The sequence below is a fragment of the Engraulis encrasicolus genome, chromosome 16, assembly GCF_034702125.1.
Source record: "Engraulis encrasicolus isolate BLACKSEA-1 chromosome 16, IST_EnEncr_1.0, whole genome shotgun sequence".
Lineage (NCBI taxonomy): Eukaryota > Metazoa > Chordata > Actinopteri > Clupeiformes > Engraulidae > Engraulis > Engraulis encrasicolus.
Window position 1 is genome coordinate 2,256,565 of NC_085872.1, and position 69,409 is coordinate 2,325,973.

Consider the following 69,409-nt stretch of genomic DNA (forward strand, 5'->3'; position numbering starts at 1 on the left):
CTACCGCCATCTACAGCGCTAAGGGGACTTCATATATTATCAACCTCAGGACTCCGAAGATCTCCTAACTATAGGTCTCCTAAAGGGGCGTTCACCCGACATAAAGTAGATACCGGAAAAGAACGAGCCTGACTTATCTCTCTCTCATATTTCTCTGCTTGTACGTTCCTATACTATTTGATCTGTAGCATCATCTAGTGCTCCTATGTAATTGCATAGTTTTGGATAAATTATTGTATTTGATCTTATTTTGAAAATAAAGAATAGAGGGGGAAAAGTACAGCATTCAAATACAAAAAAACCCATACATTTTGCAAATTATCACATAATGCTACATGTTCTTACATTTCCATCCTGAAAAAAAGCTGCTGCATTTTGTAATCAATTCCGCATTCTGTAGCCTAATAATTTATTACAAGATAAGAAAAATAGTGTTACCAAATGCGGTAAAGAAATGTATTATGAAATATGTAAATTATAACGTAGATTGTCACAGTAGATACGTAAATTATTAAGTAGATTGTAAATTATGCGTAGATTGTCACAACATTATGTAGGCTACGCTATTACATAATGCGGTGTTATTACGTAATGCGTTGTTACAGCCTGGCTGTGCAAACCCATTGAAGACTGCTCACCTATGTGGTAGGCTGTGACAGTGAGTTACACATTAACAAACTAAGTGTTGTAAAAAAAACATTTGTGTGTGTCAGGTGTGTTGATTCCCACCTGTGGTAACAACACTGGTGAAAGAAAAGACAGAGTTTCAGTGCATACTGGAGGGGGAAAATGGATGTTAAACTGATTTTGTTGTTCACTTTCTTTGTCGTCACTGCAGGTATAGTCAAATTCCTTCTATAATGAATAGTTTTGTGTATGGTTGGACTTGGTGAGAAGGTTCAGGAAGTAAACACCTGCCGTATTCTGCCTATACAACGGCAATTTCAATGACTGTCTTGTAAACTTAAAGTTCAGATAACAGTGCTAACAGTTTATTTATAACAGCTAACAGGCCATTTTAACATTTATAATTGCAAACCTGATTCGTATCCTCTTGTGAAAACAGCAATAGTTAGTCTATGCTGCAGGCTACCATGTTATAACTTTACGTTCGAAGAACCAGTTTGTTCCACTTTGATCATCATGTCAGAAGGGACTCATGTCATATTGTGTGAAATTGTTACAGAAAGTTTTTATCACCACAAAATCTAGATATACAAGACGCTTTTCTCTGTATTTTACATGGCAACATACACATTCTCTACAACATTAACCCTCAATAATCTGTAAACGTATCTGTATAATACGCAGGCCTACTTTTTGAATGAAATATTATCTTGTTTAGGTGCAGACGAGAAGACAGTAGGAGCCAGAAAGGTATACCTCTCTCTCTCTCTCTCTCTCTCTCTCTCTCTCTCTCTCTCTCTCTCTCTCTCTCTCTCTCTCTCTCTCTCTCTCTCTCTCACGGAATCCATGGTTTAGAATCTTGACTGTTACAATATATTACAACATTAAATATTTAGTCTACATAACAATTTCAACGTAAAGCATGGCTTTCAGTAATTAGTAGAAATTGATGAACACTTTTCATAAATATGAAAATGTGGTGGCTTCCCAACAGCCAAACTGTGGAGATATGGCGGAGATTCTTGCATGTCCACTCAACTTGGCACCTGTGTGTGGCACGGATGGGCAAACCTACCCCAATGAGTGTGGCCTCTGTGTGCAGAGACAGTGAGTAAAAACACCATTGCCCCATATCATTTCACAAACCCCATATTCCAACAGTCCTTAACCATTCTCAGTTTCAGATTATTTTATAAAGAAAAATGTAAGCATTGTACAATGAAGCATTGATCTCATGCTGAGGATATTTGCATTAAGTGAATTAAAAAAATAAATAAATGTGAGATTGTTGTTTGTTACCTGAAAGAGTGGTGAGGAGGAGAGAGTAAATCCATCAGAACCAGACTGTCTGATCAAAGACAGAGCTCCTGGCAAGTCCTGAGCCAAAGTGGCATCAAAAGAAACATCTCCAAATGCAGTAGCCTGGGTCTCAGGCTGTGCCTTGTCCTAAAACAACACACAAAACACACAGATAGAGAACACACAGACAGTGTGTGTGTGTGTGTGTGTGTGTGTGTGTGTGTTTGTGTGTGTGTGTGTGTGTGTGTGTGTGTGTGTGTGTGTGTGTGTGTGTGTGTGTGTGTGTGTGTGTGTGTGTGTGTGTGTGTGTGTGTGTGTGTGTGTGTGTGTGTGTGTGTGTTTTTGTGTGTGTGTTAATTGATCAATTTGATCGTCTGCAAATTCATCTGATGTTTTCTGTTCCCTATAGGATATCCAAAGCAGACATTTTCGTTTCCAAGGAAGGAGAGTGCTGAGATCCTCATTGAACCAGCCTTGAAAAACAATGTCTTTTATGTACAACAATTACACAAATTAATAAAAGACAAGAATGAGTGACATGGATAATACTGTTAAAGTTCTATGAGTTTAGTGTTCTATTGGATGGGGATATCTTGACGGAGATTAGATGTCTTGATGGAGTCTTGACGGGTAGATTATCAAAAGTCTGGACTGTGGATTTAAACACAAGGTTGCTGAATGTTAGTGTTCACATTCTTTCAGCAGTATGGAAATATATCAATAAAGCATTGTAAAATGGATGAAATGTAATGTGAATTACAAACTGTAAATACATGGATGTAAGTAACATCTGGCATTGTAGTAAAAATAATTCAGATTTCTAAATATGTATTTTGTGTTGGGACACAACAGAAAGAAAACATCACTGCACCCTGTCACCCTTAGGGTTGAGGCATTTTATGACATTCAGACAATTTAGCTTGTGAGCATAAATAAGTATCTCAGGTAAACAAAGCATGACAAGACCAGCTCAACAGCCAAAAATATTTATTGCTGCTTGGCAGGTTTTGATAGCACTGAGAAGGGAGGGGTGAGAACACGAAGGGGGACGAATAAGAGGTAAGAGGGTATACTCATGAACGCAGTGACGTTTTCCATGTGCATTACGCCCATTTAGGCTAGCCGATGTAACATTAAAGTTAATGAGACATTTGGTTTGATATCCCCCATAAAGGGGCGTAACGCACATTTAAGAGCAAAGTACCCGGATGGCCGTTCATGAGTATAGTGGCGGAGTGGATGCAGTATTCTATTTCCTAGTATGGCGCTGCCACAGCTTCTGATTGGTCGAACTTCCAGGGCGGCTAGACTGAAACAAGGAAAATGGGGGAGTCTTGAAACAGAAAACTCGCCAACACTCACTACTCTAAGGATAGAGCCCAGGACAAAACCATCCCTAAGCCTAACCTGTCAACAAAGCAATGTTTCTGCTGCTTTACTTTTGCCAAGAACAACGAAATAAGCAAAGGATTGACAAATTTGTTGTAAATTGTGCTCAGACCAAAACCATCCCTAAACCTGTCACAGGGTGTTGTGGAGCTGCCCTGGAAGTTTGACCAATCAGAAGCTGAGTTTGGCTTTATGTAGTGTCGCCATACATGGGTTATAAATTTTGTTTATAACCTGACTGCGCGAACCTAGCTAAGCACAACTCAATCTCTGATTGTTGGAAAGATTGCTGGCTGTCGGTCAAAAAATTAGCTCATGAGGTTGGCTGCCAGTGTCTTGCCCCTCCTCATAACATCTTGTTGATAAACACTGATAACCCCTGTATACAAGGGGAAAAAATAGTGGAGTGGATAGAGAGGAGGGGGACAAATAAGGTCAACTCTAGGGTGATGGGGCAGCCATGGCCTTTTGGTTAGAAAGGTCATTTTTGGATCAGCGAGTTGCAGGTTCAAATACTCTACTCTACTCTACTCTACTCTACTCTACTCTACTCTACTCTACTCTACTCTACTCTACTCTACTATACTACCCTTACCAGTTGGAAGAATCTGTGGGGTCACGCTCAGCAGTTTGCATGACTTTCTGCAGTGCCTGACATACTCGTCTTAAAATCTACACATTTTTTTTTTGTTTTCCTCCCCTCGGATGTTTGAATGTTTTTCATATCAGGGTACCAACAAGCGATAGAAATGTGAATATGTCTCCATATGGACGGTCAAGTCATTTTCTTATGCCAAGTTTTTTCATGACATTCTTTCAGGGCCATGAGCCAAAAATTACATTTTTGACAGTGGACCGCAGGGAGTCACTGGAGATTCACTGTTCGCCTATTAATGACTTGAAAGAACTTGAACGTTCTACTTTGTGCCCTTTTAATGGGTAGAAACTATGGACAGAAATGCATATGCCTGCTTGTATTCCATCATTTCATCCAAATAGGCCTATATTTGTTTGAGCAATGACTTGGAATGGGGATGGGGATAATCAAATCTTGTAACACTATTTACATGAGTAACATGAGTTTAATGGGATGCCAAATGATGGTCAAAGAGTGTACAATTTTTTTGCTTGTAAATTATTGAACGGGTCAACGACTCTGCAATATGGAATGCAAATATGGAATGCATATGCTACACAAAAGGTATAGGCTAAGAAGTGATTAAATGGCGCCGAAAAGAACAGCCGAGTATTCATAGCACCAGGATCAATACATTCCGAAGCATCGAAAAAAATGTTATCTTTGTTTGGTTTGATGTCACGAGTGAGTACAAGTGTCTATGAGCTGATCACGTTAGTTTGCTCAAGCGAGAGAGAGAGAGAGAGAGAGAGAGAGTGAGTGAGAGAGAGAGAGAGAGAGAGAGCGAGAGAGCATCCGTGTATGTTATTCGCAGATCAAAGGTTGATCACACACTACACAGAGAGGAAGTATTTTGTCTGAGTAGGAGTGAGAGTGAGAGTGAGAGTGAGACGACAAAAAAGAATACTTGTAACCTTGTAAGCTGGTACAGGAATATTGAGTAACTTCGGTGGACACTTTGTATCTATCTATATCCTGCGTACATCCTATTCAGCCTCTCTGATTGAAAAGAGAAAGAGAATGTAAGTATGTTTCTATATAGCCTATCTGAAGTACTGCTGATGCCTGTGTGTGTGTGTGTGTGTGTGTGTGTGTGTGTGTGTGTGTGTGTCTCTTAATACCATATTAAAGCGTCATATTTGTAATATAATGAACTGAAATGTGATTTTCTCTTGGCTAGGAATTACACCTGCGAGAACGGGATATCTTTTGATTTGTTTCTGCACTGCTCTTTGGTCCCTTCAGTAGGTTTCATTTTCATTGCAGAAGTTCAGACATTTGTTCCACTGTAAATGTCACTTTGAGTAGCCTATTTTACACTTAAAGTCCTGTTTAAAGATTGCATGTGGTTCAGATGTAACTTTGGACAGATGCAGCTGATTTGAGATTTTTTAGTGACTGTGGTATCACCCCACTAGCCTGGTCCTGACCATCACATAATATTACAATTTAATTTCGTATTCATGTATGTAGTGCTGAGCCAAGTCTCCTGGCGGAAGTACGTAGGATGGTGCGCGAGGCTATCACCTCCCTACCTCTGGCTGCAAAATTGCACTGGAACAATCCTGAAACGCCTTAACCCGTGAAGACACTACATTATAAATTTGCTGTTATCAGAATGGCAAAGACCAAGTCGTATTGCATTACTAAAGGCCCTGTGTTATGTCATAGTATAGTGTACTATGGTAGCTACATTTTCAATGACTATGCCATTCCACTGCTGGCACAGTGAACATTATGGGGCAACACTTTCATTTACAAAGTACTCAACAAGTGGTCTGTGCTATTCCCCAATATTCAGATACAAAATTATTTGCAAAATATGCCTCCAACATGTGCTTTTGTATTTTCTTGTAAAACGATGCACTTTTTATCTACTGCATGCTATGACATGGAAATTCTTGGACCAGCTGCTAGTGTCAAAATTTCAGACAAGCATTTTTATTCATCACAATTATCTAGAAACAGGCCTTCAAGTGTAAAATGAACTGATGTTCTTTCATCAATAGTTCTTACCTTATCTACCTTATCTAGTGTTCTCTATGTGTATCTATTTGGGATGGAGCCATTCTTGATTTCTAATATTGGAATATGGATGTCTGCGTTACAGAAAACATAATGTTGTTCACTGTCACTGACCACACTTGTTTTCTCTCATCTTGCAACACTTTTCTACACTCCTTTAGTGCTTCATTGTGGCCATCCTTTCTGTCATTCAAAGGAGAAGCAAACTGCAAACTATTGATGACAAATTCCCTATACTTAAAGGTCACTTTGCCATTGTTGTGTAAGTATTACTTCGAATAACTTTTTTTTGCTAAAGATGTTTTTCCCTTAATTGACATATCAACAGAATTTTGTAATCCAAATTAGAAGCCTACATTAATTGTATATAGAGCCAGATTCTGAGGAGTTGCCCGTATGTGCTGGAAATTTCTCTGGATTGAACACACAAATGATCGATTGTTTGCTTGGTTCTTTTGTACAAGTAGGCTATGTATTGTGTGTTCACTGTGCCCATTAAATGTATGTCAGCCCTCTAGATTTCATAGGAAGCCTAAGTAACCGCTGGTCATATGGATTTGCCTTTGGAGCCGTGTCATCAAGTGTGCTGCTGCTGTTTTCTGAAGGATATATGCCCTTTGTTGTGCCAGGATGGGCCCGAGGTAGACATATCCACCTGTACTCCATTATAACCAGCTGACATAATGACGGCTATATTTCACAAAATATTGAAGCAAATCATTATGTCCTACAGCAATAGTTTATCTCGTGGGTGCCCTGGAGGTGGGCGTGGCTTATTACCCATTCTTCGCCTGTCTGTCCACTCCTCATAGGATGTGGGGAGGGATACTGGGCCTTCTCTACACCCTTACATGGTTAGTGTCTCCACATCCTTCCTTTTGTACAATCCATGTCCAGGGATCCGAACAGTGGTGTAGTCTACGTAGAACGCAGGTATACGGAGTATACCCACTTCTAAATTTTAGGGGCTTCAGTATACGCACTTAAAATTGATTGATCCATTATTTTGAATGGCATAAATACACAGTATACCCACTTCAAAAAATGCTCGAATATGCAGTATACCCACTTCAAAAAAGTAGACTACACTGGATCCGAATGAACTTCATTTGAACTCGTTTGTTGTGATCAGCACCTGTCATAAATTATGCTGTTGTCGGCTTCACTCTGGTTTCCGTCTGTGCTGGTTTATGATGGCCCTGATTTTGGTTTCACAGGGTCATTGTGACAGCAGTGGACATTGCCACTTGTCCAGATGGAAGGGTAATTATTAACGTTTGGAACCTTCTCTTCATAATGTTGATGGCCATAAATATTTGCGGAAATTGTTTCTGCTGTGCTTCTCATTTAGGTGCTTGGGAAATGGCAAAAGCTTATTTTGCAGTGGCCATCACTACTGTGTCTGCTTTTTCTCCTGGGCCGATATGTCTACATAATAGTGAAGTCTATCCGCATTCATCTGAAATTACTGGCCGAGGAGGTAGGGGATTAATAGTACGTTGATTGTGTGTAGTTGAATATGGCGTGGGCGGGTCTTTTATTCACTTCCTCTTTGCATATCTGCAGGAGGAGCAACAGCTTATGCAGAGTCACCAAGCCAGCTACGTGCAAAGTTTACTGCGAAGACCATCTGAACGGTGCAGAAGAGCCTCTTATTCATAATCCCCCTCAGCTACCTGACAGATCTAGTATCCAAACATGTTTTGTTTGATTGGTGTAATACAATACAGCAGTGGTCTCCAAATGGCGGCCTGAGGGCCAGATCGGGCCCGGGCATGGCAAACATTTGGCCCGACAAATGAAAACATGAATGCATGTGCTATCTGTGGCCATACGATTGGGCGATTGGTTTGGCCCTCGGCCTCATCCACGCTACATAATTTGGCCCTTGGGGAAGACTAATTGTAGACCACTGCAATACAGTCAATTGTGTGATATGATATAGGCCTACTATACATATATGCTGAAGCTTTCTTGATACTAATACCTGCCGTGTCTTCAAAGGCACACTTTAATTTTACAATATTACACTGAGCTGTGACATGTGGGCTGAGTACTGACAGTTAATATTGTAAAAGTTTGCAAAGTCCTATCATTCTAATACATTATTTTCAATAAACAGTATTTTGTGCTTTCTCTCTTTTATAGATCAGCAAACAAAAGTTGGTTCCAGAGAAAGGTCTATGATTGGGACCCTTACTTCAAGTTTCCCAACAGAATGATTGGGACCTCCATCATTTCTCTTATTGGATTGTACACAGTGAGTGTTAAACTTTTATGTACTCATACCACGATAGACCATTAATAGGTGCCGTTCTTTTAAGATTTGAAGAGTCCGATAAAATTCCAAAAAAATGCCAGGAATAGTATTGGATGATATCTACAGTACATAGGCACTCAGAGCTTAGCTTTAGAGCAAAAGAAATGCTATTGCTACTGTTTCATATTGTCCATCTCTTCTGTTTCAGGTCACTTTGGCTGACTACAGCCTCAGTGATTACATCTTTGATCATATCGATGCATGGAAAGATTCAGTTGCACAACTGGCTTCATCTTGCAATCAGACAAACAATCTCTTCCTTGGCTTAGCACCAAAAATTGAGAAGTTCAGCGATGTGGCTCGAAGTAAGTATTCGTTCCCTATACAAAACAACAGTATTTTAAACATTAAAGGACCAGTTCTGCCAATTTCAATATGCTGTTGTATTGCTCATGCTACCCTTGTCAGTACCCAGTGATGCTGCATTTTTCGGCTGAGCCCTTTCCGAAATCTGAGCTATTCTAATGGGGGCAGATTTTGTTTGTATTTTTTAAATTCTTAACATTGGCCTACTCCAAACATTTTCCCAAAAGGTGTCTGTTGCTAGTTGTCTGCTGATGCTGCATAACCTTTTTAATGTTATTGGGAATAAATCAAGATGTTTTTTTTTAATGTAAACAAACACCTGCCCCCATTACAATGACCAGGATCTCAGAAAAGGCTGAAGGAGAAAAAAATTGTCAGGTATACTGACAAGTCCAGGGTAGTGTGAGCATTACAACTGCATGTTGAAATTGGCTGAACTTATCATTTAAGATTCATTTTCTTTTCTTTCAAGAGCAACATTGAAAAACATGTCACATAATACATGACTAGGCCTATATAGTACATTTTATGAATTAGTATCGGAAAGTTAAAGCTGCTCAAACAAGTGTGCATGATTGTTTTGTTTTATTGTTCTCTGTTGCAGAATCTTGGCTTGCCACAACCTTTTTTGCCTGTTTTACCTCCGTCTCATACACGTTTCATGTATTAGCATGCTACAGGTGCGTTATACTTTCAGATATTTCTATAGTCATGTGGAGATTGTCATTTTACAATCAAACACAAGTTTGGATTGCTTTTTAAGTATTGCAATTACGTAGCCTCACCAAATGATCATTCCAGTTTATCCAATTGTACCCCAAGATGTTCAGACAACACATGTCATATTCATGAATTGCAGGAAACATATTCGGAGGCTATGGGCGGGACAGAAAGGTTTTCTGCCTGAGAAGTTTCACAATCCCAGTTCTGCAGTGAGTGTGGTAAGTGATGATGACATGGTGTTCAGATACTAAAATAATTTGGTAGGACAAGGATTAAGATAGCATATATACATATATATATATATATATATATGTATATATATATATATATACATACAATTATATAAATAGGCTATTACCGGTATATCCATGCAGTATCCATGGATAAAATTAGAAAATCAGAACATTTCAAAAATTGTCTCTCATTTTTTTTCCACGGCTGTATATATAGGCCTATATATATTACATGTATATTATATGTATATATATATATATATATATATATATATATATATTATATGTATATATATATATATATATATATATATATATTCCTGATACATACAGTGCATCCGGAAAGTATTCACAGCGTTTCACTTCTTCCACATTTTGTTACGTTACAGCCTTATTCCAAATTGTATTAAATTAATCTCTGTCCTGAAAATTCTACACAAAATACCTCATTATGACCATGTCAAAAAAGTTTTCTTGAGAGTTTTGAAAATTTATTAAAACTTAAAAACAAAGAAATCTTATTTACATAAGTATTCACAGCCTTTAATAAAGGCTGTGAGTAGTAGCCTGTAGCCTTAGTAGCCTGTAATACTTTCACAGCCTTTAATACGTTGAACCACCTTTGGCAGCAACTGCAGCCTCAAGTCTTTTTGAATGCCACAAGCTTGGCACACCTATCTTAAGGCAGTGTTGCCCATTCTTCTTTGCAATACCTCTAAAGCTCTATCAGGTTGGATGGGAGACGTCTGTGCACAGCCATTTCCAGATCTCTCCGGAGATGTTCAATCGGATTCAAGTCTGGGCTCTGGCTGGGCCACTCGAGGACATTCACAGAGTGGTCCTGAAGCCACTCCTTTGAGATCTTGGCTGTGTGCTTGGGGTTGTTGTCCTGCTGAAAAATGAACTGTCGCCCTTGTCGGAAGTGGCAGTGAATGTGCTGTGAATACTTTCCGGATGCACCATATACTGTATATCAAATATATAACTATGTTATAACATTAATATATTTTGCCTTTTAGGCTGCTATTGCTAGATACTCTGGCTGGCAAATAGCCTTCACCTTATGGGGTAAGCCGGTATTCACAATCAATAGAAAAGCTGCAAATAAACAAGAACCTAAAAGTCACTACTGGAATTAAGCACAACGTAGTGTAAAAAAATACACAGACATTTTGCATAGCATTGGTAATAACTGACGTGTGCAAAATGTGCCCTTACCGCACACAGAGATTAATCTGTTTTACTACAGAATGTATGTAACTACTTTGCAGCATGGCTCCAAAACGTGTTTTTCTTTTCATCACAGGGTATTTCATTGTGCATTTTGTGCAGTTCCTCTTTGCCATGCTCTTTGTTTATGGAGTAGTTATACCTATTCAGGAGGGGCGATATTTGGAGTGGTTGACGAATTTTGGATTCATCATGTGAGTTTAACCCTGTCATACCTTGACAATATCACTTTGCACTCTAAAGCTATGCAAAAGTGTTCTCTAAATTATTTTTGGTAAATAATGACTGAACATTTCATTCCTGTTTTCATTTCAGCTTGACCATCGGCCTAGTAATTGTTCTGGTTATATTACAAATTGTTATTGTCCAGGTGTTCTTCCTTCAGGACAAAATAAATCCAGAGGACAAGGAAAAACCTTTATCACTGAACAATAGGTAAAGTCACAAGTCATTCTGTGGTCTGTGGGCATATTTAACATGTACGGTTAACACTCACAAACCATGTCTCTGTCTAATTGCAGGAAGGCGTTCCATAACTTCAATTACTTTTTCTTTTTTTATAATGTCATCATGGGTCTGAGTAACTGTGTTATCAGACTACTAATGAGCTGCGTTGTGGGAACATGGCTTGTACCACGAATAGACCGCACCATCATGCAACGTGGCTATGAGTCTATGGATCCAGGTGTGCTGTATTGCAATTATTTTTATTTTATTGTTACATTAATCAGTCCCTTCATAATGCGTGTACTCCTTTCATTACCACAGGTTACAGTACATGGATTGGGATGATTTTTGCAGATCACTACCTCAGTAATCCAGTGTTGGTCTGCTTTTGCAATGTGTTAATCGTCACAAGAGTGGAAAAGAAAAGACAAAATAGGTCGACATACTCCCAGTTCCAAAACACCATGTCAGGTAAGCTACCCATATTCTCTTAGTTCTTATTTTTCCCTTTCTAAATAAACATTATAGCCTGTCCTGTATATCCACCAATTATCATGTAGGCTATGAGATCCAAAGAACAGTACATCGTCTTCACAATAATATTTGGTTGGTTTATAGAGTCAGGGAGAGGGGGCAGAGTAAAAGGTCGTTGGCTTCTGTTCTACACCCTACTGAGGAATCCACAGCTCATTTTGCTCCGAAAGAATCGGTCCATGTCTCCGCGGGAAAACCACAAAGCTACTACAGCAGCTTGGGTGATGGCCTCACAGGTCGAACCATCACAAGATCTAGTAACACAAGCAACCCAAGAACTTGATCATAACAATGAACAAGATGTTGTTCAATAGCTAAATGTAGTTATTTTGTTTGTCATTACAATTTAACATTCTATGTTTTGGGAAAAGCTTAGTGGATGTTGACATTTGCATGTCCAAATAAAGTTTGGCTTACGCCTATTTTTCTGCACTGTAGGCTACATGTTTGTAGACTTAAAGTACTGTACAGTTATTGAAAGAGGGGCTAGATGACAAATTCTTAGGCATGGTAACTGGGGGATTATTGCATGATGCCATGAATCAGTATCATGACCATTCCTAAAAGTGTAGTTGTGTATCTTAATATATTTTTTTAAATATCATGTTTAGTCAACAACATGTCATTTTAGTCAACATGCAATAGGTAGAGTAAAAGGCAACAGTAAACATTGCATTATTTTACTATATATAGGCCTACAGTGTTTTGAACGTGAAACATAAGAGGCTCACATAGAATTATGTTGGAAACCTCAAGTCTATTGTTGGTCTGCATGTGTTATCAGCTTGGTTTTATACATGTCCTAAAGTGTTTTTGGAAGTTTCAAATAGATCTGCATCAGTAGTGCAGTTTTTTTCAGTTGCTTTTGTAGATGCCTCAGACCAAAAGTGAAATTCTCAGACTTGAACAACCATCACATCCACTGAAATTATCATACAATTCTCAGTTTTGATACATTATCAATTGATTTTGTCATATAAATAAAAAAAAATCAAGAAGGGAATCTTCTAAACAGTCTCAATTTTGGTAGCTAACCTTGTCCACTGTACTACAACTATTTGATTTGTTCTAAGAAATGCACTGAGTAGTTTGCAGATTGTAAGAAAGTGTCCAGAATTGAAAGCTGAAGCCAGCAAAAGTGATTGAGAAAAACTGTAAGTAGCCTACTGTTCTTAAATTGGTTAGTAGGGTACTGTATGTCTGTATCTTGTTTTTTTTAAGTATATAAAAGCCACTCTGGTTTCACACAAAGATTCTTACATCTGACTGTTCTTTCAAAATAATGCAAAGTCAGGCCTCTACTACCCAAGTGTGAATTGATGCGACCACAATATTTTACTGGTGTGTGTGTGTGTGTGTGTTCTTATTTTTTTTTAAATCGCCAATAAGAATATTTGGTAGATTATTTTAGTATGTTTCTGCAGCAGGACTTGTTGGATTACAACTATTCTACACAAAACTTGAATATCATTAGGCCTACATGTAAAGGCACTTGATTTAGCATTATCTAATACAGTGGTTCTTAACCTTTTTTTCTTAACGCACCCCCTTACGTGCCAAAGACAAGCCGCGCACCCCCAACCCAAACTTCTACACGTGTATACGCACTGAAAAAGGATTGAAGTGATTCATTACAATGATTCTTGCTTGAGACACTAATCAATATCTTAATGTCTTTACATGGGGACTAAAACATGTATTCATTTGGTTTTGATTTGGCCTAATTATAATGTTCGCAAGCCAAGTTTTGGTCACAACCTCAACACAAACAAAATGCCGTGCCCCCCCGGAAATCTCTGGCACACCCCCAACATTGCTATGACAGTACAGAGAGCCTTAAGTAACAGATTAAGACATAGCCATTACAGTTTTGGTGACAGTAAGGTTATAACATAGGCTCTGCGCTAAGGGGTTAAATGATTAAAGCATTACAGCTCTGGAGTGCTGAGCTTACCCTAAATGCAAACAGAGCAGAACAGCCTTGTTCCCTGTGCTCTTCCTTCTAACATATTTGATGGGTATGTTGTCTGTGTGTCCACCCCTGCCTTGAACCTTTAGCTATTACAGTCCTTGTGAAGTTTTATTGGTGTGGTCTGCCTCTTGGTCAGTCTTTTCTGTTTAAAGTGTAGACAATCAGGAACAGATTCACAAGTGGAGTTACCTGCATTCCTCGTGAAAGTTTTGTCATTTTCTCGTGACCTTGCCCTTTGATATAGGCTGTGTGGGTAGTTTCACATGCTTAACATTTAGAACAAGACCACTACATGCTAACTCTGTTGAAAAGACATCACATAAGAAGCATAGAGAGTCATATATGGCTATACTTCAATGGCTTAACATATAATTTTATTATAACATCCAGACACACAAACAGTGAGTGGCAGTCTGGGACACAGAGACTGACACAGGCAAAGATTGACACAGCTGTATGTTCAGACAACAACAAATCACAGAATTTCAAACAATTTGAGTGCACTCAGCACTTTTGTGCCCACAACCAAAGTTTTCCCTGTAATCAAAGTTGCCCTAATTTGTGAATGGGCTGCAACCATTTTGGAAGCAAACTAACAAAATTAGGTTACACACTCAACATTTAATCTCCCCTTAAATTTGTATGGCATGGCATGGCCTTTAAAAACAACAACAACAAAAACATTAGGCCTACCTTACATTACAAAACATTTTAATGCTTTTATCAATCATCCACCCATCCTGAGACTTGACATTTAAATGTTGAGTCTCTAATGCGCACCGACAGGGCCGCTGACAGCTTTGACCAGGCCCGGGACAAAACCATCTGAATGGCTCCCTCTCTAAATACAATGTAATGCGGCCCCAATTCTGGACCCCCTCTGTTCCTGGGCCTGGGACAACTGTCCCCACCACCAACAACACCACCACCCGTCTTCCCTGCGCACCAATATAGTTTACCAGTGAAACATTATTAGGCTATTCATTGAATACTGCTGGAACAACTGTCTTACACGATGCTTAAGGCATTGCCATTCTGATAACACACACTTCAGGGACCATGTCTCAAGAGTTTAAGACATGTTTCAGCCACAGAAAACCGCTGGGGGACGCCTAGATCAAGAATTTCCAGAGTTGCCCCTTGTTACCGTCATTTCCAGGGAGACTGTCTTCCAACGCTGCGTGTTAGATTCACAAAAAAGTATCGTTTGCATGTGTGTGCCTTTATTATTGCACAGTGACAATTTTCGGATGGGTAGGTAGGCCTATAGCCAGAGAGACGCTTGGATGTAGCCTAACCGTTGCTAAGATGATTGGTTGGTTAGCGTTATTTTTACCACTGATCAACATCTCAGAGCGCAACAGAGCGACATCCGACGTTTTGCCTTTCTCCAAAATCGCTGGTTGGATGCATAGGCCATAGATCCAACGTGACTTGTCTACCATGGCAAGTTAAAGCCTTTTCTAAAGATACTGAGCCCATATATAAGGAAAATATGAGATAAGGGGGAGCGCAACGTGGAATCGCATCCGAGTGTTCACGTTCCTGATGGGCAGCGCATTTTCCTGACGTACTCCTCGTTCCGAATACCACCTTCCCTACTAGCCTGCCTCCTCGCTCGTTCTTACACCGGAGGAAAAGGCCACTGAAAAACATCCGACTTCCCGTGGGTTGTTGTGCTGTTCCTGAACACTGTTCGCAACTTCACATGGAAGAGATAATGCGTCAACGATGCTGATCGTCCAAACGCGTAAACGGTAACATGTTTGAATTGCGCAAATTTGGTTTCTTATGAGACATGTATGTGTAGTAGCTTGCAATTGGTCAGAGACAACAATCTAGCGAGCATGATGCATATGAAGTTCCATGAATGTTGTTTTGTTTTCTGAAGTGCGGCGAAGGATGCTGATTAGGATTCCTAGAATTACTCATTTGGGGTTATCCTAAAACTCGAAGGCATGTTCAGATACATTTCGGAGGAAAATAAATTGGGCAGAGAAGGGTTAGCCGTAGGATAAGGGTCGTGGTTTCTCTGAAATGTATCCAAATGTTTCCGAGTAAGCCTAGTGTCACTACATGGACTACATTCATGATTTTGAGGGTTGTTTTATCGATAACATTGTGCTGGTTGCTGAATTTCGTCTTTGGCAGGAAAGGGTTGAGCGACCTCCAAAACGTTGACGAATTTGTGATACCGTTTCCCCCCGAGCGGCTCCAGGATTCAAAATGCAGAAAAGGGAGAAAGGTGATTTCTTTGACGTCGTTTTGTTTTATTGCTTGCACCTACTCCAAATCACACCCTGGCTGGAATGTTGTTCTTTACACAATCACATATTTATTTTACTTGTCTCTGCAATCAGTAGTATACCCATGTAGAATGTGGTTGGATCCAGATAAGCCCTGATCTTGCCATGCCAATCAAAACGTTATGCTACCTGCTTTGTAAATATCATTGAAAGTACACATTTTAGTTTTGTCATGTTCCTTTGATTTTACAATGATCAATTTACGAAGAATAGTGCTGCAAATAATTCTTCAATCAATGCATGATCTTCTGTTATGTGAACAGATGTGCACATCCAACTGAATGTCATGGAATTACCTTATCATCTGATCCACTGGGATTTAAACTGACCCCAAGGGCCCTTAGGTACTGTGGCTTTGACTCATTTAACAGACTAATTCGTTTCTTTAGTGATGTATTGTAAGACTATACCTCCATTTGTTGTGTTCTAGGACTAATATGGATATGGGGGCGCTGCCGATGGAGCTGTGGCGGCTCATCTTGGCCTACCTGCCCCTGCCCGACCTGGGCAGGTGTTGCCAGGTGTGCCGGGCATGGCGTGAGCTGGTTCTCAGCCTGGATGCTACCCGCTGGCGTCAGCTTTGCTTGGGTTGTCTTGAATGCCGTCACCCCAACTGGCCTCGTCATCCCAACCTGGAACCACCCTCCTGGAGAGAAGCGTTGCGGCAGCACTCACTTGCTAGCCGTACATGGGCACAGAATGTTCCAGAACTCCAGTCTTCTGCGTGTCTCACCTTATTCCGCAGGCGCAAAGACAGGCGGGTGTGGAGGGTCGGCACTGGTCCTGGCTGTGACTTTGAGACCCTAAGAGGAGCTCTGGTAGTGGCAGGACCATACGATCGAGTAGCACTCCAACCTGGTCTCTACGAGGAGCAGGCTGAGGTGTCTCTCAAGGTGCCGGTGGAGATTGTAGGTGTGGGCAAGCTAGGTGATGTGGCACTGTTGGTTAGCTTTGATCAACAGTGTCCCACTACCCGACTCTGCAATTTAGTGCTTATGCCTGCTTGGTTCTCCCCTGTTGTTTACAAGGTGAGGTATTACAATTACGCATTATGTGTCATCTACCTACATGATTTAATGCATTGGTACCATACATTGCTAATATGTGACTAATGGCGCTTTCCAAACTTGTGGGAGATATTCTGTTTCTGACCTATTAGCTGAATAGGCATTGGAACTGCTATTGAATGTTTAAGTTGAGAGTTGGGGCCGCATTGAAGTATGCTGACTTCATCACACTGAAATTCTCTTTGTTTAGCTAGCTCACATATTTGACAGGTGTGTAGGTATTTTTGGACCTCCATGTTTGTAGTTTGTTCGACCTGCTGGCTGGAAGACTTTAAGGTGGGAAGCAGCCAAGGCCATATTGGCAAGTTCCTACCATTTTGGAATGAAACATTAATCCATCAAAGTGGCATGATTACTGTATACTCCTGGCCATAGTGAACTATTTTTCCCCCACAAAAAGTAGATACATGGGGTATGAAAAATGTTCCGACTTGTTTATTTGGCCCTTAAACATTTCAGAAGGAGAAATTTGGTTCAGGTGCTTGTGATATCCTTTACCTTAGTGTGAAACATTGTTGGCACTGTGTGGTTGTCAGCAGGTGTCCCACTCAGTTTCAAGTAGCTCTTTAACACTGCTAGGACAGACAAAAAACATACTTTTTATGCCAGGTCGGCAGCTTGATAAGAGTATCTCATGGGAGCAAATTATTTCTGACACCAAAATCTTGTAACTGACCGATAGCAAATGAGTCATTTTACCACTTCACTTTATGCTTTTCTTGGAGTAATTCCTAAATGACAACACAAAAATAGTAAATAATAGTAAATAAATGCTTGTATCTCCTCCACATGTGTGTGTGTGTGGTGTGTGTGTGTGTGTCTGCATGTGTAGATATCAGCAGGTCATGTCCAATTGGATAACTGTAACTTTGAAGGTGCCCAGATGCAAGTCCGGGGACCAGGCACATGTCAGGCACGATTCTGCTCATTTGCTCAGGGAGCCTCTGCCCATTTCCTGGGTGTGGCTCTGAGTCTGATGGACAGCTGTGAGTTTAGTGGCAGTGACACGGCCTCTGTGACTGTGGAAGGTCCTCCAGTCACTGAACGTAACTGGGCCTGCAAACATCTGGCTGCGCTTGTTAAAACCATGCCAACAAACTCCATGGTAATCACAACAAACTTGTTCAAAGAGGGCACTGCGAACACTCCGTCCACAGCCTTGCCCTCTGTAGGGCCTGCTTCCATGGAGACGTGGATCAGTGAAGAGACAGAAAAAGTAGGAGGGGTGAAAGGGGGAAAGGGAGCATTTCAGAGTCAGGGAGAGACAGAGTTGGAGGATGGTTGGACTGAAGGTGACTTGAAGAAGGATGATAAAGAGGGTGGACCAACAAAGAGGTCTGATCCAACTTACACCCTCTCTTATGAAGCCCATGGGCTTGCTCATCTGTGGGAATATGAGGACGTGAGCGAGACCCGAGAACCAATGCTGCACTCACTGGTCGAGGAGCTGCAGACAGATGCTGATGCCCAGATGTTGGTTGCTACAGTGCATGGCTGTGTGCTACGCCACTGTCTTCTTCGGGACGGCAAAGGTGGGGTACATATGTGCAACCACGCTCATGCCCGTCTTGAAGCGAATGTCTTCACACGCCTGCACTATGCTGTCCGCTGCATCCAGAATGCCAAGGTATGTAGTTTGGCTATGATAACTAATGAACAAGCACCACAAACCACACAGCGTTGCCATGCACCGCCAATGGACAGGCAATCTGCTCAGATGTCAATGCATAATTAATTAGACCGTGCAGTCACACTGTGTTAATGCCCCTGTTCTGTTCTCTCTCCTCTGAGGCATTTTTAACCATTATCCTTGTCTGCCCTCCTTAGATGGTAATGTTGGGCAATGAGGTGAGTGAGTGCAGGGCCTCCGGGGTGTTTCTTCGTCTCTCTGCCCAAGGGCTCATTGCCGAAAACAACATCCATTCAAATTCTGAAGCTGGCCTTGACATCCGCAAAGGAGCCAACCCCATCATTCTGGTATACGTTATGTACAATTGTACAGCAAAGTTATAATGAATATCCTACTGCCTGTAATGAGTTTAGTAAGTTAATTTACCTCTGAATCCTTAAAGGTGCACTGTGTGATGATGTTAATTTCCAGAATCCATGATGCCCATTCACAAATGTTACTACATCAACTTCTAAGTATTCAATATGACAAAAATTGCACTTTTCATACATGGCAAGGGGGATCTTCTCCATGGTCCACCACTTTGAATTTACAAAAATAGAACATTTTAGCTGCAAAACTTACAATATACTAATAAATACTAGTTTATTACTCAGTAAATATTCATGAAAAGATCAAGATGCCAATTTGGCAATAGGCAGCACAATTTCAACTAGACTGCCTGTGCAGCCGCCTTCGACTGCTTAAGGTATATCCCCGAAACGCGACGCTTCCAGTCCCCCATCATTCCTACCACTCCCGTCCACCATTTCGTAAACGTATATACAGACGTGACATGACGCGCATAGGCTTAAAACCAAACGACTATTGTGAAAATGAAGCAAAAAATGGGGCAAATAGTAATACTGTTTTAATGGTTCAGTGGATATACCACATTAGGTACAGTGTAATAACCAGTGTAACAATATTTAATACAATGTAATTTTTTTTACTTACATCATGTGTTTGTGCGTAAGTGGTATTACATGGTATTGCATATTGTTACACTGGTATTACACTATATTACATGGTATTGCATACTGTTACACTCGTTACTACACTGTACCTGATATTGCATATTGTTACACTGGTATTACACTAGTATTAAATGGTATTAAATATTGTTACATTGGTTATTACACTGTACCTAATATGGTAGATTCACTGAAATGGTGAACCATTAAAATAAGGTGTTACCGGGCAAATCAATCCACCCAGTCAGAAGTTATGGGCCAAATGAAAATTCCGCCATTTTGAAAGTGTTGTCTTCCAAACTCGAATCAGTTCATGAACCTACCCTAGAGCATTCACACACAAAATCTGGGACAAATCCATCCAACCGGTCAGTAGTTATGGGCCAAACAATAATTCGGCCATCTTGAATTCAGCCATCTTGAAAGTGTTGACCTCCAAACTCGAATCAGTTCATGAACCTACCCTAGAGCATTCACACACCAAATCTGGGACAAATCCATCCACCAGGTCAGAAGTTATGGACCAAACAAAAATTCGGCCATCTTGAATTCAGCCATCTTGAAAGTGTTGACCTCCCAACTCGAATCAGTTCATGAACCTACCCTAGAGCATTCACACACCAAATCTGGGACAAATCCATCCACCCGGTCAGAAGTTATGGACCAAACAAAAATTCGGCCATCTTGAATTCAGCCATTTTGAAAGTGTTGACCTCCAAACTCGAATCAGTTCATGAACCTGTCCTGGAGCATTCACCCAAAAAATCTGGGACAAATTCAAACATCCGTTCAAAAGTTATCGCGTTAACACGAAAGACCTTACGCGGCGGCGGACGCGGCGGCGGCGGACGCGGCGGACGCGGCGGCGGCGCACGCAAAACCATTACATCCCCGACGCTCCGCGTTTCGGGGATATAATGAGAAGCATAGCTGCAATACCTATTCTGACCACATCTTACACAGTGCACCTTTTAAAGTAGTGCCTCATGTCACAGTTAGTAATGTATTTCCATAGAGCATGATTTACAATACTGCATCTGCCTGGAGTATTAGGCAGATGTGCAGAGAGGTAGTTTCCTCACAGAAAGCTTATTATCTTCTAAAAAAAGTACATTCTCACCATGGAGCTGTAAATAGCTCTCGTATGACATACACTTGGTGAGTAGAAACATAAAGTACTTGAAAGGCCAGAGGAATAGTTGTGACTGAAATTCTGATGTTGGAAGTATGCTATGGTTATTGTTATTCTGTTTACCTCTGTCCACTGTGTCTCCCTCTGATGTCCCTTTTTCCCCCCTAGTGCAACAGAATACACAGTGGTCTGCGTTCTGGGATTGTTGTCCTGGGAAACGGTAAAGGCTCGATTCGTAGTAACCAAATCTATGGCAACAAGGAGGCTGGTGTGTACATACTGTTCAATGGGAATCCTGTGGTCAGGTACGGTGGGATTTAAGGATATGATGTTTATTACAGTTAAAAATAAGGACATGTTTAGTGTGTGGTGTGTATGTCCTGGTGGCAATAATAATGTAATTTATATTTGTGGCACAGTGGAAACCATATCTTCCAAGGGCAGGCTGCAGGCATTGCAGTGAATGAAAATGGCAGAGGCCTGATAACTGGTATTGTGACTTGCTTTTTAAAGTTAGGAATTGTGTATTTGTGTCCCTTCAACCCAACTTGACCAATTTCTATTTCCTTTTTTGGCTTGCTGAATAAAGACAATGTGATCCGGGAAAATCAGTGGGGAGGTGCAGATATCCGACGTGGGGGAGATCCAATCCTTAGAAATAACTTCATCTGTCATGGATACTCTGATGGAGTAGTGGTGGGCGAAAGAGGCAGGGGCCTTATTGAGGGAAACCACATATACGGTAAGCATTTCAAGTAAAAACATTTTTTTCCCCTGTAGTCATTAATTCCTAATTATTATTATTATTATTTCATGCAAATGGCATGACAAATAACTCAATTGTCCTGAGTCCTGGATATGTAGCCAATGACATGCTGCAAGATGGTAAGATGACTACCGCTTCACTGACGCAGCAATCCATGTCTTTCCCAACCACAGGTAACAATGGTTGTGGTGTGTGGGTTATGTCCTCCAGCTTGCCTCAGCTACTGGGGAACTACATTACCCACAATCGCATGTATGGAATGGCTCTGTTTTGCCGGAAGGACCCAGAACCTGGCGTCGGGAGAGAGGCAGGAGAACGAGGGGCAGACCGAGATGGAGACAGAGGAGGAGTTGGAGGAGAAAATTTGAATGAAGAAGGAGAGTTGTCAGTGTGGGAGAATGACCTTGACAGTGAGGATGAGCGTGTCTCTGCTCGGCGGCCAATCAGCGTTGCACTGATCGAGAGCAACTGCATGAGCCACAATGGAGGTTACGGATCATTCTTTTATTATTATAGAGAAGCTTCACTGAAATGGGGAAAAGGTGTTTGTGCTTATTCTGATCCTTATCTGTGTCTGTGTAGCGGAAGGAGTCTATGTGAAGACCTGTGAGAGTGTCAACATTGTGGGGAACATGGTGGGCGACAACAGAGGAGTAGGTGTCGCTGTGCTGCAAAGCACACAACTCACCCGCCTAGTTGCCAACTGCATCCGTGGGAATGCCCATGCTGGAGTTACCGTGGCAAAGGAATGCCGTGTTGAGCTGCGTGGGAACGGTGTCTATGACAACGGAGGTCATGGTATCAGTTACTGTGGAGATGGGCTGATTGTAGAGAATGATGTTGTGGGAAACCGCTGTAGTGGTATCCGGGCCACTGACAATGCAGATGTGAAGGTAAAAGACGGAACACAAATGTATGGACTGACACTCACATAGTCAATAATGATATTTCTTTTTCATTTCAAGAATTACCCATGCCTTTTAGTTGCTGAGGTGTGTATGTGCATTGTAGGTGTTAAGGAACCGGGTACAGGCTGGCCTGGGCAGTGGTATTTGTATTGAGGAACAGGTACGAGGCTTGGTTCAGGACAACCTGATCTTTCAGGGTCATCATCTCTCCAGCCCCACCCCCCAGATTCAGGTAGACACACAGAACTTGGAGTGTGTGCTGCTCAACAACACCTTGCTCAGCCCTGCCATACAAAAGTAAGTGTCTAGTTAAGTGAACCTTTTGCAGTGACATATAAGATGTACTAGTTTACATGAGCAATTTGAGCTGCTTTCATACATATAATAGTACATCATCTACTAATTCTTCATCAGATCCAACTGCCCTGACCCCCACTGGGCCCTGGAGAACCCCCCTCCTCGTCCCCATGGAAACGACCACTCTGGCTCCAACGCCAATGCCCATTCTACAAACCTTGCCATCGCAGTTACGACAAGAATAACCGCGTCAGTGGAGAGTGGCTGCCACAACAAAGGAAGTATCTTCTGCACAGTTCTTTGAGAACAGGTCAAAATGTTAACACTACACACCGCAGCTATGCTGGTGGGCTCACTGATTGAACTTAACCGAGCATACTCTATTTTTTGTAACATTTTGTGGGATTTTGCCTTTTTTTGATAAAGCTGTGAATAGTAGGCCAAACAGGCCTAGACATTGTGGACTATCAGCTGAAAATTAGTGTTCGAAAATGAATGTGTCCCCTGCATCAGGAAGCCTGTTGTACGTTTGCAGCATTACAGCATTAGGCATCTGTATGGTGTGCCAACCCGCACCTGGGATATTTAAGAGACATTTGGACAGAGACGATGAAAGCACAAACAAGTTCATAGTTGCTGCCTTGCTGAGGTTATAGTGGAGTGACCAGTAAGGGTGTGCAACGGGAGGTTGCAGTACCATTGGCACTCAACATGCAGGTTGAATTTCCAAAACGCTGCTAGCAGTCCGTGCCATGGCAGCAAATGACTGGGCTACTCCTAAAACACACAGAGCCAGGGAGCCAAAGGATGGGAACTCGCACAAGTATTGGTGTTCCACAATGTCCCATTGATCAACGGAAAGTGTCCATTCACCCATTCTACATCAGACTATTGAAAACTGTGAAGACGGCCTGCTAGTTGTGTCTATGAAAAGTACCCATGTGGTATCTACAGCGGCACTGATCAATGTGTTTACCTCTGGTCCACAAGAACCCACAAACCCTGTAAACAAATGTGCCTATTTTTGTTTCATTAAATCTGATACATATGCAGTTTGGTTGCACAAGTCACCGTTTCTTCATATAAGAAAAGTGAGCACACAATTCCATGTGATACCAAAGATTTATTATAACGCATTCGTCCAAGTTGTAAACAGCTCATTCCATTCATAAGCCTATCTCTCAACTAAGTGAAAAGTCTACATTTAAGCTTCAGATTTCTATATGAACTAATAAACCAGACGTTCACCATGAAATGAAAATCAAGTACATGAATCTTAGATTGGAATAACCATTGATCACAAAATAATGTGGACATCTTCCCTTACAATGAAACCTGACCACAGAATCCAGCAATTATCTGAGTTTTTTGCGTTTCTTAGTCTGAGTGAAACGTTCGTATTTCACAAGAGGAAGTTGTAGGGTTGCAATCCTTTGTTCTTCTGCATCGTCTGATGGCATTTTACCCAGTTTTAGCCCCATTGACTTTGCCACTTCAACCATCCTAGAAGAATGGAAAATCACATAGAAATGTCTTAAGCATATGGTTGCAAATGGAGAGAGAGAGAGAGAGAGAGAGAGAGAGAGAGAGAGAGAGAGAGAGAGAGAGAGAGAGAGAGAGAGAGAGAGAGAGAGAGAGATGGTGCTCACCTGTTTTCATGCAGTCCCAGGTCCTGATGCAGCAGTGTGAGATTGGCTGTCTGATGATTTATGTGCAGAAGCAAAGCTAGGCAGTATGAGGCCAGTTTTACCCGCATGGAGGAAGCCAATACGTTTTTCACCCTAAATAAAAGAGCACGAAAATATACAAGAGATGAGAAGATCAAATATATATACTTAAAAGGGTGTTAATTATGGTTAAAATGTGATCAAACTAACAATACCTTCCATGGTTGAAACTTTCCACAGTAAAGGTCTTCAATACTTTATTGAAGATGATCTTCGGGCAGTCATCCTCAGAGCCAACTGAAACATGAACATAGAAGTCACGCACAATGGAGGAAGCAATTTTTTAGAACTGAAAATAAAATAAAAAAGCTTTTCTGTAAACATACATTTACGAGAGATGACTTTCTGATGTCCCAGTTTGATCAGTAGAGAGAGATACCACAGACATCTTGCCTGTCTGTCACGGGCCTCAGGATTGGCTGGCAGTGATTCCAAATGTTTCATCACTGTCTGGGAACTGCAAAACAGAGACGAGCACACTCATACATGGCAATACTTGCAAATAAAACACTGATTGCTTTGCAGAAATCCACATATGTATAGTGGACATCATCTACATATCACGTATCAGGCTATAAATGTACTCAAAAGCATGAGAATGAGTCTTCATATTCCTATTCGATACATTTATGTAATGGTCTATACACACATATAGACTGACAAATATGGTTGGATGGTACTTAAATATAAGTAAGCATTATTAATTTCAGCACTAGTGCAAGTACACTAAGCAACATCTAAAAAAATCGAATACAATTCTGTATCACTTTAAAGTGTTATATAATGTATGTACAATTATGATGGGCATTTAAATTATGCACTGTGTAATATTTTTTTAGCAGTTTCTTTTTAGCATTTATGCAGCCCATTCACAAACGTTCCCTTTTCACAAATACTTACTATTCCCTCAAATTCTAAGTAGTAGTTATGACTGGGTAAACTGCACTGCCCATACATGAAAATGTGACTCTTCTCCATGTCCGCCATTTTGAATGTCCACTTTGACATTTTTTGCCATACTACTAAATATTATACTAAATATTCATGAAAAGATCAAATTTGGCAATAGGCAACACAGTTTCAATCAGAGTTGTATAGAATAGAAGTAGAAGTACTCTTACAGATGTAATTACATCACTAGTGATATGGCATTACATAGTTTATACCATGTAATATCATACAACTAGTGTTCATTACATCTGTAAGAGTACTTCTACATTATACAACTGTTTTTCAAGCACAGCACAGTAGCAATACCTCCATCCTACGCAGTGCACCTTTAAGAAAGGACTATCAAGGTCTTCATACATACCAGCCTTGCTCTCTCATCTTAACGATTTCCTCTGAGGTCAACTCAGCCATTTTCTTTCCAACGGACTCAAGCGCTGCATATTCTGCATCAGATATCACTGACCACAGTTAAGGGACATGATGACAATAAAAGACCATATATTTTTTATATAATTAAGCACACCCACACCAAGACATATAAATACATCTAAAAACCAATGACATGAATTACACATTAACTAGTGGGTAGTCATGGGTAAGTGGTTAAAGTGTTAAAATACATTTGTGGTAAATGTAGTTTACAGAACTGTTGGAGTCCTGTGAAATTGGCACTGTCTGTGACAAGCTTGGAAAAGGATACACTCATTGAATGGATATACATCCTCTTCTGAGTCTGCCTCTGGGTTGCACGCAGGAAGGTACAACCCTGTATCAGTTAGGCCCTCTGAATCGACCACCTCCTGTTGAAGCACTGACAAACAAGAAGAGAAATCATTATTCAGGTGGGCCTACAGCACATCACAAAGGACGACTAAAGGTACCAAATGCACATTCAGTGTCTTCACAAAAGTTCATACCCCTTGAGGTTGTTAAACATTTTGCCATGCTACACCCAAAGATATAAATGTATATTTAATCGTAGTTTAATGTGAAAGACGAACACAAAGTAGCACACATTCATGAAGTGGAAAGATATTTATTTGATTTTAATGTTATACAAAAAAAACCCCTGAAAAAATGGGTGTGCAAAAGTAATTAGCCCCCTATTCTCTCAATGCAACTAGTTACTTGACAGCGGAATGACATGTTGACCTACTGACAGAACAGACTTGACCTGTGTGTAGTCAAATTTCAATAAAAACACACCAGTTCTGTGTTGGTCTCCTAAGTCTGTTAAAAAGACCATTGGAGAGAATACAGCATCATGATCTCCAAAGAACACACCAGACAGGTTCAGGTTAAAATTACCACCGAGTGGGAAACTACATCAAAACTGTACAACAACTATCATTTGCACACAACACAAGTCCGGCCATTAGAAGATTGACATCTCATTTACAGTTAGCCAGACACAGAAGACATGGGGAGATAAAGTACTCTAGTCAGATGAAATGAGTGAATGTGTCAGAGAAAGCATGCGTCAACTCATGTATGTTCTTCCTGCACTGTGTGTGTGTGTGTGTGTCATTTTTGGGTTATTTTGTCCAGCCACTGTTTTTCTGAAAAGTTCCCAAGGCCATAGAGCAACATTAAGGGCTTATATTTTGCATGCTTGTACAAGAAAAAAATGGACACTCCCCCCTCCCTTTATAAAACTGTGTTACTTGGAAAGGATACCACTTCACTTAAAACGAGATTCCAATCCTTTCTCTTTAGTAACACCTAGTAATATTTTCAGAATATTTCGAGACGCAGGAGCGTAGATGTCCAAATTCACATCCTTTTGAGAATCTTAAGAGAGATGTGATAATTGCTTTTCAATAAAGGTCAACATCTAACCCATCTATGCCAAAGTTGATTTGCGAGGAAGAATACGGTAAAAATTCAGTCTTAGGCCAGGTTCACACAAGTGTGGCGGAACAGCAGCGAGACGACTAAGGTCTTTCTGCTTAGTTTCAGCAGGTGTGTTCTACTGTGCCTTTCACACTGTGTGCCCGGACAGTACTGTTCAAAATCCACCTCACAGGGAAAGCCTGTTCGCTACTTTGCCATTCATTTAAACCTGACACCGCCAGCCGCTGCCATTCAAAATCCGCTCAAGTTCTATTTTCCAAATGCAGTGCGGAGTGGAGCCGTCTCCCGCGCCGCTACCGCCCGACTGCCACGTGTTGGGTGTGGAAGGACAGATCTGTTTCCATGTATTTTCGTCTCCGCCGGTAAAAATCATTTACGTCCCGCCCCGCTTCCCCGCTGTGGTGTGAAAATTACGCCTAATAGCGAAACTGATGGACAACATTCCCACAGAACGTGCACATTTAATTTCAGCACACCTGACTTATTAAACAAGTTCCACTTCACGATTGTGTATTACTTCGTGTTTATGTTTCACATAAATATAAATGTCGGTAGGTGTTGCATGGCAAAATGTTGAACAAGCTCAAGTGGTATGAATACTTTTACAAGGCACTGCATCACGGCAAGCCAGTCTTGCTCTAGGCTTAATAGTCCAGGGAGCTACCTTACCCCTTTACTCAAGTTTTAAGCAGGTCAAAATATGTTACTAACCTTTTAAGCCCTTCTGATCAATGATGTTGCTGGCTGCCTGAGCCACAGCTTTCTGCAGGGAATCATCAGCCACCTGGTTGTTACGACGGGAGCTCAAAGCACGCTTTTGTTTGTTTGTTCCAAATGCCTCGATTAAGGAATCGACCTGAAAAAATGTTTTTTGGGGAAAAAAACAGTTTAAGGTTGCACCATTGTACCAAGATGTGTAGTCATCCATACCGTATGTTCTAATATACAGTGAGTATATAATTACCCACCTTCTGCCTGTAAGATTTGGGGGAGTCCGTGTCATCAACTGGCTTAGATTCTCCTGTCACAAAGAAAAAAATGTGAGTATTTTGATGTGAAACACTTAAAGTTGCACTTTTTATTCAATTTGACATTTCACAACCACCCACACCTGGAATGAGAGGCTGCATGTTGAACAGTTGGGTATTATGTACTTCCATCTCCATGGTTGTCTTATCTAGAACTCCTACATAGTACCTGCATGGGGGAAACAAATGGGTGATTGGAACAGATACATTTGTCTTTCAGTAAATACTGTAGTAGAATGAGTTAATGGCTGCTTCGTACTTGCACAAGTTGTTGCATCGTAAGGATCCTGTGCCGAAATTCTGTCCAACATATGAGAGCCTCTCTGACTCCGCCACCTGGAAGTGAGGGGGAGACAACGCATTTCACAGTGGGAATTAGAACGATCTATCAAAAGTATGGCATTTATGTCATCGACCTATGTAGTCTAGTCACCAGAGGGGGGTCACGCGCACCCCCTGTACTTGTTGTCGAAACCTATTTTTTTAGACTCCTCCATATGTCTAATTTACAATAAGAGATGTTAGCATTGCTGCAAATTGTCCCATGGGTGTTTTTCAGGGCTCATCTTGGAAACTGTGCAATAGCGATTTATACAATTCTGACATTTGACTATTCACATAACTTTTGAACCAGACATGGTACAAAGACAAATGAGACCACTTTTCCATATAATTCTAGCATGGGGAATTGATTGGAAGGGTCAATAGGTTCATAAAAACATGTTTAGACTACTTTCTAGGAGAAAAATGACTAAAATGTATCAAATATTCTAGAAATTCTGACAGGAACTAGTGTGTAGATTTTCAAAAATGGTGTAAAGATGACATTCATTGCAAGTATTTATGACTAGAAACATTCTTTGACTCGAGGTGACTACCATACATGCTGTCATTAACATTAAAACATCCCTGCCACCTTTTAAGGCTATGCTTAGTCATGGTTGATGCGAAAAGCATAATATTAGCAATCGGATGCATTGATGACTTGACCCTTCCAAAGCATTCAAAAACAGATTTTTCAGTGGTTTACAATAGTATCAGAAGTACTTAGAACATAATACATGTTTACCCAGTTTTTGGTGACAAGAAAGACCTCAATTTCAAGATGGCCGCCACCAGGCCCACAAAATGAGCATTTTCTGAAAATTACCATACAATGACCAGGAATAGTGATGTTTGATATGTATTGTGATAATATAATATTCTTAATACCATGCTTACTTGATGGGTAAGTAATTATGAATACATTTTGATATTGAGGAAGTCCATTAGCTACATAAAATAATCTTATTGAATTTAATTCTAAGATCGAAATTGGTGAAAAAATATAGGTGTTTTACTCCATGTTTCTGACTTGATCAGTTCATGTTCTGAGTAATTGCATTACTGTATACCGCTAACAACAATGTAAAATTCCCACTTTCCAGCAATTCTGAAGATTTAGAATCAGAATACTTTCATTTGGTATTTCCTAACTCCTTGAAGTGGTGTTGGCAGTGCAATGCATATCATTTCTCGCAAACAAATTCACCCTTTATTGCTTTAAAACATGCAACACACCAGCCAGCTCCTGCACATTGCTGTAATTTACCAGAAGAAGCCACCCCAATTTCCATGGTAACACAACATGCCCAAACACCTGTAGCAATAGCATTGTAGCAAAGGGGAGTAGAGTTGCCCAGCCGGGACTTGAACCCAGACCTTCTGGGGTAGTAAACTGGGGCTTTGACCGCTACACCAAAGAGCCAGGCTCATTGGCATGTCAGTCAGAACACACCCACAACCCTAGTGATGGTCACTCCATCACACTGCCTTCCCCTTCTGGAAGCGCACCCGTGCGCTTCACACACTCATGGTGTCCCTCACGCAACTGCCCATCATGCTTCTCCCAACCAGTGTGCCCCATCATCAATGCTTCACCCATCACTGGGGTTCCTCACACCGGGGTCACCAATCCTGGGGGTCCCTCACGTGCAATTACAGCTCACAAATAATGGGTATGCTTCAAATGGCCTCATGGTAGCCATCCCACTTCTGACACCATTTGTAGCGAAGGGGAGTTGAGTTGTCCAGCCGGGGACTCAAACCCAGACCTTCCAGAGTAGTAAACTGAGGCTCTGACCGCTACACCAAAGAGCCAGGCTCGTTGGCATGTTAGTCAGAACACACCCAAAACCCTAGTGATGGTCACTCCATCACAAGCATAATAAAAGACACAACAAATACTCCGAACTCTGAGTATCTATAGTAACATTAAGCCAGGGGGTATACTGAGAACATGGTTAAATGATAAACCAGACTCTGTTAACCAACAATGAGTGGTAAACCTGCTAATAGATATGCCTATTGTTATCCTTTAGTAAAGAACATCAGGGGTCCAGGCTCCAGATGATATACCTCTAACCTACTAAACCAGCTAATTAGTATACCCCCTAGGATGCACTCTGATTTAATATTAAAATGAAAGCTTTAGATTTGACCACCATTCTCTCCAGGCATCAGTGAGAAACACTGTGTCTGTGTCAGACTCTGTGTCTGCCATAATCAACCCATGAAAACCAACTGGTCCAGACAATGGCCAATGTTGTGTGCTCAAAGACAGAGCAGAGTTGCTAAACACTCTCTTTACCAACAAGCCATGATCCCATCATGTTTTAAAGCGACCACCATCAAAGTTGTGCCAAAGAAATCATTCCTATCCTGACGCATGCATCATGAAATGCTTTGAAGGGCTAGTAATGTTGCACATCTAAAAACAAATCCATCCATCTAGTCTCTTCTTGTTCACATTGTATACTCAGCCAAATATCCCACAGAGGAGGTGATCTCTCCCGTCCTTCCAGCCCTAATCCATATGTACAAAAAAACTAATATGAGAGAATGCTCTTGACATATGAGGATGCTGGTCATGGATGGCAATTCAGCATTCAGCACCAGTACCTCATCTACAGACTGTACAATCTGGGTATCAACAGTAACTTGCTTCAATACTTCTTTAGGCAAGCACCAAATTCCACAAACCTCATTCATCATGACTCTCAGCACAGGGCCCAAGGTTGTGTGCTCACTCATCAGTGCAAAACAACCTTTAGCACCAATCCTATTTGGAAGTTTGCAGATGACACAGCTCTGGTGGATATCCTCGTCATGGGGTGATGAGAATCAGGAAAGAGGTTGACATTGTAAATGTGGTACAGACACAACAACCCAATACCCAGGGCACGCCCAACACCCTTCACACTCTTCACCAATCACTGGGTTTGTTACTGGTATAGAGAGAGAGTGAACTACAGAAAATCCCTGGAGAGGTGCATGAGCGAGGTTCTCTACTGGGACACCAACCCTTTGTCACTGATGAAGCCCATTAATGCCATTTGTACCTGTGAATGGGTAAGTGCTTCACCACCCATCATGAACATTTGCTCAGCTAGTGCTACATATCCAATCATCTATGTGTGCTGTGGCAAGACAGTTGGGTGTGTCCTTCAGCACAATGTCCAGAACATGCAAGATATGTCAGGAGACATGTCAGTACACCAAGGGACATGGAGGAGGCCATAGGACGGCTTACAACCTGGCAGTGGGATTGCCGGAGCCCTGCAAGAATCAGCTATTTAGGCCACTAATGTCAAATGCTCAAATGCTCAGGAGCAATAACAATTCTACAGTATTTATTTAGTGACTTTCAAAACACCCAAGGTTGCTTTGCAGTGTGTGTGTGTGTGTGTGTGTGTGTGTGTGTGTGTGTGTGTGTGTGTGTGTGTGTGTGTGTGTGTGTGTGTGTGTGTGTTAGAGTTTGAGAGTGAGTCTGGAGATGTTTCTGAGATGGTAAAAAGCATATTTGGTGACTATTTTGATGTGGGACTGAATTGATAGTGATAAATCCAAGATGAGCATCAATCCAGGGTATCCTTAATCCAGTGAACTCAGAGAGCCATTCCAAGAGGATGGTTTTAGAAACTGTCTCAAAACCTCCAGAGAGGTTCAGGATGATGAGGATGATTTCATTAGGAGGGTATGAGGGTCTGGTGTCCACAAGTGGGGCCTATTCCTACAAAGCAGTACTGTAGGGAGCGATTTGCATACCAGATAACATAAAGACTGGCACATTCACTATTGGTTCCCTGTGCTCTTCATATGAGAGCAGGTTCACACTGAAGACATGTGACAGACATGACAAAGTCTGGAGAGAACATGGAGAATGTTATGCTACCTGCAACATCTTTTATGAACAGCACACGGTGCAGATGTTGAATATATAATTTTGATGTCCTTTTGTTTATACAAATTGGAAGGGTCAAGTCATCATGAACATGAACTGATCAAGTCAGAAACATGGGGTAAAACACCTATATTGATATTATTATCTGTATTGGCTACACAAGATTCTGAGCCTACACATGGCAGTTTTTTTCACCAATTTCGATCTTAGAATTAAATTCAATAAGATTATTTTATGTAGCTAATGGACTTCCTCAATATCAAAATGTATTCACAATTACTTACCCATCAAGTAAGCATGGTATTAAGAATATTATATTATCACAATACATATCAAACATCACTATTCCTGGTCATTGTATGGTAATTTTCAGAAAATGCTCATTTTGTGGGCCTGGTGGCGGCCATCTTGAAATTGAGGCCTTTCTTGTCACCAAAAACTGGGTAAACATTTATTATGTTCTAAGTACTTCTGATACTATTGTAAACCACTGAAAAATCTGTTTTTGAATGCTTTGGAAGGGTCAAGTCATCAATGCATCCGATTGCTAATATTATGCTTTTCGCATCAACCATGACTAAGCATAGCCTTAAAAGGTGGCAGGGATGTTTTAATGTTAATGACAGCATGTATGGTAGTCAAAGAAGTTAAAGAATGTTTCTAGTCATAAATACTTGCAATGAATGTCATCTTTACACCATTTTTGAAAATCTACACACTAGTTCCTGTCAGAATTTCTAGAATATTTGATACATTTTAGTCATTTTTCTCCTAGAAAGTAGTCTAAACATGTTTTTATGAACCTATTGACCCTTCCAATCAATTCCCCATGCTAGAATTATATGGAAAAGTGGTCTCATTTGTCTTTGTACCATGTCTGGTTCAAAAGTTATAGACCAGGAGCCCAGGGGGGTCAGCCTAGTTAGGAAGGTTACCAATTTTAATGGGTACTATGATGTCTGGTATGGTCCCCAGATAGAGGAACAGCACGTCTGCCGGGTTCCCTCTGGTGGGTGTGGCCAGGGGGGCTGTAAAACTGGCACCCCAAAAATGGGCTAGATCAGTTGGTGAGGTTACCACTTGGAACCTGTTGTAAATTGTTCATCATAGTCCCCTGATAGAGAAATGACCACTGCCAGACATTTTTAGTGGTGGGTTACCCCCGGCAGACGCCCCCGTATGATGACACCCCCAAAAATGGGCTAGATCAGTTGGTGAGGTTACCACTTGGAACCTGTTGTAAATTGTTTGAGATGGTCCCCTGATTGAGGAATGGCCACTGCCAGACGTTTTTGATGGTGGGCGGGGCTTGCCAGACATCATTAATTGGGGGGTAAAAAATGGGCTAGATCAGCTGGTGAGGTTACCTCTTGAAACCTATCATGAATTGTTCATCATGCTCACCTAATAGAGAAATGACCACTGGCAGACATTTTCAGTGGTGGGGGACCCCCGCCAGACGCCCCAATATGATGACACCCCCCAATATAGGCAAGGTCATTCACATAAGGTTTGAACCAGACATGGTACAAAAGACAAACGACACACCACTTTTTTTTTACAAAATTCCAATTGGGGAATTGATTGGAAGGGTCAACATGTTCATAGAAACTTGTTGTGGGTACTTTTTAGGACAAAAATGACTTTTCTTTAACAAATATTACAAATCCGGGCAGGAACCAGTTTGTAGGCTTTCAAAATCAATGGAAAGATGACGTGTTTCTGACTTAAAAGTGCATTTTGTAGGATGGTGGCCAGAATATTTAATTAATATTCACTATTATGACCAAAGTACAATAGGTTTTGCAGCTTAAGATGTTGAGGAGATCCCCCTTTACATGTATGAAAAGTGTTATTTCCCCAATCATAATGAATGCTTAGAATTTGATGGTGGTGGTAAACATTCATAAAAGGTAGGCTAATATTTGTGAATGGGACCAATTCAGGGACCAATTATGCTGACATTGAAGGCCTGTGAATTATACCAAGAAATTGCACAACTATGCACTACTGCACCACTATACAGCAGTTCTGAAGATTTAGAAGCAAAATACTTAAAAGGGGTATGCCACTATTTTGGGGCTGAATACGGTTAAAATCGTTGCCCTGGGTTTATAAAGGTGGTAAAGTGCCTTATTTTTCATGTTAGGTGTTGTCTTGTTTTAAGGAGCGAGTAAGTATCTAAGCTGGTGAGACTCAATGGATCACACATGCTACTGTGATCCATTGACTCTCACTAGCTTAGCGATATACTCCCTCTTTTAACTTGTCTTAAAGCAAGACTACGCCTAACATGAAAAATAAGACACTTTACCACCTTTATAAACCCTGGCAAACGATTTTAACTGTATTAAGCCCCAAATTAGTGGCATGCCCCTTTAACATAGGCATATACAGGAGGACCAACAGACAGACATTAAAGCGCAAGACAGGACCAGTAACAGTATACAAGTACTAAGAAATACTTGTTGTTCCAGTTATCAAGTCACAACATTTGGAAGCAGCAGAGTGTGTTGCATATTGCAGGTGCCCAGGCAGTTGTTGTGAGTATTGTAGTCACATACGTATGAACGGCCATCTGGGTACTTTGCTCGTGAATGTGTGTTAAGCCCCTTATTGGGGGAAAACAAATTGAATGTCTCATTAACTTACATGCTACATCGCCTAGCCTAAATGAACACAGTCCATGCTTCAGCCACGGCTATTTGGCTATAGGCCTATTATTTATATATATATATATATATATATATATATATATATATATATATATTATATATTTGAATAGCCGGCAACACAACACATTTTCGGCATGTTGAGCATGAACAACGCTAGTCTACAGGTCAATTGACTTGCATTGGCTTCCCCCTCAATGTTTTCAACCAAAAGGGGTGTAATGCACATGACAAAAGTCACACCATTTATGCGTATAGTGCAGTTCCATGTATGTTTGTGTGTGTGCGAGTGCGTGCACACAGTCTTTTCCTTGGGGGCAGCAGCAACAAGAAGACATGTATGGTGTTAAGAAGACTGCATGCATGTCCTGTTTTGCCTTGTTCTCCAGCTTATCAAATTGACCTCCATTAGGTGTTAAGGAGTGGCTTAATTGATGGCACCTCACTCTGCAATCAAGCTGCCTTTAAAAGCTGAAGGAACTGACGGTTCTTCATAGGTGCTCTATTTGGACCTGTGGCTGCTGCCGCACCAGTCAGGGTTTTTGTATTTAGGCATTATGATTTGGACTTTGTTTAATATTAAGTTTGTTAACGTCTTATCCTGGTGTACTTTAACAAAACCCCACAGGTTGGGTAACTTTTAAAAGATGTGTGTTGTCCTTCAAGGTTAAGATTTGGTTCTGTTCTTAACCCCATAGAGCATGTTCATGTGGGGGCATAATAATGGTGTGTTGTATGTTACAGGGCCCAGCCAGTCCTTGTGAATACTGCAGGTAAAAATGCAGTCACTGTGCACACCAATTCCATAGGTAGGCTATAGGTGTGTGTCTATCTGTGCAAACATGTAAAAAAAGCATCAAGAAAGTTGTTTTAGTGGGGGTCATCTGTGTTCTAGGGCCAATCCCAATCCTTGCAAGTATTTCTCCTCCCATCCATCATGAACATTGTGCTCAGCTAGTGCCACTCATTCAAGTCGTCTCATAATGTGCTCTGTGCAAGTAGGTTTGCTGTGTCCCCTACCACAGTCCACAGCATGGAGGGGATGCTAGGAGACATGCCAGTACATCAAGGGACATGGATGAGGCCATAGGAGAGTTTGCAATCCAGCAGCGGAATACAACAGCAGTGTAGAAATGGGATTGGCCCTAGAACACAGATGACCCCCACTAAAACAACTTTCTTGATGCCTTTGCACTGTTTGCTATATGAACAAGAAGAGGTCCTGGGTGGGTGAATGAATTTATTATTGGATGTCTGACATGCCCTTCATTCATGATGCATTATGGTTGGTAGTAATTTAACAGGATAGGGAGGATTTCTTTGTCAGTGTCAAATGTTCAGTTGTTTTTTATTTGTTCACTTAATTATTTCTCAATACTTATATACTGTTACAAGCCCTGTCTTCCACTTCAATGTCTGTCTGTTAATGTCAGTCCTGTGTATGCCAATGTCGAGTATTTTGATTCTAAATCTTCAGAACTGCTGGAAAGTGGGAATTTCACATTGCTGTTTCTTAGTACAATTCACAGGCCTTCAATGTCAGCGTAATTTCTCCATGCATTACTTAAAGGTGCACCAGAGTAATATTTTTAGTTGCTTATTTCCCAGAATTCATACCGCCCATTCAAAATGTTACCTTTTTTATGAATACTTACCAACATCAAATTCTAGTATTCATTATGATTTATCATTAAAGTATTCATTATGACTAGGAAAATTGCACTTTCCATTGTTCTCCATTGTCTGCCATTTTGAAAGAGACATTTAAGCAGCAAAACGTACTGTACTTTGTTCATAATGATACATATTGGTTTATTATTTTGTAAATATTAATGAAATATTCTGGCCACCATTGTACACAATGCACTTTTAAGTCAGAAACATGTCATATTTGCATTGATTTTGAAAGCCTACAAACTGGTTCCTGCCCGGATTTGTAATATTTGTTAAATTAAAGTCATTTTTGTCCTGAAAAGTACCCACAACAAGTTTCTATGAACATGTTGACCCTTCCAATCAATTCCCCACGTTGGAATTATCTAAAAAAAAGTGGTGTGTTGTTTGTCTTTTGTACCATGTCTGGTTCAAACCTTATGTGAATGACCTTGCCTATATTGGGGGGTGTCATCATATTGGGGCGTCTGGCGGGGGTCCCCCACCACTGAAAATGTCTGCCAGTGGTCATTTCTCTATTAGGGGAGCATGATGAACAATTCATGATAGGTTTCAAGAGGTAACCTCACCAGCTGATCTAGCCCATTTTTCACCCCCCAATTAATGATGTCTGGCAAGCCCCGCCCACCATCAAAAACGTCTGGCAGTGGCCATTCCTCAATCAGGGGACCATCTCAAACAATTTACAACAGGTTCCAAGTGGTAACCTCACCAACTGATCTAGCCCATTTTTGGGGGTGTCATCATACGGGGGCGTCTGCCGGGGGTAACCCACCACTAAAAATGTCTGGCAGTGGTCATTTCTCTATCAGGGGACTATGATGAACAATTTACAACAGGTTCCAAGAGGTAACCTCACCAACTGATCTAGCCCATTTTTGGGGTGCCAGTTTTACAGCCCCCCTGGCCACACCCACCAGAGGGAACCCGGCAGACGTGCTGTTCCTCTATCTGGGGACCATACCAGACATCATAGTACCCATAAAAATTGGTAACCTTCCCAACTAGGCTGACCCCCCTGGGCTCCTGGTCTATTATGTGAATAGTCAAATGTCAGAATTGTATAAATCGCTATTGCACAGTTTCCAAGATGAGCCCTGAAAAACACCCATGGGACAATTTGCAGCAATGCTAACATCTCTTATTGTAAATTAGACATATGGAGGAGTCTAAAAAAATAGGTTTCGACAACAAGTACAGGGGGTGCGCGTGACCCCCCTCTGGTGACTAGACTAATGTAGCCGACCCGATGGATAGACTTGAAAACGTTGGAAAACGTACCAGGACACGCCGGTTCCTTTTTCTTGGGTTACTAGCAAGGACATTCTTGTAGTATTTGAAGTCCAGGTTGTCTGTAGTTTTTACGTGACCATTGGAGAACTGTACTGTTGACAAGACAGAAACGGAGACAACATGCTTTACCCACATGACTTCGACACAATATAACTTTTAATGCCTATACACCCGCTGTATTGATGCGTAGTCCCCAACCACGTGGATACACACACAGCGATTTTATCACATGTTCTGTCATCTAAAAGTATAACGTAGATGGGCACATCAACACTAAGGAAATTTGTCGAAAATTGAAGACATTTCAACTTACAGACAACAATACCATCTTCTTTTTCTGCATCACAACACTTCCACGTACAACTGGGTTCAGCCATGACAGGCTGTGTTGTTTTATTTACTCGTGGTGCTGGTGCGACAAGGAGAGAAGAAGAAAGTGGTTTATGAGCTGCGCCACCGTGTGGTAGGGAGTGGTAGGCAAAGGCCGAGGTCAGGGGTCAGGAACCTTTTTGGTGGATAGAGCCACAGAGTCACAGAGCCATAAACATCAGAACACTATATGATGTCTATGGATAGAGCCATAAAGACAATTAATATACAGCCGCGGCAAAATATTGAGAGACCACTTCGAAATGTTCAGTTTTGTTTTATTTTGCTATGGATAGGTATGTGTTTGAGTAAAACAAACATTGTTATTTGAGTCTATGAACTACGACAACATTTCCTCCGAATTTCGAAATAAAATATTGTCATTTAGATCATTTATTTTGCAGAAAATCTCAAAATGGTCAAAATAACACATGAGATGCAATGTTTTCAAATATCAAAAAAGGCAAAGAAAAAAAGATGATATTAACTTTCAAACAACAGAGTATTAACATAGGAAGAATTCAGAAAACAATATTTGGTGGAATAAGCCGCTTTGTAGTCACAGCTTTCATGCGTTCCATTTCTCCTTCACATTGTTCTTGGGTGACTTTATTCCAGGCCTGGTGCAAGAATTCAAGTTGCTGAGCTTGGGTTGATGGCTTGTGACCATCCAGCTCCCTCTTGATCACATTCCAGAGGTTTTCAATGGGGTTTGGGCCTGGAGTTTGGGCTGACCATGTCAGGGTATTGATCTGGTGGTCCTCCATCCACAGCTTGATTGGCAAGCTGAGTGGCTGAAGCATTGCCCTTCTCTAAAAAAAAAAAACTGTCAGCATTCAGGGGCGTTGTCAGAACGGAGTCTTTTGGCCCACCTGGCTCACCTGGGTATGACATCTAGTGTATAATGTAATAAATAGCACACTAGTCATTTCTTTACTCTTTGTTGATTTGTTAAGCATTACTAAAATAGGGCCAAGTATTAAACATAACCTACATTTAGGCCTAATAGCTTTTCATAATTAATCCAGTTGTTTGCAGGTTGCATAACAACTATGTGTGTCAAATAACACATGTAAAATAATTGTTTTCCAACGTTGGGCAAAAACTATTCTTTAAATGTTGCCATTTTACCAACTTTGAGTTATGTTGCTCCCAAAGATTCTTAGACATAGGCCTATCTAGCAGGTCATTGGCTCTTTCCTTGGGCCAGCAAAATACCCAAAACCAGGGCCAACAGACCCATTCATTTTAAAAGATGAAATGCAAACATTAAGAGCCATGAGTTGATCATTCAGTTGGGTTGCTGCCCGCTCCTCATAAGGTTATTGTTTTAGTTTCACAATGTTGACCATTTGTTCATTTGAATGTTGATTTTGAATGCGTGTGAAGGGCCATGTCCATCAGCCTGCGTATTCTCCGTAAGTAATTGCGCAGACGATATTCATGATTCCGGCGCCGTTGTTTTCTCACCGTGCGGCTGTAGACAGATGCTGCGCGAGGACACAGACGTTTAACTGCGTTTACCATTAGATTGCCAGTGCTACATCTTCATCCCTGAGCTTGATATCCAAGTCTGTTGGCAACAGTTAGATCTATCACTCTACACTATTGTAAAACAATGCCTGCTGGCTCCGAATTGACTTTCGTAATCAACAGGCAGTGTCTGTAGGCAGTGGGAAAATGAACAAAGCTGTCCAGATAAGCTAGGGGTGCAGACGTTAGCTAGCCTACTAGCTATTGCTACGGATAGATTACCTCTAAAACGAGTGTAACAAACACTACATGGTAAGTGTATACACCTGTTTTGGTATACCTATAATCTATTTCAATATATGCATGGACTATGGGATGAATAATGCGAAGTATATGTTCGCTGTGGAAATTGCTGCTCCTCAGGTGAGGTATGCATGCATTGCATGAAGATTGCCCACTGAAATTAACAAACAACGTCAAACAACGTTTGCGACATCAACCTGCATTGTCTCTCTGATGTTCATTTGAGACAACTGGGTGAATGATAATAAATAAATAGATGGCTTTGTTTTGAAGAACAGCCTGTTTGGTGTGATCATCATGAATTATCATTGAAACGAGATTTGGAATCTTATTGGCTATTGAAAAAAAAATCAGACCTTCAGCCAGTCTCCGTTCGTATAGTTTTGATATCGACAGATAACCGGATCCAATCTCCTGCATCACGATTGTTTGAGTAACATGCAGCAAGTGACGGGAGGACATGAGTAATTTTCATCTGCTTGAAAGTAGTATGACAGGTGACATCGACAACCAAAAAAATAACGCACACATGCACTCACGAATGTGCGCGTTAGTTTATCACGCAGAATGTTCTCATACCACGTGCAATGCTGCCCTGGATTATAATCAATTTATTACAATACCTAAGCTACACAATAACACCCTATCAGGCTGTGCATAGTACTTGTAGGCTAATGTACTGCTGCTGTCTCTGGCTACGCTCTATACTTATTGGACACAGTCACTTTGGCTCTCTTGTGTTAGGAAACTGCACAATGACAGTTCAATATTGAGCAATCTGTTCGAAATGAATAGTGGTGAATGAATATTTGGTTTAAAAATGAATAAATAAATAAAAATCATTCAATATGAAACACAGAACTTTGTAAATACACCCATTGCTGGTGGTTATAGTCACAGTGTTTATAGAGCGAGTATGCCTGCTACTCGTTTATTCACATAGGCATAGTCACATAGACATACTTCAGGAAGGTCAGCATGGTAATACACTGTTAATATTCGATTTGGAATGAGCATTACAGATGATTGTGTTTTTGGTTTGTTTCCCTCAGGTGATGGACTTTCCGGGTCATTTTGACCAGCTCTTCCAGCAGCTAAACTACCAGCGGCTGCATGGGCAACTGTGTGACTGTGTCATCATGGTGGGCAGCCGGCACTTCAAAGCACACAGGTCAGTGCTGGCGGCCTGTAGCACACACTTCCGCGCGCTCTTCACCGTGGCCGAGGGCGATGCCAGCATGAGCATGGTCCAGCTAGACTCGGAGGTGGTGACCGCTGAAGCCTTTTCTGCGCTCATTGACATGATGTACACGTCCACGCTCATGCTGGGGGAGAGTAATGTGATGGACGTGCTGCTGGCTGCTTCACACCTGCACCTCAACGCGGTGGTGAAGGCCTGTAAGCACTACCTGACCACTCGCACTCTGCCACTTTCGCCCAGCAGTGGCCCCCAGCAGCACCAGATGCACCGCACAGAGGCCCCTGCGGGGGGCGCCAGCAGCACCAGTGCCAGCCCCAGCTCACGTCTGCAGCGGTCCTTTCTCTTGCAACAGCTTGGCCTGAGCCTCGTGAGCTCAGCCCTCAGTGGTGGACTGGTTGAAGAAGGCAGAGAGGGGCGAGAGGGTGCCGTTGAGCAGCGGCCATCCTTCCCCAACCGTCGCCTCCACAAACGTAAACCCAACCTGTCTCTGCTCGGCTCGGAGGCAGAGCGGAGCAGACAGCGGCTCCGTGCCACAGCTGCGTCTGACGGGATGCTGTGCGGCGAACTGGCCAGTGGCGGCCCTACAGAGTCAGGGCTCCTCTCTCCGGACTCCCATAACAAGCTTGGAGAGGACTCCAAACCAGATATTGTTTCAGGAGTAGCTGCCATGGACGCGGTGGCCAGCAGTGGGGTGGACTACAGCCGTCGCTCTGTGGTGCAGGAGGACGCACAGATGCCCAGCCAGTCAGATGGGGGTAGGGGAGGCGAAGGAGTAGAACCTCTGGGGAAAGAGGAGTACGCAGACGCTGATGGAGAAGAGCATCTGCTTGGAGACGGGCAAGGGAAAGAGGGTGAGGATGACAAGATGCAAGTGGTGGTGAAGAGTGAGCCGGTGAGCTCCCCTGAGCCTCATGACGCTGGAAGTGCTGGAGCCTCACCTTTAAAAGGTGCTGATCAGTCCGAGCCCTGCGTGGAAAAGAGCGAGCTAAGTCCTGTTGGCAGTGAAAGTAGCTACAGCACCCCTCAGCCCAGCACAGAGCGGCTACGGCATGAACGAGACAGAGACAGAGACAGAGAGAGGGAGGTTCGAGCAGAAGCACGGGGAAGTGACAGTCTCGATCCTGGCTCCCCAGGTTTCCGCATTTCAAACTTTTTAAATGGGAGGGGTTTTGGAGATGATGTGATTGGGAACGGGGCTATGTCCACCAACGAAGGCCGATTCTTACTTGGCACTGGCGATGGACTCAACTCCTCTTCCTCCTCCTCTTTGCTGCTTCCGTCACAACATCTGCTTCAGGGGGAGGTGCAGAGCTTCGGGGAGGCGCAGGCAGACTCCTTGTTTCTGCGGCCCGTCCACGACGGCTCACTTGGGTTGCAGAGAGGGAGTGCCAGTTCAGATGCACTCACCATTGACTTCCAGCGCTCAAGTCTGGGCCTCCACTCGCTCCCCCGACCTTCCAGAGGACACGCTGTTACTTCTGGAATGGTGAATTACCCGGGCTACCGTCGCATAGCTCCGAAAACTGCCCTTGGTGGTCCTCCTCAGCATCAAGACCCCTCCTCCTCCTCCTCCTCCTCCACATCATCCGCGGGGGGAGCCATGTTGCTCAACGGAGCTGCTTCCGGCTTTGAAGGGGGCTCCGGGCTTCCCGGCCACCCGCAGCTCACACGTGCCTCTGCTGACGTCTTGTCCAAGTGCAAGAAAGCTCTCTCGGAGCATAATGTGCTGGTGGTGGAGGGGGCGCGCAAGTACGCCTGCAAGATCTGCTGTAAGACCTTCCTGACCTTAACGGACTGCAAGAAGCATATACGTGTGCACACGGGTGAAAAGCCCTACGCCTGTCTCAAGTGTGGCAAGCGCTTCAGCCAGTCCAGCCACCTTTACAAACACTCCAAAACCACGTGCCTTCGCTGGCAAAATGGCAATCTGCCCAATGCTCTGCTGTAGAAACCAATGTAGACCACTTTTAAGACTATAGCGTGAGATCACACACACGCGCACACGCGCTCACACACACATACACACAGGTATGTGCTTCTACTTCTAGAACTAATTGTATCCTGGAACAAATTGATGTGCACCCTCGAACACAGAATTTCCCACAGAAATGCAATTATTGCAGTATCAACATGCATGCATGATAACCATTGTGAAACTGTGATAATGGTGTATTTTCATAACCATGCACCATGTTTGAATTTATTGATTTTCAATATGGACAGTGGACAATAAGGCTCAAATAAATCAAGGAAATATACATTTTACGAGCTTAGAGCATTAATCATGCCAATTTCCCCCCGTACTCCCCTGTCAGTTCGGTGTTATGGAAATAAAATATGCAGGAAGGAGCTCACCAAAGGTCAATATAGCAGTCAAAACACAATTAATTTTACAGTATGCATTATTTTAAAGGAACAGTGTACAATATCTGTGTACAATTAATCTATACAGTGCAGTACAAAAATAGATGAAGGCCTGCAGCCCTATAACCAGAAATAGCATGTGGATGCTACAGAGACAGTAGAGAACATGATGGGAGGATTATTTGGCATCATAATGGTTTAGCAAAGATGGGGGGCGTGAAAACAATCACACTTTATTTGGAAATATTTCTGAGAGATGCAGAAATGCAACTGGTCATTTCCAAGCCACCTGTGTCAATTGTGCACACAAAGGTCTGTTTATGAGCATTTAATGCACTTTTTCGACTTTTAAGAGAAGAAAATAGCTGTCAAATGAGAGTATTAATATGTTCAGCTAATGTGCTCAACAAACTATTGCCAGGCAAATAACTGCTCTGTTGTCAAAACTGCTACTTGCTGTCTAGACCCAGTCAGGGTTTACAGTAAGTTTTTTGTTCATTCCTTATGGGATAGTTATCACAATATTCAACAACAATATTGTCTCATCATTTCACATTGTGCGGCCCTACACAACAAACTGCTGTCATGTCTCTACTTAAAAATAGGAATTATGAGGTATCAATTCTGTTCTTTGCTGAGATGTAGTTTGTACTTCACCGGGAAGTAATGCGTGGACTCTTAAGGCTAAATGAAGTTTTCATTTGTGAAGAGCTGTACAAGTTGGATGCCTTTGAAACTGAAAGCACCTTTAAATATTATTATTGATTAGCACTGAGTATGTATGACCTCGATAATGATCACCTTCTTTAATATTTTTTTATTTTTTTATTTTCCTATTGCCAGTGAGTTTGCTTGTGTAATCTATTATTGTTCAGAACTGTTTTTGAAAAAGAGATTGGAAAGCACCGTATCTCAACTGATGCACAATTTGTTTTCTCATATGTACTAATTTGCACAGAGAGCTCATGGGGAAGGAGTTAATTCCAAATTCAAGTGTTTTGTTTGTTTTTCATTTGAGTCTACATTTGGATACATTGCAGCTACTGAGTAGATCATGCAGCGTGCATGGACAGGTTTCTGTATGTTGAACATGAGGGTGCCTGACTGCTGATAATATTCTCACTCTTTTGTTATATAAACAATATGGGAGTGACCAAGAGGAGGACTAATACCAACCCATCCTGATGTAAATAAGATGTGTATAGCATTCAGAACGCCACCTGCATTTTGTGGAAAATTAGCTGATAAACTGTGCACCATTTTAAAGAAAGGGTTGTGATCACTCCACGTGTGTTTGTGCATATTCTGTCTGACCTGCTTGATCTGTGCTGTATTTGATTGAAAATAGTTCTTCCACCCCAAAAATCCATTCCCAAATGGGGGTGGGTTGCACACAGCCCTGGCATGGCAACTAGTGGAGTCCTACCACACGGATTGTTGATTCAGTGGGGTCAGGGCTGAGCTAACAGGAGCTAATGATTGGTGGAGCGCTAGACTGGAATCTGTCCAAGTCCTGTGGAGGCTTTAGTGAGCTAAATAGCTTCCCTATTTCTCTGCCCTGCCTGATTATTCTTTTTACTCTGTCCAAGTATGTTAGTCTGTCAGCCTGTGGTCTAAACTCATCTAACTTTGTTGTACATCACTGAAGGCTTTTTGATGGTGTTACTGGTAATGGGTTTAATGAAGGAAGGCAACTATTCCTGTTGCTGCCTACAATGGCTGACCACCACAGGGTACCCTCACTTTTGCCACAATCAGTGTACCAAGTCAATAGTCATGGTGCTGTACATATATCAGAAGGATATTGTCCTCCACCCTAGTGTTGTGATGTAGCTTTTGGGACTGTTACTGGGTGATGTTCAGTATGCATTATTGAAAATGCACTGTAAGATTTTTGTATGCAGAAACTGTTGAGCAAAGAAATTATATGAAAACAAATGATCAATATGGAACAAAATGAGCTAAACTGCCTTATGACTCTTAACTTCTAAAGCACGGGTCTCAAAATGCCAAAAGATGCAGAGTGAAACTGTAATAAAATGACTACATATGCATTTTCTGTTCTTGTCCTTTTGTAGGTTGCTAATTAACAGTTAATGTTTTGTTGCAATCACTGTATATCCCAAAAATAAAGGTGGAGCTTTTCCATTGATTTGTATGTTTATGTTTTTATTTTATTGTCTATGAAAGCGATAGCAAGAAGGGTACAATGAAATTCAAAGTCAAAGTAAAAAAAATCAAGTGAAGACATTAGTTTGTTTACTTCTACACATGCTGTAATTTTAAGACTTCATGCTGTCATGACTGGCATGAAAGGGTTGAAAAGGGGTGGTAAGGGTGAAAAAGTCTGAGAAATTCCCCCTAAAAAGGACGGTTGCAGAATAGATGGATGTCATGTATGTTTAAATGACATGCCCTCAAACATAAATTCTGAATTAGGAGTATTTCATTCCATGTTGGATCAGAGTTGGATTTGAACCTTATAATATTAGACGTTCCGGAAGCTTAAGGAAATCCCTCCACGATATTTCAAATGTAACCCAAAGTAGACTACTCACATAAAATGTTACAATGTTGTCTACATATGTTTGCAACTGAGAATTACAATTTGAGCTCTTTTTCCATTGCATCCCCTCGTAGACCAGCAAGCAAGTTATTGGCTGCAAGGCTTGACATAGCATTCCGTGTAGTATAAGAGGCACTGGCAATGTGGGGTAGGATCACTACAGGCAAAAGAAAGGGGAAAACATTAGGTTAACAAAATAATACAACAGAGCCTTTCAGATGATCTAGATAGCTCTGATGATACCAAGATTCTTAATTCATCCAATACACTCCTACAGTTCTGCTACACAGCTGAGGTACGCACCGCAGTTGTTCAGACTGAAGAGTGGATGGCTGGTAGGAAGAGGTTCAGGTACAGTGACGTCCAATCCAGCAGCAGCAATTTGTCCTGTGGCCAACGCTTCATAGAGATCCTCCTGGTTTACCACCCCACCCCTTCCAAACACAAGAAACATAACTCAGCTTGAGGTCGAAATAAACATGGCATAGGCTATATTCCACTGCAGGTGCTGTATAAAATGTGTTTTTTAGCTGTGCTGTATAACCTGCTGGTGTTGATGAAGATAGAGGTCTTTTTCATCTTTGAGAAGAGTTCTTTATTGCAGATTCCCTGGGTCTCTGGGGTCAGAGCGCAGCATACTGCCAGGAAGTCTGACTGTTTGGCCATCTCATCCATAGAGACTAAAAGATATGCCACAAAATGAAAATACATTCTTGATATCCTTGCATGCATTGTGTGTGTGTGCGTGTGCATGCGCATGCATGTCTAATTGCATGTCTAAATGGCATGTTGAACTCACCGTATTCTGCCTGAATCTGACTTGCCAGTTCAGGCCTTGGGGCGACATCTGTGTAGATAAATTTCTTCACCTTAAAGGGCTTAAGTCTTTCAGCAATTGCCACTCCTGCTCACACACACATACATACACGGACACACATACACACACACACACACACACACACACACACACAGAGATATGGGGGGAGGGGGGGCAGAGACAGACTTCGAACCTGTACTTTTTCAACAAAAATACTTTGGCCATACCAGTAGCAGTCTGTTGTAAAACTTGTTGAAAAAAAACATAGAGACAAAGACAAACGTTGCTATTGGCTCTCACCAATCCTCCCCAGGCCCATGATTCCTACAGTGCTGTTGGCCAGCTCATACCCACACAGCCACAGTGTTCTCCATGTACCCCAGCCTCCTCTGCAGCACACACACACACACACACACACACACACACACACACACACACACACACACACACACACACACACACACACACACACACACACACACACACACACACACACACACGAAAGTTGACGAAAGAAATCTCTGAAATTCTTGCCATATTTACCTGAGGATTTCTCAAAGCGAAGTGTCCTAGCCTTGATAGGATGAGTAACACCCATTTTTCCAAGGTGTATCCAATTTTTAATTACACTTTACACTTGTTATTGGATACTCTTTGGTGAAATCTGCGAAAAATGGGCGTTACTCATCCTAGCAAGGCTAGGACACTTCACTTTGAGAAATACCCTGTGTGTATATTCTCTCCATTTAAAGACTGTCTGCTTATAAGTAATGCGTGTATCATTATTTTGTGTGTGTACGTTTTGGCCTCGTGCGTTGCTTCAGTGAGGCGCCTTGATGTGCAGAGCAGCAGAGCGACAGTCAGTTCAGCCACAGCATCAGTCAACACATCTGGAGTGTATCCCACGCGAATCCCTCTAAGCACAAACACATTAGCACTCAGTTACACACACTGGTTCTTAATAGGTGTTGTTATATACCATTATTTAAAGGACAACTTCAGCCAATTTCGACACGCAGTTGTAATGCTCACACTACCCTGAACTTGTCATTACCAGAGTTTTTTTTTCTTTCTTTAGACTTTTCCGAAATCCTGGTCATTGTAATGGGGCAGAGTTTGTTTCCATTTTTTTTTTAAGCCATCTTGATTTATTCCCAATAACATCCAAAAGGTTATGCAACATCAACAGACAACTACCAAACAGCGACACCTTGTGGGATAATATTTGGAATAGGCCTATGTTGAGGAGGTTTTTAATGTAAACAAAGGCTGCCCCCAGTAGCTCAGATCTCGGAAAGGGCAGAGTCGAAAAATGCAGCATCACCTGGTACTGACAAGTCAAGGGTAGCTTGAGCAATACAACAGCATATTACAATTGCCAGAAGTGCTCCTTCAACAAGGAGGATAACCATTCAATACACAACAAAAAGTAATAGATCAATGAGCTGCAGGAATGACTGACCTCTTTTTGAGTTCACCGAGAGAAAGGTGATCGTATCCCACTGACATTGTGCTCACCACACGCAGGTTTGGACCTTCAGACCGGATGGACAAACACATTTTTATGAACTGTAGACCATCTCAACATACACACATAACCCCACAAATGCTATTTCAAACACAGACACGTGTGCACATACACACACACACACACACACACACACACACACACACACACACACACACACACACACACACACACACACACACACACACGCAGACACACACACCAGCTGCATCCAGAAGCTCGGCATCTATCTTCTCTGTTAGCACACAGATCAGGCCATCCATCCCTTTGACCCTTTTCAGGAGCTCCTCTCGAGGCACTGGATCATCAGAGTCCCACATCTCAAACTGCACTCTGAGAGTGAGGGGCACAGGTTGGAAATAGATAGACAGGTATAGTTGAATTTGTAGTCTACTTTGTTAGAAAGAGACACACTGCTATATTTGAATTTGATCAAGAGCATACTGTAAAACTACAGACTCACTGTCCAGACTTTCGTAGAATGTCCAGCCCGTCTGGTGGCACGCTTCGGGTGATGTACACTCGAGGAAGAGTGGACTGTGCTCGATGCATGGCGCTGAGGGTGAGTTGCGCAGCGGCAAACCTTTGCAGTCGGTGAACGGCGAGTCGACTTGGCCACATCTTTTGGTAACCACAGAATCCAGTAACACAGAGGTGGCTGATTGGGTGGACAGTCAGCGGCAGTAGGTTCGTGAGCTGATGAAAGGGTCTTGAAAACTTGACCGCCGTGGTACAGGTCGCCAGTTGACTTTGGCTGCCTGTCAACGGGGAGGTACCCAAGCCGCTTTCCCAGCCAATATGAGCATAGGGAGGGTCTTGATGATACTAGCCACTGGTAGGCCGAACTGAGAAACATTTCCACATTGTTTCACAGAACAATTTCTTATTGGCTACTGCTGTTAAGGTCTTCATTTTAGGTTAAAACAATATTCACAGTTTGATCCATAGCTTGTGTAGTTTTAATATTCACCCGTTGTGTCAGTGCACTAAGTTTGTGAAGTACGAACAAAGCAAGTGGAATCATACAAGGCTCATCAGGAGATTTGTGCTTTATTTCGGCTCAACAATAAAACAGACACCTTTCGAGGTATGCTCAAAGTAGGCCTACAGATAGACTGAGTTTCTGATCACTGTCTGATATAGTCAGTTGTATTTCATTTGAAATGTGTCTCAAATGCATCCTCCTCATATGGGCTTTGGTAAATATTTGACTTCTGTGTTGCTGGTGAACTTTGAATTTGTTCCAGTGGGGCAACTGTCCCTAAAATGTGTGTGTGTGTGTGTGTGTGTGTGTGTGTGTGTGTGTGTGTGTGTGTGTGTGTGCGTGTGCGTGTGTGTGTGTGTGTGTGAGAGAGAGAGAGAGTTGATAGAATAGGTAACCTAGTTTATTATAATTACAGAAACTGAACTGATATACTAATTACAAAAAAATGAAATTCATTCCCATCTTATAGTATGTTAGGTAGGAAATTATAAGGCCTTTAAAACTGTATTTTTGCTTATTCATTATTAGTAAAATTATCCACTAGCATTTACAATTCAACACCCAGCAAATTGGATGTCAAGAGGTAAACCATTCCAGAGACGTGGAGCTGCCACAGCAAAAGCATGGTGAGCCGGGACAGGGCAGCATGGAGTGGAGAAGACCTTTGTCGGCATATCTGAGGGACCAGGGTGCAGACTGCTGAAGCATGTCAGAGATGTACACAGGGGTCTGGCCATGAAGTGACTTAACCCTATCCAGACTGGGTTTTTTTGGCATTCAGCTTATGAATGGAGTAGCGTATGACCACCACATTTGGAGGAGATGATCTACATACACAAATGCATAGATAACATCATTTTGGTATGATCAATCATTATTTGGTATTATACAATAGTTAGATCCGGTCAATTTACTTTGCGATATCTGATTGGATGAGACGTGTTCTACTGCTATTCTACGCGTCGGTAAGGGGGAGGATGTCTAGGTGGAAATCATCCCCGGAGACTCATCACATCTCATAATCACTCCACCGTGGATAGAATGTAACCAAGGCCACGCATTTTGAACTCGCCATCATTCTATCATTGTCTACTGCGGAGAAAGTAAATGTAACCAGGGCCGCGTATTTTGAAGTCGGCATCATTCTATTCCATTGTTCCATGTTGGACTAAGTTAGGCGCACGCACGCACGCCCGCATGACAGAGACGCGTGTCCTAGTTGGCGTAATTATGACATCATTAGGCCTATCTGATTTTATTGCCCAAAATGTCACCATAATGCATTTTCCATCAAATGTAGGTAGGCCTAATGCACCTCAATTTTAGTGATTATATGCTTCAAAGCACTTACGGTAAATGTCCACAAGGTGTTCTGATGCTAATGGAAATAACAAAATATATGAAAAATTAAGTCATACAATTATGTCATATAGGCTATTGTTCATATACTATTCTCCACCTATGCATGTGTCAAACACAAGGCCCGGGGACCACGTGGTGATTTTATGTGACCCGCGATAGCTTGTGTAGCCTTATTACTGAGTTAATATGACTAGTGCTTTCTTGAGTAGCCAACTTGTTTGTACTATAAGGTTCTACCCTCTTGACTTGACTTCATACAAAGCAGTCCTCTAGCAGTGGTCTGGTAGCCTATACTTGATGTGTGCATTCAAAAGGCATAAATGGTGATTCTGTTTTGACATAGTTAATAATAGGTATCAATAACCAATAACTCATAGCCTATACTTAGAAAATGTACTCTGTGTTTCAATTTTGGTTGTGTCCTGTGTGCAGAGGGACAGAAATATTTTCCTGCTTCCCTGCCCACTCATTTCCAGAGACCTGTGAGGAAGCGCTTGCAACCTCCTGTCAAGGATGTGCGTCACGAGCGGAGTGGAGAAGAGGGGGGTACGAAGTCGGAGTTATATCAAAAATATTTAGGCCTTTTTATTTACTCTTTCACCAGACATCAGAAAATAAATGTGCACGTGGACAGGACACTTCACTGGCAACAGAAAACTAAATCATTCACTTCTTCAAAGTTCAGCAGCATCAAACTCGAGTGATTTGAGGTGCTAAATGCATAATTGCCAATTTTACAAGCATCTGTTCAACATAACATTAATTGGTTGTAAGTGCCCCAGTCTGATAGGGGCCCAGAGGACCAAGTTCAAGTCCTGGGAAACTCATTCCCTTTGGTGCCAGAAGTGGGCCTAGGATGGCTTGCTGTGAGGCAGGTGGCCCTGGTGGGTGGTGGGAGGAAAGGGAGTGTAAGTGTAACTAACTTACTATTATGCCCGTTTCGCACCCCCTTTTTTTTACTGAAAAAGCACACCAACCATTAAATGTGTTAAATAAAATGTAACTGCCAGATCGGCTGCCCTAGTGAGGGCAGAGTCTGCCAGGCTATTAACTTGCGTAGTGCAGTGGTGCACCTTTCAAGTCTTACTTCGTTGTGAAACGATAGGTAGTGAATCTGATTATTTGCCAAAAGCATTTCTCAAGCACCTTCATTATTCATTGCATTCAAAGAAACACACAATGCATACTGTACATACATTCACATTTCACACTGTCCTGAAAATAAAGGCATAACGACCCCTCAAAATATTTTAAAAAGCATGAAAAGAAAGACAATATATAACCTCCCCTTAAGAACAAAGTCACTTTCTACAGTCAACACCTCCACTGAGGGTATTAGAGGTAGAACTCCAGCCGATTGGAGATGGTCTTGCAGCCTTGTGTGGCATAAATGCGCCCATGGGTCATGGCTTGTGCCATGCGGTCAGCCACATTCTGGTCTGGCTCTATACCTCTGGATTCCATCTCGGCCAAGACACACTGGACCACGTGCTTGAACTCCAAAGGAAGGAAAGGCACATAGGCATCAACCAGGTGCTCATCCATGAAACTGGCATGCCAGAAAGCACCTAAGAGGAGACCCATTAATTTAATGTCTTTAATGTCTTTACAGTATGTACTGTATCTGTTTCTCAGAGAAATACAAACGTAGATACATTAAAGACATCCTCCTTTACATTGACTTGAGAATCAGAGAACAAAGACATTGTCGGGACAACGAAAAAGATGTAAGAATGAAAAAATCTGTTGGAACAATGAAAGGGACACTGAAGTGTGACGTACCCTTTGTGTTGAAAATCCAGAGCGAGACTTTTGCTTCCAAATCCTCCAGCTGGATCTCTTCTCGGTCTCGTCCCTTGTTCCAGAAGTCCAGGGCTTCCTCGTTGATCCTCTCCCCTCCTGAATTACTGCACAACGACTACACAACGACCCACAGCACTAACCATCTAGTGAAGTTTGCGGATGATACAACACTGGTGGGCCTCATCACCAAGGGCGATGAGACTCACTACAGAGAAGAAGTAGACCTGCTGGCCAGATGGTGTAAAGACAACAACCTCCTGCTGAATGTCAACAAGACCAAGGAGATTGTTGTCAACTTCCAAAGGGTCCAAAAACAACTGCCACCACTGACCATCGACGGCGATGCTGTGGAGAGAGTGAGCAGCACCAAGTTCCTTGGAGTGCACATCAGCGACGACCTCTCTTGGACCACCAACACTACATCACTGGCGAAGAAGGCCCATCAGCGTCTCTACTTCCTGCGCAAACTAAAGAAGGCAAGTGCTACACCCTCCATCATGACAACATTCTACAGAGGAACCATAGAGAGCGTCGTGTCCAACTGCATCACAGTGTGGGGAGGAAGCTGCACGGAGAAAAACAGGAAGACACTCCCAGCGTGTTGTGAACACAGCGAAGAAGATCATTGGAGTACCACTCCCCTCCCTGCAGGACATTTACACCACACGCCTCACCCGGAAAGCACTGATGATCATCAAAGACACAAGCCACCCTGCACACACACTGTTCACTGTTCAGCCTCCTGCCCTCTGGAAAGAAGGTACAGGCGCCTCCGTTCCCGTACCACCCGGCTGGCGGAGCAGCACAATGCACCAAGCGATCAAGATGCTGAAACACTCAACCCACTCTCCCTCCACTGTCAGCCTCTAGCCAGCAAGGCCACTGACAACCCCCCCCCCCCCCCCCCCCCACCCCACTGTCAGCCTCTAGCCAGCAAGGCCACTGACAACCCCCCCCCTCATCCCCCACCACCATATCTGCGACTGAACTTTCCACCTGCACTACTATACTTGTGACTGAACTTTCAACCTGCACTAACTCAAAACATGCACACACACACACACACACACACACACACACACACACACACACACACACACACACACACACACACACACACACACACACACACACACACACACACACACACACACACAAGCACACTGCACTTTCTGCACTAAACCCAAACATACACACACAGACACACAGACACACAGACACACACACACACACACACACACACACACACACACACACACACACACACAACACACACACACAGACACACGAACACACACACAAGACGCACACCGCACCTTCTACCTGCACTAAACACATACTCACACACACACACACACACACACACACACACACACACACACACACACACACACACACACACACACACACACACACACTGCTGCTGGTGTACTTGACAGACCTTTTTATATTTATTTTCTTCAAAATGCTACTATTACCATGTCAGAACGCTATAAAGGACTTTTTTTTAGGAAAAGCACAAAAACACAACAAATACCTCTTAATGTATGTCCTCTACAAGTCTTCTGTTGTCCAGTCTTGCACTTTAAATGTCTGTATGAGCACTGTCTATGTCCATACTGTCTTAAGTCCATGTATAAGTACTGTCTATGTCTATACTGTCTATGTCCTTACCTTAATTAGTCTATGTCTGTATGGGAAAGCAAGAAATGTAATTTCAAATTCTTTGTATGACCAGTGCATGTAAAGAAATTGACAATAAAACCTACTTGACTTGACTTGACTTGACTTGACTTGACTTGACTACTGCAGTGACAGAGTAGACAAATACAGAAAATATAATACAGGGGTGCCATGACTCAATGGGCTAAGAAGGGACCAGGGACCGAGTTCAATTACAGACCCCAATTTGTTTCCAGATCCTTCCCCATCTTTTTTTCTCCCCACTTGTTTCCCATCAGTCTTCACTGTCCTGTCATAATGAGGGCAACCCCCCCCCCCCCAAAAAAAAAAATGCCTTGTGTCCTCAGCTCTTGACATTAGCACCTGCAAACCCTGGGCCGGTTTTTAGCATAGGCCGGCTAGGCGGTCGCCTAGAGCGCCATGTGAAGAAAGGGCGCCGAAATGGCGCTCTCCTATGCGTAATTTTGCGATATGAAGTTTTTTTTATGAAGTCGCAATCAACAAAGAGTGGCGAAAGCGGCGCTCCTCACGGCAAAGCGCCCCTCAGCCAATAGTAATATCTCTTCCAACTGTCTCTGGGAAGTCTGTGAACCAATAAACAGACAGTTCTGAGAAAGGGGGCGGGACGAGTGACAGCGTGCGGTCTATTTTGAATTTGGAGACTCACTCGAGAGACAGAGGGGGCAAGCGCAAACAGTAGTGCTGCTCTGCTGGATGGAGATTATTATGTTCTCATTAAACCACTCATTGCATGATGCAGGAGTTTCAGAGGGTGTTTTGGAACTATGTGATTTAATCAGCAACCGTTTGTGATTATGGAAAGCCTAATAGTTATGTTACTATTTGGAATTAGAGAGAAAAAGAGCTTTGTTTTTGATCAGAGAAATCGCTAGTTAGCATGCTAACATTAGCCAAGTATGCCAAGCAATGAAATCCAGTAAAGTAGCTGTTAGTAGCCTACTCACTACTCACTAACACCCACCTGATATCATAATACTTGCTTAGGTTGACAAGCAATGTAAAGTAAGACTGGTGCAATGTTTAAAACAATTTTAGCTGCCACATCTCCTTCCATCCACATGAATTACCTGCTTGTAAGCTTAAAAAAACATTAATTTCCAGACCAGAATGACATAGCCTACATTAATCATGTAACAGAACCATGCACAGCAGACAAGTGAGGCTATTTACTATATTTTGTATATTATGAAATTCAATAGCGTGACAGCTCTTCTCCCTTTCTCTCACCCTGTCCCTCCAAACACATAGATACCCCCCTTCTCATTCTCCTACTCACAAATGCACCACTATTTCCAGTCCAGAAATGAAATTGGTTTGGAAGACAGCACAAATGTGTAGCTTATTAAAATTGTTATGCTGCCATGCTTTGTGATGCTGTAGATAGTGTAGATCAATGCAGACCTCCTTGGTAGGCTTATTGTCTACACATGCATTTTACATGCAAATGTACTGTATCACTCTCCTGGCATTTCAATTTCACGTTACAATTCAAACACATTGATAACCTCCCTCTCATCTGGGGTTGGGGGCCCCACCACCATCACATCCAACACACCACACAGTGAAGCTACTTTCATGCGACTCAATCTGATGTGTTGGTCGCCTGTCAAAAAGAACCACAAATCCATTTGATGAAAAACGGTTATTGTTCTTGATGCTATTTAGTTAAGCTTACTAAGGATATTAGTCTTGTGTTCTGTGAGGTATAAGAAAGATTTTTTTTTTCTTTCAAAGGTAGGGGGGTTGGGGGGGGCGCCAGAAATCAAACTCGCCTAGGGCACCAAATAAGCCAGAACCGGCCCTGTGCAAACCGGTCAAATGTAGGGAAAGTTTGGCTGTCAGTGTAGGTAAATGAAGGGAGCATTTTGTATTGAGATCCTTGAAAATGATAATGACTATGATAATGGGTTTTCACACCTGGTCCCCTTTAAGTGAACCAAACTCAGTCCTCTTTAAGTGGACCAAATTACGACAGCAGAAGGACTCAGTTCTGTTTTTGTTTTTATTGTGAGTGTATTACAAAAATAACTGACTGATCTTTCTGGTCCTGGTAGGCTTTTATGGTGTGTCACTCTTCTTCTTTATTACACCTGGTCCTCTAGAGCCCTCCTTAAGTGATTATACCTAGTCACAACTGTATTTTGTCAGAACTCATAAGCGAACCGAAATGAGACCACGTAAACCAAGGCCTTGGTTCAGTTCGCTTCAGTTCGCTTCCGATGAGTCTGGGTACGTTTTGGAGCGTTCACATATGCGGCAAAAATGCTGAGTCACTACCCGTTGGCTTAGGCGGCTGAACTGAAAGGGACCAGGTATGAAAACGCTGTCAAAAACAGATGTTCACTAAAGCTGTATGAGAGACTGACAGTAGCTTTGATGATGGGTGAACCTGCCCTTCCAACTCAGCCCTGAGTATTGGAACTTTTAAGGCCAAAGTATGAACATGCAGTCATCCTTTTGACCCAATTAACCTTTTTGAGGTGCTGTTTGGGCACTGCACCCAAACCTTTCATTTGATTTTATTCCAATGCTCTACACCAGGCATACATATTCATTCTGTTCTAAGGGGCAAAATTAAGCAAATTGTGCAATAAATGATTTTAAACTAACCTGAGGAAAAGGAAGATGGCTTTTCTATAAGAAACCCCATCCAGATTGTTGTGGTAGTCCAGGCATGGCTTGATGCTGTCAATCAGGCCAGCTTGAATTTTGTCCATCTCATCAAATATAAACAAAGAATGAGGACACTTTCTGACACTGCTTTCCACCCGCTTCTGTAGCCAGTCCTGAGGTAGTCATTTGATAAAATAGGATCAATTAGTAAACAGTGCCAGGATAATAATGGGGTTAATTATGATAGTGGTCAGGGTGTCATTTCTCAGAAGCTCTGTTCTAACCTCTCAAAATTCTAATTCAAATCCAAGCCAAACAATTTGTATTCTAAGCTAAATTCTGAAGCTGAAGCTGGAGCTTAGGCTTCATTTACTCAATTGTTGGCACAAGCCATTCCAGCTAATACATTTTGTGAGAATAACATGCATAATAAATAGCAATGAGTTTTATGTAGCAAAACACACTCATTAAATAACGTTATTAAGTCATTAAGTTACGTTGACTAACATGTTGGATACCCCATGACCATTTCAATTACTTAAACTTATAGTAAACCACCAAATATGCTACCTCCAAGGAGATGTAAGGGAAATTGTTGGATTGTTGAGAGGTATGACACTGAACAAAGCAGCTTCGGAGAAATGGCCAGTTGAACGGTTGTAACACAGTGGTTGCTTACTATATATGTTTCTAGATGATTCTGGTGGGGGAAGTGTTTAGTGGCTGAGAGAACATGTACAAATTTGCTCTCCAAGCCTTTGTGGTAGATGCTCTCTGCAATCATCTGGCCCACAAAGTTCTTCGCTGTGCCGGACCAGCCATGCAGAGAGAGCACCAGTGGTTTCTTGGGGTTCGGGTTGTTCATGTATCCAGTCACTGTTTTCAGGACCAAAGGCGATGCTATATGCTGCCCAAAGAGCTTCTTATTCAAGGCCTGCTCCAGTTCTGCATGAATACAATTTGCATTTAAGATCAACAAATATGTAATACATTTCAGTCAAGTCACAGAACACCCCCCCCCATAAAAAGTTACAATTACAACCTTTAAAAGTACAGTAGAGTAGGCTATGTATTGTGGCCAGAGTATGCATGATCAAATTTGAACTCCTTAGCGCAACACCTATGTTATAACCTTACTGTCACCAAAATTGTAATGCCTATGTCTTAATCTGTTACTTAAGGCTCTCGGCACTGTCATAGCAATGTTGTTATGATGTAGTTGAGCATTTTCAGCAAATACGGAATAGGCCCGCCGGCGACCCCATCTGCAGTAAGAGGCTACTGAATATTTACTAAGTAATGAACTAATATTTACTAGTCTGACCAAAGTACAGTTTTTGGGTAGATTACCGGTAATTCAAATTAGTGGACACAGAGAAAAGATCCATCTTCTTAGGATGTTTACAAAATAGTTAATTGTGTGTGTTTGAGTTGTGTGTGTATTTGTCTGTGTCCTTGTAGGCCAACTACACTTTAGTTGTATTATAAGTAAAATAATATTTTAAAATATTTACATTAAAAAATCTTTAACCCCAATAACACACGAGGACAGGCAATCGAGCAAGCAGAACACTTTACACGTTCCTAGTACCTACCTTAGTAGGTTAGTAGACAAGCCTGAGCTAGATTGCAACACTGAAACGGACCTTGAACAGAAATGTCACAGCAAAAGTATTCAGAACAATGAATTATAGCATACTTACTAGATGAGTCAAATCTGATCCAACCGTCATCACAAGTTTCGTATTGTAACTTTTGTCCAATCCAATTGACTGCTGACATGGGATCAAAGGCTTCCACAATGCAACCCGTTATCAAAACACAATGTAGAAGGATTCTGCACACGTGTGCCATTTCTGAAGTCAGTCCCATTTTCATTCAAGGCAAAGAATGCATAGCAGTAGGATACGGAGTTCAATATCTCCTATAAAGGCAGGCATACGCTCAATCGCAGCTTCTGCTCACACTGTACGAGGGAATGCTATAGTTTATAAGTTCACATTTCATGACTAACATCCTCACATTGTACGAGCCGAGGGCCAGATGCAAACAGAATGTTCACTGACACGACAAGCTTGTTTTCCAGAACTCCACCAGCTGACAAAAATGCGGAAGGGGAAAGCGCACCTGGTGAAGAATGACAAATCAGTGTGTACGGTGTATGCCTGCCACTACCAATAATGTCGTTGATTGTTGGTCAGAAAAACAGTCTGTCAAACTCTCTGTACAAAAGCTCAGCCCTCGAATGTCTGAGTCATTCGCCCATTATGAGCCCGTTGAGACTTGAGATAACCGGTCAGGCCGGTCAGGTTACAACATTGAATCATTCATCCCTACAGGTGCATATACATTGTTTAGTCTCTCGAGTGATTTGTGGTGCACAATGCATAACCGCCAATTTCACAAGCATCTGTTCACCATAACATGAAGTGGTTGTAAAGGAATGCCTCTTCCACTGCCGGTTTTCTGGTAGGCCTACAGCTCGACACAGCGTGACTCAGCCACCACTTTTTGCTTCATGATTGAGCTGTGTCGTGCCTATTTGAAAAGGAAAAAGTTGCAGCTGAGTCGCGCTGTGTCGAGCTGTAGGCCTACCAGAAAATCAGCAGTGGAAAAGAGGCATTAGTGTCTGTTACCACAGAGGACCAAGTTACCACAGAGGACCAAGTTCAAGTCCAGGGCAACTCACTCTCTTCAAAATGGTGTCAGAAGAGGGCCCTAGGATGGCTCGCTGTGAGGCCATGGAGCCTCACCCACCAGTGTGATACAAGCACTAAGGTAGGTAGGTGGCCCTGGTGGGAGGGAAGGAAGTGGCTGTATCTCAAAGTCAAGGATCCTGGCCTTGCTAGGACGTGAAATGCCCAGTGATTGGATACTCATTGGTGTACTCCGTGGAGTATCCAATCACTGGGCGTTTTACGTCCTACCAAGGCCAGGATCCTTGACTTTGAGGTACAGCCTAAGTCAGGTGTGGGGAACCTATGTCTCGAGGGCCATTATAAATTTAATGTTATGCAGATTCACATGAAATATGACGTGTTTTGAAAAGGAATCTTAAAACATACATTTGTAATACAATTAAAGGATAACTCCAGCCAATTTATACATGCAGTTGTAATGCTCACACAACCCTGGATTTTTTTTTTCTGAGATCCTGGGGTCCGTTTCTCGATTCTTGTCGTTGCTAACCTTCTTAAGACAGTCTTAAGACCGTCTCACCATTCCCTTGGATTTAGTGGTGAGCGTCGCTGTCGAGAGAGAGTTGAGTCGCTCTTACGAAAGGACGTTGCTACCGTCGTTAGCAAAGACGCTTTCGAGATACGGACCCCTGGTCATTGTAATGGGGGCAGCTGTTTATTTACATTTCACAAAAACATTTTTATTTATTCCCAAAAACATCCAAAAGGTTATGCAACATCATCAGACAACTAGCAAACAGTGGAGTAGGCCTATCTTAAAGGTACACTGTGTGAGATTTTAAGTTGTTTATTTCCAGAATTTATGCTACCCATTTACGAATGTTACCTTTTTCATGAATACTTACCACCACCATCAAATTCTAAGTATTCATTATGACTGGAGAAATTGCACCTTTCATACATGAAAAGGGGGATCTTTTCCATGGTCCACCATTTTGAATTTCCAAAAATAGTCATTTTAGCTGCAAAAATGACTACTTGGACCAAACTAGAACATATTTGTTTATTACTTAGTAAACTTTCATGTATATATCAAATTTGGCAATAGGCAGCCCAGTTTCAATGAGCAGCATAGTTGCAGTACCTTTTTGGACCATTTCCTGCACAGTGTCCCTTTAAGATTTTTTTTAAAATGTAAACAAAACCTGCCCCCCATTAGAATAGCTCACATCTCGGAAAGGGCTGAGCCAAAAAATGCAGCATCACCGGGTAGTGACAAGTCAAGGGTAGCGTGAGCAATACAACAGCATATTGAAATTGGCAGGAGTGCTCCTTTAAGTTATATTCAGGGGACTTAGAGAAGGTGGGGTCTGTTTTAAAGGCGTCTGCCTTCAATATAGGCCTTAAGTGTAGGGGGAAATCCTGGTTTGTGTTCATACGGCCCTCGGATGAATTTGAAGTGGCCCCTTGAATGAAAATGGTTCCCCGCCCCTGGCCTAAGTGTAACCCTCACTTATACCTGTTTCACACCCCATTTTTTAACTGAAAAAGCACACCATTAATTGTTTTAAATAAAATGTAACACTTGGGCACTGCCAGATCATCTGCCCCCTAGTGAGGGCAGAGTCTGCCAGGCGCGTTGCTATGCTCTGGCTGGAATCTTTGTTTTCTCTACAGAGGTAGGACAAAACAAAGAGACAAGAGGATGGAAGGACCAGGAAGGGACAGGAGTAAATGGTTGGACTAGCACCCATTGCCACATGATGGCCCTCAGTCATGAGGGATGCCCCGAACACAGAACCAGGCATGACCTTTTGACACAGATCAGGAGCCAGAACTGTAAAAAGCAGGCCAGCGGGCCTTGGCAGTGGCTCAACTGTATAGTTATGCCAGGGACCCAGGTTCGATTCCAGCATGAGGTAATTTTCCAATCCTCCCCCAAGATGATTATGAGATATGCACAGACATAGATATGGGATGGCAGAGGACCTCAAGAAATGTAAACACTACCAATTCAAGTCCTTCCATCAGTCCCTTTCCTATTGAGTAGAGGTGTGTCGTTCACGAACGAGACGGTTATTTTGAACGGATCCCTGAAGTGAACGATGGGAACCGGATCACAGCTGGGGCAGTTCCAGTAATAAGCAAATAACAGTCCACTCGACTGTTATTTCGTTCATTTTTCATTAATTTTAAGCACGTGACCTCGACCAGAGTAATTAAATTTGGGAAAAAACACAATTGTTTGCCTTAAAAAGTGTCTTTAGAAGCAGGAGAATAATCAGTTGTTTGGACAATATTACCTTGAGGTGGAGTCAAACTATTACATTCTAAACACTGAATAAATAATTAAAAAATAGCCAAAAGAGCCAGTTTTTTGAACGGTTCTTTGAAAGGAACAAGTCACTAAGATCCGGATCCTGCTACAGAGCCATAAATAAAGTGATGTTTGTTTGCAAACCTTGATTTTTTTTAAAAATTGTTCAATGGTGTCATTTTACGAAACGAAACAGAAACGAGCACCTTTAACCTCCCATAATTATAAGGTAGCCCAGTGGTTCCCAAACTTTTTCTGCTGGCACCCCGTTTTGGACATACAAATATTTTTGCAACCTCTTTTTCAAAAATGCAAAAAACATCATTTTTGTTAAACTGTAAATCGCAGGAAGGTAAATAGCCTACATGTATTACCCATTGAAATTAATATTGTTATTAAAAATGTATGGAAAGTTTATAAAAGCATATATTCAAGGTTTTATACAAACAGTCCCTTCTCTCCGCGACCCCCCTTCAGTACCTCTGTTGCCCCCTTAGGGGTCCCAACCCCCAGTTTGGGAACGATTGGGCTAACCTACCTTGGTAAATGAACTTGCAATCCCACATATTGACCACAAGAGAGTACTGTAATCAAGGCATTGTAATGATACACAGTTTGGTATAATATTGCCACCGCTGTCTTTTGTGCATACAGTTAAAAACAACACACCATAGTTTGGCAAAGAGTTCATTCAAAAGGTAGTTTAATAGTGTGAGTATACCATTATCAAGCGTTAACTGCATTTCATTCATACAGTACATCCATCCCTCACACTAGGAGGCAGCATTGCAGATAGTAATGGTTTCCCACGTCTGATACCAATTCTTTGCACCATTCTGCCAATGTAAATAACATAAATATATCAAACATAGTCGGGCTATGGTATTTCTCTTACCTGCAATACAAATCTAGTTATTCTTTCAAAGCAGCACTGGTTTGTGCCCACTTAAAAGATGATTGGTTTGAAAATAGCTCGAGGCATATTCAGATCTCTCTGGTAAAACTTGCACCTGATCAGCATGCAGAGAGAGAGAGAGAGAGAGAGAGAGAGAGAGAGAGAGAGAGAGAGAGAGAGAGAGAGAGAGAGAGAGAGAGAGAGAGAGAGAGAGAGAGAGAGAGAGAGAGAGAGAGAGAGAGAGAGAGAGAGAGAGATGGCTAATGGCAGGTGAGGGGGAACAGTGTCTTTTGGGTGAAAAAAATGTTGATTTAATGTACAGGATATATGAAATGTATGGTGTGTTGGGACGAGTGTCATATTGAGTCACTTTTTTTAACCACAATTAGTAAAATTAAGAGCAGTATTTATCATGTGAATCATCATCATTGTGACACAAGCCTCTCTTTCCCCCTTTGCCTCTTTTTCCAGACTAAGACATCCTTAATATGAATCTGAAAAACACAAACTAAAATCAAACAAGCTCATCCTTCGTAAATGTGCTTCATTATGCACTCAGGTACACACATTCAGCCATACCCTTTGGTACTCTTAGGTAGTTACTGGTATAAATAACAAAATTACACAGATTTTACATTTTGTAAACAGCTTTTTATACCTCTCTTGAAAACATATGAAAGATAAAATCATAATCTGGATTCATACATATGTGTGAGTGCTTCTAGCTTGGGTTTTAAAGTGTGCTGGATTCAAACTACCCAAAGTATCAGTGTATCTCAGCATCTGTTCACAGAACAATAGTTGTTGATGAGACGTGGGACATAAACTCTGTGAAGCAAACTCATAAATAAATAAATGAATACATTCGGATATGAGAACTGACACATAAACATATGAATATTCAAGCAAGTACTGTATGCTTTCAGTCATGGTCACTGAATGAGAAATACTGCCTTCATGGCCCCTTTAGTTGCCATGCATTTTACTGTGTGTATGTGTGTGTGTGTGTGTGTGTGTGTGTGTGTGTGTGTGTGTGTGTGTGTGTGTGTGTGTGTGTGTGTGTGTGTGTGTGTGTGTGTGTGTGTGTGTGTGTGTTTGTGTGTGTGTGTGTGTATGTGTGTGTGTGTGTGTGTGTGTGCGTGCACGTGTGCATGTGCATGCCTGTGTGTGTGTGTGCGTGTGCATGCTCACTCTTTGTAAACCTGTGCTCGGGCACAACAGGTGTAAAGCACATTCACTATAGTCTCCAGGAAATCATTCTGAGAAAGAGTGAGGTCCTTTCCTCCACTTTATCCCAACCCCAGATCGCAACTGGAGCCCCTCCTCCCCTCTGGTTAATACAGATAGCGTAGGAAGACTATTCTTCCCCCGTTTTTGGGTATCGTTACACCATACCCCATCGGCATACACACACACGGAAAGCTTCCATTTGCTTGAGCACTGTAGGATCACAGTGTTTCTTCTTGAAGTGTTTCCCCTGGTTAAGGTGAACGGCCATGGTCCCACGAGGAACTCTATCTGCTCAAGGACCTCAAGTGATCTTCGGTCCAAGACCTCAAGGTCTTTGACTGCAGGATTGATTTGTGAGGTTGGAGGTCAGAGTGCAGTGAGTGTGCGGAAAAGCTGTGTGAGGCAGAAGACAGAGGTGGTGAGGGCAGTGCACTGGCGAGCCAGCAGCTTGATGCTGAGGTCGTGGCAGCTGCTGCGTTTCCCCGTTGTAGCTGCTGCATTGCCCACACACTCGGCGGTGTGGGCGAACTCCCGGTATGTCCTCACCACGTCGGCGAGACCCGTCAGCGCCTGGCCGTGACGCTCACGACAGCGCGGGCAGCTGGAGAAGCACAGGCAGACGGACGACAACTGCACCAAGGAGCGGAAGCTCTGCACGAGGGCCTGCAGCGTCTCCTCCGCCGTCTGCCCTGCGCGCACCACGCGTTGGCACCCCGCCAGCAGCCCCCGTGCCTCTTCATGCATTCTGCGTTTGTTCTCAGAGAAGTGAGCTGCACATGAATCTCTGTGGTGCTCCAGGTTTTCGCAGTCTCCTCGAGACTTGATGGCTCCCCCCAACACTGACAGCAGTGTCTCTAGGTCCCGCTGTAGTGCAGCGAAGCCTGCAGGGTGTGACGGGTAGCGACGGGCCAGCAGGGAGGCGATGGCTTCTTCTTCTGGGTCAGACAGGGAGCAGTTGACAGGCTCAAGGGGAGAAAGTAGAGGACTAAGCTCGGTAGAGGAAGAGGGGGGTAACATCACACACGGGAAAGAAGGAAGAGAGGAGGATGAAGAAGAGGATGACGAAGGGGAGAATGTAGATGTCAGGGGTGGGGGGATGGCTGACACTGGGCTGGACTGAAGAGGATCTGACTTTGTGCGGCAGGAGAATTCATAGACAGTCAGCTCATCATCAAAGCTGTTCCCATCCAAAACGCCACTAAAACAGTTGCTGTAGACTGAGTGACAGTCACAGGCCTCTAATGGTGCCTGGGCGCTCTCCAGTAACACGTCACAGCCCAGCGCCAGCGCACTGCGGCAGCCCAGCTCAGGTTTCCCATGTGGGCAAGGACTGGGCAGAGACTTGGGCTGAGTATCAGTGGGTTGGGACTCACAGTTTCTGAAGAGCCCACAACCCATGGCATGCATGTGGTTCGTCATATTGTGCTCTGTGCTAGGGATGCTTTGTGTGGTCACCACTACCATGGAGGAGGGGTTGGTGCTCATATTCTGCTCTGAGCTGGATTCTTGCTCTGAGCTGACAGAATCATCATGCGATTGGGCAGCTTGACCACGGTGGCTGACCTCCACCATCTCCTCTATCACCTCTGTCACCTCTTCAGACACGATGGTGACCACTTTGACTTCGGTAACCTCTCCACTACCCATGTCTTGGCTTGGCTGCCCATTCCCCCTCCTGCCGCGGAACGACTCTGACAGCCTCCTCTTGTGTGGGGTGCCATTGCCGGAACTGGCATCACTCAGGACCTCCTGGGAGCGGGACAAGTAGAGGGGCAAGTTCTGGATCTTTCCACGCAGTGTCGATGCTGACAGCCGGCCAATCATGCTGCTTGGGGCGCAGGGGGTGAGCATGAAGCCAGTGGTGGGTTCCACTGGGGATTTTTGAGACTTTTGAAAGCAGTTTTCACCGTCCAGCTCACTCTGCTCTGCCTGGGTAAGGCTTTCACGGCTCACTGACAGCCCCCTCTTGAAGGCTTCTATTAAACTACCACTTTTAACTTTGAATACATCCCTAGCCAACCCCTCTGATTCCTCATCATCAGGGCTGGGGGTGTAACATATTGTGGGGATCACGACTGGTCTGTGCCAAGCTGCGGGTGTGTCAATGTGACCGGCCGTAAAGGAGCGAGGCCTGGCATGCTCTTGCCTTTCCCCCTCACTTTCTTGTGCCTCTGCAGGTCGAGATCCATGAGTGTGTTTGAAGAAGAGATGGCTGGCAACCAGACCTTCTGGCATCCTGTCTGTCATGCCCTCTTCGGTCTCTTCGTCTGTTCTTCTGCAGTTGCTTTTCAGATCTGCCTCCATCTTTGCGGTGCTCCGGCGCACTGCGCTGACAGAGGAGGACAGCAGGTCAGTCACAGCTTTGGTTTCCATGGCATCCGGCTCCACCTCCATGTCCACTTGGGCCGAGAGGTGCCGGCGGCGATGACCACGGCTCTCGGCCATGGCATTACTCAGCTTGGCACAGAGCCTGGTGAGGGGCTTGCTCTCCAGTTGGGACGGCTCCTGTTCAGTGTTGGTCAGGGGTAATACCGTGAGACAGGGGCTCTGGTGGTGCGTATCTTCTGTTTGGTGTTGTATGTTGGGTACAAGTAGGACCTCAAAATGGTTGTTGGATTTGTGGTTGTGTTCAGGGAAGGACACAAGTGATGTGTAGTCTGTCTCGACGAAGGACCGTCGCTGCTTCATGACTTTCCACTTGGACTCAGAGATGGAATTCTGACCTTCTGTCTGCTCCTCATCCTCTCTCCACTCCCCTTTCCTTTTCTCTCCCAGTTCATAAACGGAGAGACCAATGTCACTTAGGCTCAGGGTCCGCTTTCTATTGCTGGAGTCTATTGAATTTTCTGTAAAATACAAAAAAAGGTGATTAAAATTCCTAACCGCATGTTTTTGTGTTTGATGTGGTATGAGGTTGAGTCCAGTAGGCTTCCTCCTTTTACATAGACATTTACAGTACCATTACTTTAGAGCCAAACTTACTGTAAATGATCAATATAATGATATGTCAAGCAATTATGTAACTAATGTACAAAGTAACTAATGAGGTACATCAGTGAGTAATATTTTAAAACCTGAATATTTTACAGTTTGACACAGTGATCGTAATCTATTAACAGAATAGATGACTGAGGTATTCACCAAACACCACATCAAGTTTCAATTCCCCATATATTATCTGCTTTACTGGCATTGCACATTTAGCAATTAATTCAATGTATTACAGGTAATGTCCAGTAGTGTGCAGGTCAGCAATACAATACTGATTATGCCCTACCTTGAGCGCAGAAAAATACAATACTGGGAGGCGCAATAATTGCTATAGCTGCAACTGTTATGTAGTCTACTCGGCTTCCATTAGACAGTTTTGAATTACTTAAAACTAGAAGGGAGCTTGGAAAATCCCAACCCCTGCCAAGACCAAGTACCTAATCCCACAACGTTGGCAAAAGAGCAGCTAAATTTGTTGATCTGGCCCATGAGTCAGATCCGGTCTAAAGCTTAATGGGTTGGAGCTTGTGATGCACCTTCCCATCAGGTTTCATGATAACTGGAATAGTACAGTAGCTCCTGCATTACAGGCAAACTGCTGTCTCACAGAATTCAATATACAATAAATCACAAAAGGCTGTCTTTACCATCTTTTGTACTTCCACTGTTTTAACAATGGCCTGCATGTGTGTGTATAGGTGAAAAATGAGGTCTTTTAAAGGAAATGGTGGGAAATCATGCTTTATCTAGAGTCATTCTACAACAATCAAACAAATCTTCACTCACTATTGTCTCAAAAATGTTGAAAATATTACTGGGTGTTCCTTAGCCAGTTAAGGCACTGCCCCTGTTATAAATTTGCTGTTATCAGACTGGCAATGACCAAGTCGTAATGTCCAGTGTAATGTCATAATAGTGTAGTACTATGGTAGTACTAAGTATTTCAATGACCATTACAGCGTTCTACTGGTGGAACAGTGTGCATAATTTGGGCTACACCTCCAAGAGAAACTATTAAAATTTCCTTTTTAGGTGAAGTAGTGCCCTTTCCAAGTTACAGACCATTTTATAGGTGTACAACGTAGATGGCCAGGGCCGGTTCAAGTCAATTTGGTCCCTAGACGAGTACCCCGTTTCCTTTTCGTGCCTTTAGAAATTGGCAACTGTAAACATAACGTTGTACATCTGATTAAGCATAGCTGATATAGTACCTACTAACATCTATACATGAACAATCATCGCCAATGTAAAGTTAAAAAAAAAAAGTTTGATCTTCTTATTCTGTGGGACTTTTAGGTGCAACTGGCACCCTATACGACCGCCTTGTCTGCCTATGCCTATCACAGGCCCATTTGGCATGCTCATATATGAATAGTTGCTGTCTGTAGCTGTTTGCACAAGATGGTCCCACATCTCAGAACTCAATCGAAGTTGGTCAACATGTTATATTTTACTGTGCTTTGTTTATGCATCCAAAATACATATTTGTACTTAACATGGGCTCACCTCTTTCTTACTGAGATTAGTAGAAACACTTTCATAAATGTTTATTATAATCATATAAGAAGTTTTGTCATGGTCTGAGCTGGAGGCCTCTCAAAGGTGGAAAATCATTTTTAATATAATTTTCAGAACACCCAAAACCTTGTGGGAATGTACAAATATTGTTTACTATTTTTTCCTGAAGGCTTCATGACACTCCTGTTTGTTAAAATGTTATGCACCTTTATGCTAGCCTGGCGACTCCATCCATGTACTCCACCCAAATATTTTGGCTCCGCACATCGTCTGGCAAAAGCCTCGAGCTCGGTTCTCTCAGTGTTTCGCCAATCAGCAAACAGTTGAGAGTGGTGATGTAGAACTCACCCGCGAGCTCCGTTACTGATTGGTTAAGGTAACTATATTCACACTTTCGTTTTGTTATTTGTATGCTTTTGCAACGCTAAGATCAGACCATCTCCCATCGT

At 42.4% G+C, this 69,409-nt stretch overlaps 8 protein-coding genes across 10 annotated transcripts in view; 4 read left to right on the forward strand and 4 right to left on the reverse strand.

The window, feature by feature from the left end:
* Positions 1–698: 698 nt before the first annotated feature.
* On the forward strand, positions 699–2,747 carry spink4 (serine peptidase inhibitor, Kazal type 4). The gene is made up of 4 exons (XM_063220098.1): positions 699–838; positions 1,346–1,377; positions 1,622–1,734; positions 2,336–2,747. Exons 1-4 carry the CDS (start codon positions 790–792, stop codon positions 2,379–2,381), a joined length of 240 nt encoding a protein of 79 aa, XP_063076168.1. The 5' UTR covers positions 699–789; the 3' UTR covers positions 2,382–2,747.
* A 2,053-nt stretch (positions 2,748–4,800) lies between these two features.
* On the forward strand, positions 4,801–12,791 carry stra6l (STRA6-like). The gene is made up of 18 exons (XM_063218246.1): positions 4,801–4,974; positions 5,133–5,196; positions 6,139–6,239; positions 6,488–6,618; positions 6,711–6,831; positions 7,195–7,240; positions 7,329–7,457; positions 7,544–7,614; positions 8,126–8,237; positions 8,446–8,602; positions 9,208–9,283; positions 9,463–9,544; positions 10,579–10,627; positions 10,866–10,983; positions 11,105–11,224; positions 11,311–11,474; positions 11,558–11,707; positions 11,855–12,791. Coding segments are annotated over exons 1-18 (1,923 nt in total). The 5' UTR covers positions 4,801–4,972; the 3' UTR covers positions 12,085–12,791.
* Positions 12,792–14,438: 1,647 nt separating this feature from the next.
* Positions 14,439–24,122, forward strand: fbxo10 (F-box protein 10). Of its 2 annotated transcripts, XM_063218247.1 has the most exons (13): positions 14,439–15,499; positions 15,894–15,987; positions 16,312–16,392; positions 16,479–17,076; positions 17,948–18,742; positions 18,943–19,092; positions 21,059–21,195; positions 21,310–21,380; positions 21,480–21,632; positions 21,830–22,144; positions 22,239–22,549; positions 22,668–22,861; positions 22,979–24,122. In XM_063218247.1, the coding sequence occupies exons 4-13, from the start codon at positions 16,486–16,488 to the stop codon at positions 23,163–23,165; spliced, it is 2,904 nt and encodes a 967-aa protein (XP_063074317.1). In that variant the 5' UTR covers positions 14,439–15,499; positions 15,894–15,987; positions 16,312–16,392; positions 16,479–16,485; the 3' UTR covers positions 23,166–24,122. The 2 variants fall into 2 exon arrangements, with proteins under 2 accessions (XP_063074317.1, XP_063074318.1); XM_063218248.1 differs by lacking the exon at positions 16,312–16,392.
* Positions 23,970–38,713, reverse strand: polr1e (RNA polymerase I subunit E). Its single transcript, XM_063218249.1, has 12 exons — positions 38,596–38,713; positions 38,271–38,374; positions 28,681–28,757; positions 28,505–28,590; positions 28,362–28,414; positions 28,105–28,249; positions 26,240–26,350; positions 25,901–25,997; positions 24,915–25,045; positions 24,744–24,825; positions 24,511–24,642; positions 23,970–24,364 (listed from the first exon to the last, which is right to left on the reverse strand). The coding sequence occupies exons 1-12, from the start codon at positions 38,657–38,659 to the stop codon at positions 24,217–24,219; spliced, it is 1,230 nt and encodes a 409-aa protein (XP_063074319.1). The 5' UTR covers positions 38,660–38,713; the 3' UTR covers positions 23,970–24,216.
* Positions 38,714–40,147: 1,434 nt separating this feature from the next.
* On the forward strand, positions 40,148–43,650 carry LOC134464926 (zinc finger and BTB domain-containing protein 5). Of its 2 annotated transcripts, XM_063218251.1 has the most exons (3): positions 40,148–40,436; positions 41,480–41,598; positions 41,872–43,650. In XM_063218251.1, the coding sequence occupies exons 1-3, from the start codon at positions 40,434–40,436 to the stop codon at positions 43,574–43,576; spliced, it is 1,827 nt and encodes a 608-aa protein (XP_063074321.1). In that variant the 5' UTR covers positions 40,148–40,433; the 3' UTR covers positions 43,577–43,650. The 2 variants fall into 2 exon arrangements, with proteins under 2 accessions (XP_063074321.1, XP_063074320.1); XM_063218250.1 differs by having other exon boundaries at positions 41,480–43,650.
* A 2,490-nt stretch (positions 43,651–46,140) lies between these two features.
* grhprb (glyoxylate reductase/hydroxypyruvate reductase b) lies at positions 46,141–49,618 on the reverse strand. Its single transcript, XM_063218252.1, has 9 exons — positions 49,367–49,618; positions 49,106–49,236; positions 48,838–48,910; positions 48,175–48,291; positions 47,676–47,764; positions 47,358–47,462; positions 47,103–47,238; positions 46,862–46,992; positions 46,141–46,715 (listed from the first exon to the last, which is right to left on the reverse strand). The coding sequence occupies exons 1-9, from the start codon at positions 49,522–49,524 to the stop codon at positions 46,594–46,596; spliced, it is 1,062 nt and encodes a 353-aa protein (XP_063074322.1). The 5' UTR covers positions 49,525–49,618; the 3' UTR covers positions 46,141–46,593.
* A 2,707-nt stretch (positions 49,619–52,325) lies between these two features.
* Positions 52,326–59,344, reverse strand: LOC134466205 (torsin-1A-like). Its single transcript, XM_063220099.1, has 5 exons — positions 59,074–59,344; positions 58,050–58,315; positions 57,368–57,543; positions 53,033–53,157; positions 52,326–52,818 (listed from the first exon to the last, which is right to left on the reverse strand). Exons 1-5 carry the CDS (start codon positions 59,246–59,248, stop codon positions 52,586–52,588), a joined length of 975 nt encoding a protein of 324 aa, XP_063076169.1. The 5' UTR covers positions 59,249–59,344; the 3' UTR covers positions 52,326–52,585.
* A 5,473-nt stretch (positions 59,345–64,817) lies between these two features.
* LOC134465941 (FERM and PDZ domain-containing protein 1) overlaps positions 64,818–69,409 on the reverse strand; it is a 16,343-nt gene continuing 11,751 nt past the window's right edge. Inside the window, exon 15 of the mRNA XM_063219840.1 lies at positions 64,818–67,297. Within this exon, the coding sequence (XP_063075910.1) occupies positions 64,818–67,297 (2,480 nt within the window). The remainder of the gene's footprint in view (positions 67,298–69,409) is intronic.

Excerpts from the sequence above, each read along its gene's own strand:
- stra6l (XM_063218246.1), top strand. Across the intron at positions 10,628-10,865 it reads AATAGCCTTCACCTTATGGG|GGTATTTCATTGTGCATTTT; the intron begins GTAAGCCGGTAT and ends TTTTCATCACAG. Across the intron at positions 10,984-11,104 it reads ACGAATTTTGGATTCATCAT|CTTGACCATCGGCCTAGTAA; the intron begins GTGAGTTTAACC and ends TTTTCATTTCAG.
- fbxo10 (XM_063218247.1), top strand. The coding sequence starts at position 16,486 with ATGGATATGGGGGCGCTGCCGATGGAGCTGTGGCGGCTCATCTTGGCC. Across the intron at positions 17,077-17,947 it reads TCTCCCCTGTTGTTTACAAG|ATATCAGCAGGTCATGTCCA; the intron begins GTGAGGTATTAC and ends CTGCATGTGTAG. Across the intron at positions 22,550-22,667 it reads CTGACAATGCAGATGTGAAG|GTGTTAAGGAACCGGGTACA; the intron begins GTAAAAGACGGA and ends TGTGCATTGTAG.
- grhprb (XM_063218252.1), bottom strand. The coding sequence starts at position 49,524 with ATGTGGCCAAGTCGACTCGCCGTTCACCGACTGCAAAGGTTTGCCGCT. Across the intron at positions 47,463-47,675 it reads CATGGGCCTGGGGAGGATTG|GAGTGGCAATTGCTGAAAGA; the intron begins GTGAGAGCCAAT and ends GTGTGTGAGCAG. Across the intron at positions 46,993-47,102 it reads ATCTTCATCAACACCAGCAG|GGGTGGGGTGGTAAACCAGG; the intron begins GTTATACAGCAC and ends TGTGTTTGGAAG.
- LOC134466205 (XM_063220099.1), bottom strand. The coding sequence starts at position 59,248 with ATGAAAATGGGACTGACTTCAGAAATGGCACACGTGTGCAGAATCCTT. Across the intron at positions 58,316-59,073 it reads GATCAGATTTGACTCATCTA|AACTGGAGCAGGCCTTGAAT; the intron begins GTAAGTATGCTA and ends GTATTCATGCAG. Across the intron at positions 53,158-57,367 it reads GCCATCTTCCTTTTCCTCAG|TAATTCAGGAGGGGAGAGGA; the intron begins GTTAGTTTAAAA and ends GTCGTTGTGCAG.
- polr1e (XM_063218249.1), bottom strand. The coding sequence starts at position 38,659 with ATGGCTGAACCCAGTTGTACGTGGAAGTGTTGTGATGCAGAAAAAGAA. Across the intron at positions 28,758-38,270 it reads AAAGGAACCGGCGTGTCCTG|GTGGCGGAGTCAGAGAGGCT; the intron begins GTACGTTTTCCA and ends CCTCACTTCCAG. Across the intron at positions 24,826-24,914 it reads GAAAGTCATCTCTCGTAAAT|TTGGCTCTGAGGATGACTGC; the intron begins GTATGTTTACAG and ends TTCATGTTTCAG.
- spink4 (XM_063220098.1), top strand. The coding sequence starts at position 790 with ATGGATGTTAAACTGATTTTGTTGTTCACTTTCTTTGTCGTCACTGCA. Across the intron at positions 839-1,345 it reads TTTCTTTGTCGTCACTGCAG|GTGCAGACGAGAAGACAGTA; the intron begins GTATAGTCAAAT and ends TATCTTGTTTAG. Across the intron at positions 1,378-1,621 it reads AGACAGTAGGAGCCAGAAAG|CCAAACTGTGGAGATATGGC; the intron begins GTATACCTCTCT and ends GCTTCCCAACAG.